This window comes from Carya illinoinensis, chromosome 2, assembly GCF_018687715.1.
Source record: "Carya illinoinensis cultivar Pawnee chromosome 2, C.illinoinensisPawnee_v1, whole genome shotgun sequence".
Taxonomy (NCBI): Eukaryota; Viridiplantae; Streptophyta; class Magnoliopsida; order Fagales; family Juglandaceae; genus Carya; species Carya illinoinensis.
Window position 1 is genome coordinate 5,869,580 of NC_056753.1, and position 72,089 is coordinate 5,941,668.

The following is a 72,089-nucleotide window of genomic DNA, read 5'->3' on the forward strand; positions in this document are numbered from 1 at the left end:
AAATCATATAGGTTGGGCTGGCACTTGCTACAGATTTTATGATGTTTATTAAACTTAAACTTACTTGCATGGCTCTAGTACTTATTGATCTTTATTAACTAACAAAGACATGTTGTCCCAAATCAGTGTGATCTGACCTTAAATTTGTTTTGTATTTAATTCATTATAATTTTCCTACGCGTTATCGCGTCAGGACTCAACATATATACAAAAAAAACTCTCTATATATGTTTAGGAGTCGACTAGGTGGAATGTCAAATGTTGTCTCTCCACATTATTCGACACAAACTTTCATTGGTTAACGTCACTTCTTGCATTTAATATTTTTAACATTCAAACTTTTACTTGTGGCCGCTTATAATATTTCTCTTTCATCATCTCATATAATAGAAAAATCTACTCATCTTTTATTTTTTTTCTCTTTTTATTATTTTATAACGTGACATTAAATAATAAATTTATAAATAAAATATAATAAATAATCTTTAATTATCTAATATCGTATTATAAAATAATAAAAAGACTATAAAAATTGAGATGATGAGTAGTATTACTCCTCATAATCATAAAATTATGATAATTTTTTGTGGTAAAAACTGAAAAATGAAAAAATATAATTATTTTTGTTTTTATTTAAAACTAATAGTAGAGGAGTAGTTAAATACATTAAATGAAAAAAAAAACATATTTAATTGATATTTATATTGTCAATGCAGCATTGATCTCTAAACTTTGAGAAAACTCTTCCAAAAGCTATTTATACAAAGAGTACTCAAGGTAAACATAACCATTAAAAGTCACGTGATCTTTAATTCTCTATAAAATTTAACGAGCTTTATGATTTCATTGAGTATAAAAGGAAGAAAAAAAAAATTACGAGTTCATAAAATAAACATATGGATGATCATGTGGAATATATTATTTAATTTAATAAAATAATGGAGAAGTGGATGATCATTGTGATATCCCGTTTTTACATGTATTTTTACTGAATGAGTTTTTTTTTTAATTTAATTAATATATTAGTTCTTTTATTTTAAATTATTGTATTTTAATTGGTTTTATTTTAGTTTGATGTGGTGTTTAATTTATTTTAGTCGTTTTATAGTTTTTATATCTGTTTTCGTCGGATCAATTTTTGGACTCTGGAGGTGAGGATTGGATCTCATTTCTTTTCTCCACTTTTTCTTTTCTCTTTTTTCTTTTTCCCTTTTCCTTTTTTTCTTTTTCTTTTCCTTCTTTTCTTCTTTCTTTCTTTTCTTCTTCTTTTTCCTCTTCCTCCCGCGCGAGCTGCAACTTCTTTCTTTCTCTTTGTCGCCGGTTGCTTGTGCCACCCAGCACCGCCACTCGCCGGCGACGTGGCCGACACCACCTATCCAAAAAGTTCCCCCTCTGGCCGGCGCACCTCCCCACCAAATCTCACCTCCATCCGAGCCGCCGTTTGCTGCCGAGAGCCCATCTAAGTCGCACGGTTTTTGGCCATTTCCGCCGCCGTCACTCCACCTCCAGCCACCATCCTTTCACCACTTCCTCACCTACCTCTTGCCGTCCTAAACCACCCATTTTCGGCCCCAATCCGTTGCCGAAACAGCTCCCACGAGCTCAACTCCGATTTGCCCTTTTTTCGCTTCCACCGCCTTTTCCACCAGCACCCACGGCCAAAACTCACTTCCATTAACTTCATAAATATCTCTAGGTCATTCCCTATCAATTTCAAGTCTTGATTTGTTCCTGTTCGAAAGTGGATATTTTACAACCTACGGTAAAAGTGTAAAATACACTGTTACATTACTTTTTCTCCACTGTTTGCAATATCGTGATCTTTTGAAAAATATCTTATAACGCTGTAAGTATTTTTCAAACTCTATTTTAGATTTAAATATATTATTGCTCTTACAATAATTTATTTGGCTGGTTGGTTATTTCCGGACTGAGTCTGAGGAGTCGGGGGTCAGATGAATTGAGGACGAAGTTGTTTGGTTTTGTTGATTTTGTGATTGGTTGGTTAAATTATGTCTTGAGATGTGCATTGCATAGTGCATTCATTTACATGTTTTAAATAATCGAAAAACTGGCTTTATTGTGTAAATGGATTTTCGAGTGCGTGTGTATCACGACCCCAAGCCGGGATGGGGTATTATCTCGGTGGAGCTCCTCTGGTCACTCGGGAGTGGATAATACTGAGTGACATCCCCTGGGTTGTCGCTGGGCGACGACCGGATCACACGATACGATAACGCTGTCGTGTCGACTCCGTGATTTCTAGACTGGCGGGGACTAGAAGATGGCCTGGTCCAGGTACGTGTTGGGCGCAAGAACTGGGCATTGCTCGTTTAGGTGTCACACGCGTAGTCGTTACCTGCGGTGTGGCACAGGAGCCAGAGTGTCCGAATGATCCCTAGGGGAGATCATGGTGCATGCAATAATTGGATCGGGTTTTTCGGATATTGGATACAGGTCATTTTCGGGAAAAATGGCGAGGTTATGTTTGAGGCTTTGTGATCCATTTTCTGAAAAAATTGTGGTTTCTTGTGTTGGACCATTATTTAGGATAATGGCAAGGACTGGTTTTAAAGATTATGTTTTGGGCCAAAATGGGATTTTGGCGTGCGTGAGAAAAATGTGGTTTTATGGGTTATGTGCATTAGGCATTCTTTCATGCATATTGTTTGAGTTTAATATGTTTTTATCTTGTGGAGTTTGGATCTTTACTTACCTGCAGCACCATTTTGGTACCGTAAATTTTGATGCATAGGTCGAGGAGGAGGAGGAGACTAAGCCCGAGGAGGCGACTCTGCCGGAGTATTGATTTGGAGTTTTATGTCTTGTAGTTTGGTTTTGAAACGATATTTGAGACTTTTAATATTTTATTATGTATGTTTTGAACGGGTTTGTATTAAATAAAGAAAAATTATGGTACTTAGTTATAAGACTTTTGTTATCTGCTGCGTGTTTTTATTTGCACACTTGTTGCATGTGCACACATTTGGCACTTGGCGATAGGGTAGTAATCCATGTTGTCATCATCCCAACGTCTTGATCTGCACGTGTCCGTACGTGGGGTTTTGGGGCGTCACAATCATCATGTGGATTCACTAGAGCAAATTAAACCCGATGCTTTTAAAATTGAGTGATGCTACTCTGCCTCTCATATCTGTCCGCTGTCCGCTGCAAGTTACCGCTAGGCTAAAATCAGCTTTTCATATTTTTTCAATCTTTTATTCATATTTTTTATCATTTTAAAACATTTTTAAAAAATATTAAAATAAAATCAATACACTAATAATCACTTCCTTAACTATTAAATAAAGAAAAAATTTTAAAAAATTAAAATTAATGAGGTGTCAAAGTAAGATTTTTTTTTCTAAAAAATTATAGATCATTACTAGTCATAGACCTTTTTCTTGCATGATACTATTATTTTCCACGATTTACCTGATATATTATGGCGACATTTCATGTTTTGTACTGCAACGCAAGAAGTTGATTAATTATATTTCATGTTTCCGTATGCAAAGAAACCAACAATACTTTACATATTATATATATATATCAAATAATCCATTATCATAACAAATAGACTCTTTTAACTTCTTTTACAATTAAATAACATTTATAAATTTGATATAAGTTTCAAAATAAAACAATATAGGTTGAGAAAAATAATACAAAAATTTTATGTGTAATCACTTTTTTGTACTTTTTACGTATTCTACTTATATAATAGTTGCGTCACTTTTTTTAATAGAAAAGAAATATTTTGGCCAATCACATTAGTAGAGTACGTAAAAAATATACAAAAGTGATAATATATAGCAAAACTCGGAAACAAACTAGATATATTATTTTTTATTTAATAATTCCTATATATATAAGGACATATATTATTTAACTTTTTCACTTATTAATAAAAAAAATGGAAAGCAACTTTATGGAACTAAATATTATTTTTCTTAATTGATGTGGCTTCTTTAAAAACTCTATGCTTTTTTAAAAAATTGTGTATAATAAGAAAAAAAATATAGATGTGAAGATTGTCAACTCCCGCGCGACTAGGGACCAGACTCCAGACAAGACATTCCTTTTACTTCCATTTTATGTATGTGCAGATTGCAGAAACTTCCAATTCTTCTTCTTCTCTCTCTCTCTCTCTCGGCTGGCAGGGGCTTGATTCTTTTATTCTATTCAGAAGGTTTAACGTATTATTTGTTGGCAAAAGTTTTAATTAGAGAAAAGCTGAAGGAGTTGGGAGTGTGTGTTCTGAAGAACAAGTTTCCAAGACTGGAAGGATTCAGGAAGCTGCCATCTAACAATATTGTTCGAATGAGATTTTTTTAAGTTTGAGTTTTCCATTAACTCTAGATAATATTGGCTTAATTTGTAGAGTTTTATTGGGGTTCCCAGAAGTACGATGGCAAGTAGACAAGAGAGTTCAGAGGATACGATATTCGTTGCTCTGGGAAAAGATGCAAAAGAGTGGAAATCAACCCTTGGTTGGGCAGTAGAGATTACTCTAGAGGAAGAAGATTTCCATCCTTCACATTCATCAGCCTGCACAGCTGATCCCCGTGTGTAAGTCTTAACTACAGACAGTCTTTCTGCAATGTTGGTTCTTTATAACATGTCAAAATTTGATTTGGATTAAGGTTAAATTTTGTTACAAATTAAATTATGATACCTCTTTGAAGGAAGCGCCCTTTGCATCGACATGCAAAAAAAAAAAATTCTTTCATCAATACCTGCTCTGTAAACACGTTCAGCCTTTCAGGCATGTGTTTGGGTGTTTTTGTCTGTACACGCGCTTTATGGAATGCCTGAATACTCTACACAACAATAGAACTTATACGTCTATCTGTTTCCTATTCGAAACTCTCAAATTCGGGTATATGTACGCGTATTAAAACCTTATAAGTTTTTAAGGGAATTCAGTTTTTGATGTTGTAAAAATTGAATTTTTATAAGGAAATAGAAGAGTCGACCACAGTTAAGAAGACCTATATTCTGATCATTTAGTGGTTTATGAGAAATTGGTTGCTAAACAATCGATTGCATTACCCAGTTAACAAAATCGTGACGATTATGGAAATTGTGCTTTTGGGTTGAAAATTTGGCTTTCCCAGCTTACTTTTCAGTTTCTTAAAGCGGAATTTATCTGAGATTTTCGGGTTGCAGTGGGTGGAAGAGTTCCAGCAAGCGCACTGCAGGAAAGCATAGTGAGGGAATACCGGGACACGGAAAGGCAAAAAATGCGTGGCATCCTGGATGAATACGTTCTTTTCTGTCGCCAAATGGGGGTATAAATCCTCCTCCTTTGTCTCTTTTATTAAGTTCTTTTTTGTTTCTTTTTTCTTTCTGTGTGCTTTTTTAAAGAACTTGTTTTCTAAAACAGAACTCTTGATGAAAGCTATCTAGAAACGACGCTTCTCTCTACCGTGTCTTTTGCCTGGCACCTCAAAGGTGTTTAGTTCTAGCCGTGAAAACTTTAAATATTTTACAAATTGAGATCCTTTTTAATCTCTTACCTGAATTAAATGATACAATTCGAAGATAAAAAGACAGGCCATTAAATGCTCATATAGGGTTTCCACTGCCCGAAAATCTCGAATAGACAGATATAAATGTTGTAGAGCCCACATGACTTGTCTCTTTCTCCGAAACAGATCATCTAATTCGGGCAGTGTAAGTGAAGGATATCCCGGTTGATATTCCACAAAGCAACAATTACTCATAGACCGAATGTTCAATAAAGTTGACATGCAGTGTAGCATTTGAAAGAAAAGAGCACCAATTGTTATGTTATCCCTATGAGTAATCGGTGGTTTTCCTTTGTTTAGAACAAAATGATAAGAGTGGTTATATTTAACAGCGTATAAGTATCCAAGTTTAGGTTAACTAATAGTTAAAAGCTTCCAAGTTTTTCATTGACAGTTCAACCGATTGGAAGACTTCTTCTTCAAATGCTGGATTTAGGGTTGAGCAAAAATCGGAAAATCCGACTCCAGCTCCGGCTCCGCTTCGACTCCGACGAATCGGAGTCGGAGTCGGAGTTTTTTTTCCCTTGGAAGTTGGAGTCGGAGTCGGAGGTGGAGGTGTCCCGACTCCAACTCCGCTCCGATCCGACTCCAACACACCGGCTCCGACTTCCACTCTGACTCCGACTCCGACTCCGATATTGTGTATATTTTATAAAAATATGTGTTATCAATATATTAACATCTAATAAATAATAATGTATAAACATTATATGAATAATATAAGTTAATATAATTAGTATAAGTTAATTTACATTACTAATTTACTATAAGTTACTATAAGTTAATATAGTTATTAGTTACACTATAAGTTACTAATTACTATACTTTATATAGTTAATTTACATTACTAATTTACTATAAGTTATTATAAGTTAATATAGTTACCATATAAGTTATCATACCTAGTGCCTTAATTTACATTACTAATTTACTGTAAGTTACTATAAGTTACTATACCTTATATAGTTCATTTACTTTACTAATTTACTATAAGTTACTATATAAGTTACTATAAGTTACTGTATAAGTTACTATAGCTTATTTTATATTTTACATTACTAGTTTACTATAAGTCAATATATAATATATAGTTATATATACTATATATATTAAGGGCTTATATAGTATATAGTTACTATAATATGTATTTTTTATGCATTAATCATATATATTTATATGTTTTATATAACTATACCTTATATAGTTAATTGACATTACTAATTTACTATAAGTTACTATATAAGTTACTGTACCTTATTTAGTTAATTTACATTACTAATTTACTATAAGTTACTATATAAGTTACTATATAAGTTACTATAGCTTATTTTATATTTTATATTACTAATTTCATATAAGTTAATATAGACTATGTAGTTACTATATAAGTTACTATAGCTTATTTTATATTTTACAATTTATATTACTAGTTTACTATAAGTTAATATATAATATATAGTTATATTATATATAATTATAGATTATATATATACTATATATATTAAGGGCTTATATAATATATAGTATATATAGTAACTTCTATAGTATATATATATAATATATACTATAATCTATATAGTTATACTTATATAATATAATATATATATATATAGTTATATATTAACTTACTAATTAACTATACTTATATAATATATATAGTTATACTTATATACTATAATATATATAGTACGATTATATATTAACTTACTAATTAACTATACTTATATAATATATATATAGGATTAAAACAAAATTAATATTTGATTTAGAGTTTAAAAAAAAAGGGGGGGGCTGAATATATCAAAACAGAGCCCAAACGGCGTTGTTGGACTTTGTTTTGGTTGCCAAAACAGAGTTAATAATTAATTGTAGTAAAACGGCTCTGTTTTGGAGGTAAACGGCGCCGTTTACTTCAGTTAAGACTCAAGACTCAAGATATTTCCACCCCTCGGCCCCCCCTCGAGACACTGATTAGGGTTTCTTCAAAGTTTCACTCTCTCTAGTCTCTGGCCATTCGGTGAATCGGCAGACTGCAGTGCGGCACTCAGCCCCCACGAAACGGCGCAGCCCTAGCCTCCGACGGCTTCTCCAGTATCTCCTCTCTCTCTCTCTCTCTCTCTCTCTCTCTCTGATGGAAATCATGATATGGCCCATATGGGTTTGAAATCGTAGTCAGTGCCTTCTCTTCATTCGAATCATTCTCCGACGCCAGTCGATTTGTTTGTTGGTAACTTGGTTGTCTGTTTTTTGGTTTTTTTAAGCTCTGTTTTAACTTTTCAAGTGCCCCAGTCGGCACTCGGAAGTCCCCATCGGCCGTCACCCCAAGTCCCCACGCTGTCGCAGATCTGGGTCATCGCACGGTGCCCACAGGCCACTGCCCTCCCACGGTCTCACTGACTCCGTCCCGACTCCGCTCCGACAAGTCGGAGCCGAAGCCAGAGCGGAGCATATAGCCTTCGGAGCCAGAGTCGGAGGTCGGACTCAGCCTCCGACGAAGTCGGAGTTGGAGTCAGATGACCTAAATACCGACTTCGATCTGTCGGTGCTCAGCCCTAGCTGGATTGAAGCAATTGCTGACTTTTCTTATTTATTTTGGCATTCTAGTTTTTGAAACCTAGGTAGGAGCACAGAAACAACCCTTCGAAATGGACAATATTAAGAAGGGAATTGTAGAATTCATTAATAGTAATGGGATCAGGAAGCTTTGTTGATATCCCCCAAGTATGCAAACCCATGCACAGCTACCTCTTCATGTGTAGCCACCAAAAGTCCTTTGTCATATTAGGACACCTAATTCTCTGGCAGCAATTTATGACCATAAATTACTGACTGATTCTCTAAATCAACAATTGTAGATGCTTGTCTTCTGAAACTTTTCCTATAAAAAGAGAGCTCATTTGTGTAAAATGATGTAGACTTGGGCTCTAAGCAGCAAGAGGTTTCCGTTTACTGTGACAGTCAAAGTGCAATTCATTTGGTCAAGAATCAATTATATCACTCTCGAACAAAACATATAGATGTTCGATTTCACTTTGTACGTGAAATATTAGAAGAATATGACATCAAACTTTAGAAGATTGGCACTAAAAATAATCCAACAGATATATTGACGAAAGTCGTCATAAGGATCAAGTTTCAACACTATTTAGACTTGATCAATATTGTACACTGTTGAGCACCCTCGGGTGCATTGGACTACATTCGATAGCGAAAGTCTCTCATATCAAAGAATGAGGTGCATTCATTTGAAAAATGAATCAGTTTGTAAGCAGCCTAGTATGGCATACCTGGATGAAGGGGATGATTGTTGAAATCCCCCCAAGTATGCATACCCATGCGCAGCTACCTCCTCATGTGTAGTCACCGAAAGTCCTTTGTCATATTAGGACACTCAATTCTCTGGCAGCTGCACCGATTCTCTTGGTCAACAATTGTAGGTGCTTGTCCTCTGAAACTTCTCCTATAAAAGGAGAGGTCATTTGTATAAAATGATGTGCGCAAAACAGAGAGAAAGTGGACGTGAGAGAGAAATTGTTGAGTATTTGTAATCTCATACAAACTCAGTGAATTTTAGCTCCGGTGGACGTAGGCAATTTACTGAACTACTTAAATATCATCTTGTGTGATTTTGGACAGGCCAGAGGCACAACAAGCTTGTCATGGGAGCAGCATCAGAGAAGTTCTATAAGAGGTACAAACCACAACAGAGCTATTTCCATATCAACATATTCACCAATTTAACATCACCCAATGGTTTATAGAAGGAAAAAATTTTTCATTCACCTTTGGATTGAGATTCCTTTGCTACTACTCCATTGCATAAACATGATGGAGATCAAGTCTACAAAAGCAAAATATGTGCGCGAAAAAGCACCTGTCTTCTGTCATATACAATTTATCTGCAAAGGCCATCTCATCTTCACCAGGTTTGCACACAATTTTGGTTAATTATAGAGTTTTTGTTTGCCCCATTTTTGCAATGATGATGTGCATACATACATTGGTAACATATGTCTTCTTTATAAGTATGTAAATTCCTCAAGGAGAAGCTTTCTAAGCTATTGAAATATTTATGCCTGATATTTATCAGCAGAATGCTTGGCATTGTTGAAATACATTAGGCTGTCATGCTAATTCTGATGATCGTGTCTTTATTATGCGTGTAAACTTGGCCCAAACATTTCCATATTACTTAATGCAAGTGCTATATCAAACTAGGGAAGCAAGTGAAGAGACTTATGCGTGTAAACTTGACCCAAACATTTCCATATTACTTAATGCAAGTGCTATATCAAACTAGGGAAGCAAGTGAAGAGACTAGCACTGGACAACCAAACCAACTGAGATCACGATCAGTTACTATTGGGCAGAGGAGATCATCAGTAGATATGAAAGGTCCAAGTCTATCGAAGAGGCATGCATGGCATTCCAAAACTTGAACAAAAATTCTATGTGAAGTCATTTCTACATATTCTTTATGCACTCCACTAATGTGATTGGCTGCATTCCTTTTTTTAATATAAAATAACTGTTTTAGTTAATCATGTCAGTCGTATACACAAAGAGTATGTAAAAATAATTGTATATAATATAAATTAGACTTGAATACAACAAGCGGTACATAAAACTCATATATGTACGCCATAGCGACACATGATGAGACTCACACTACAACAAAAAATTGATTTTGGGACGATTTTGGTTTGGGACGAAATGAAAATCGACCCAAAAAGTTAGATTTTGGAACAAAATATGAATTTCATTTCCAAAAAATGATGGATAGTCTAGACCGTTCAAACGGTCTAGTTAGGGACGAAATATTTTATCCCAAATTAGTTAAACGTTCAAACACTAAATGTATACCATTCGAACGTATAAATCTTACCGTTCGAACGTAGTTTCGGCGCGTTAAGTAAAATTTTTTTAGAGGGAAACCGATTTTATCGTTTGAACGGTGACCAGGGGTAACCAATTTTTTATTTTTTTGCAGAATTATATTTATATTAACTAGTAAATATAAGAAATTGGTTAATTAAATAATAGGAATAATATAAATTAATAATTAGTTTAGAAAATATAAAATAATACTATTTCATAGTTAAATACTGAATTTACAAAATACAAAATATTGTCCATACTTAAAACAAAAACTAAATAAAAGAAACATCAATAGAAGGTACTAATTAAAACCCAAGTCTTTGCACACTTCCTCAACTGCAGCTATACGTTCCTCTATTTGTGTCAATCGAGTATAGATGATGACCTGAGTCGCAGACATGGCGTCAATCTGTATACGAAGCACAGACACAGCAGAATAGATCTTCGTACGCACCGCATCAATCACCGCTGATGTCTATTCGCTGATCGCTGCACGCACAATCTCGTTCATCTCCTCAAGAGTAACATTGTTTACTGATGCCTCGGCCTATGTGGATGTCCTAACAGCTGATACTCCATGATCTCCCGGCTCTACATCTCTCTGAGGATCAACCTGATCTGGAACATGTCCACGAAGATGCAGTCTCGAGTGGCCCGTGCTGCGTGAGAGGGTGGTGCTGTTTATCGGTCCCATCGGCTCTCATTTACGCTCGGCAACATCAAGCACAACACCAACAAACAGTAGAAATCGGGTGATCAGGATCCCAAGCGGCAGTATATCCATTGAAATGTACCGAGACTCTGATCGAATCATATCGAATATATATCCCACCAAGTCGATAGGAATGCCACGAGCGACCCGTATCATAAATTTCATCCGATCAATGCCAACCTCTGTCTTGTGCTGCCAAGGGTCAATGTTGTTGGCAATTATCAAATTCAAAATCTTGAAAAAAGATGACAAATCTGCCTGTTTGATGCTCTTCATCCCGTCATACGGTGGAACATCTGGACCAACAACCAAATGTCTTACCTCATGATCAGCAAGGGTATCGACCTCATCAGTATAAACTGATGCCTCCTCCTCAGCTGTCTCTACCTCAACTGAAGGATCAGACTCTCTAGGCACCACATTCGGATATACATCTGGCAACATAGGAATACCAAGATGCTCAGCAAGTAGTACCCGTGAAAATACAATAGGTACTCCTCGGACGGATATCCTGTAGGCCCCTCTGTCATCGGGGCTGGCACTACCGAGCTCTCTATAGAACTCAGCAACAATATCAATATAGGAGACTGGCTCCCATTCTTCCTCTCGTGCGTCTAGGATAGGTCTCCAACCACGATCGCTGAAGACTGCTGGCAGTGAATGACCCTCCCAGACAAGACTCTGGAAATCAGAAATCTTCACTGGTCGCTCCAGTGAAACAGTCCTCTCCTTGACCGGACCACTACTAGTCTCACCAAGATTGTGTCGCTTACGTCCCGCCCTAGAAGAAGACATTATAATCAACCTGAAATTTACAATTAAAAATTAGATACACAATATTAACAATAAAAATACATTAAATAACTATTCACAGTATACATCAAGGAATAGCAATTTAATAAAGTGAGACATTGTGAACAAAATAACTTTTAATAAATAATATCACTTTATTTAATATTAATGTGATTAATATTAATATAAATATTAATATTAAATTTTATATTTTTAAATTATGACATTAATTGTATTATAATACAAAAATTATTTTTAATTAAAATTGATTGGAACTATAATATGGAAAAAAAATTAATAAATATTACTAAAATGAGTTTATACCATTCGAACTTCTGGAATAGTGATCGAACGGTAAAACTATACCTTTGAACGTGTAAAACAACGTTCGAATGTTTAACGTTTATTGTTCAAACACTCAATGTATAGGTCAAACAATCCATATAATGTTCGAACGTCTAAATGAACGATCAAACAGGTTACTACTTGGCCCAAACGTTTGAACGTCTCAAACAACGTTCAAACATTCAAACACCGTTCGAACGGTTTTGATTAACAGTCGAACGGTTGTATGAACGTTCGAACGGTAAGTTAATACGTTCAACCGGTAGTGAGCACCGTTCGAACGCTTTATGTAGCGTTCAAATGATATTTGAACCAATTCGAATTCCAGGCCGAGTCGACTCAACCATTGAAATCCATGGAATCCTTCGATTCCATGGATTTTTCACCCAAATAAATCAAATGCAAAACTAAATAAACATTCATACAAAGGATTAAAGCAAATCTACGGTGAGTATTGATGGAAAAATGAGTTTATCCTAATTCAAACAAATAATCCATCAAAACCTAAATCTAAACGGTAAAATGCTTTGAAAAAGAAGAATACCGTTGCCTAGATCGATTGGCTTCGAGTGGGTACTGTTTCCGTCGGAGAAGACGGCGTTGAACGGCGGAGATCGACGGTTAACGGTGGAGAACCACGTAATGCAAACGTACGGCTTCCGTGAAAATGACGTTCGGCGTACCTTATATAAGCATTACCGTTCGAACGGTAAGTTAATACCGTTCGAACGTATTAACTATAATTAATTACGGTTATTAATAAAAGATTTGTTTATTATGGTAATCATTTTTCTTTATTGCTATATTTATTATTTATAATATAGTATATAGTATGTTTTCATTTAGGTAATAATATTATATTATATTATATTAACTTATATATAGTATTGGGAATATGATGTAGTATAATATAATATACTATATAGAGTTCTCTATATAATAATATTAGGTAACATATAATAGTGTTATATGTTATATGCATGTTATGAGTTGTTTAGTATATTAAGCTAATTATATTTTAATTATAAGCTAATTAACTATCACTCTCTATTCTAGCACTATAGATGACATTATATTATATGATACTATATATGTTATATATATTAGGATATATTAACATATTAACGTATATAGTAATATTTTATTACAATATATAACCAAGCATATATATTATAGCTATTGATGTCAAGTTGTTCATTAAATTAAACTAAACAATCGTATGCCAATTGTTTCTTAAATCAAACTAAACAATCGTATAGCAAAGAGACTCTGCAGTGAATAAGATATGTATTTTTTAAAAATAATTCTTAAAAAATATTAATAAAGATATAGTAATAAAGATATAGTAATGAAGATATAGTAATAAAGATATGCAAAAAGAATAAAAAAAAATAGTTGCAACGTGTCGTTCGAACTCGTAATATTATGCGTTCAAATGTTTTTTACCCGGGATATTAACGTTCGAACTAAATATTTCACGTTCGAACGTTAAAATCACGGGGAAAAACTTTCCCACAAAATAATTTCATGTTCGAACAGTTAGTAAGTTACCGTTCGAACGCAAATGTTCTACATTTAGACCACAGAACCTCACAATCTCGCGCTCGTCTCACAGCTCCCAAAATCACTCCCAGTTCATTTCCCATATAACCAGCGCCATTCTCTCTTGATCCAACCCCCAAATATTTTTTGCATTCATCCATCTTGTATGTTTTTGGATTAATAGGTTATTTGTACTGTTTTTTGAAGAGCTTTGTCAAGATTTTGGGCATTACATATACTCTTGCAATTTCATCTATCAACATTAGGTATTTATGCTATCTTTGACTCATTTTGGTTTGAATATAAGTGTTTTCATTTGTTGCACTGAGTTTGTGATATTGTGTGCTTTCGTTTGATGTAATGAGTTTAATATATGATGGGTTTTCGGAGGTTGAAGACGACTAGAATCTGTTCCAGACCCGTCCGAACGGTGTACGTTTATCGTTCAAACGTACGTCATAGGTTCGAACGGATAGATTACCGTTTGAACGTTATGTTGGTCAGTGTTAAAATGCTAAGTATATGAACTTAGTTTAATTGTCAAATAATTAAGAGTTTATAATTGAACATATACTTAAAATTTAAATTAATCAACTGAATTTTAAAAAAATACAAATAATTAAGATTTAATATTACTTAAATACTTAATATTCTACATTAATGAATTGAAGGTTAATTAAAATACAAATAGTTAAGAATTAATAATACTTAAATACTTGAAATTTAAGTATTATAAATTTAAAGTTTGGAATTAAAATACAAATAGTTAATTTCAATAATATTTAAATAGTGACTATTTAAATTAATAAAATTAAAGTCATGAATTAAAATACAAATATGAAAGATTTAATAATATTTAAATAGTAACTATTTAAATTAATAAAATTAAAGTTTGGAATTACAATACAAATAGTTAAGATTTAATAATATTTAAATAGTAACTATTTAAATTAATAAGATTAAAGTTTGGAATTACAATACAAATATTCTAGATTTAATAATAATGTTAAGTATACTAATTATTAAATTAATAAATTTAATAATTAATATTTGTTTACTAACTATTTAATTTAATCAATTGACTTTTAATTAGCATTATATGCATTGTTTGTAGGATACATGTTAGCATATCTTGTATTGCTTGTTCATCAAAATAAACCTTAGACCCGTTTAAGAGTTATCAATCTGGATGAATTGAAATATTGATAACTCTTGAATTGTCCAGAGTGGACAGTTTGGAATTGTAAGATCATTCTCGCAAACTATCGATCTATATCTGTTATACGTCCAACATTAAGATTTTGGTAGATTCATTCTTCCCTTGTTCTTCGGATATGCATGATGGTGATGGTGTATGGACGTGTTAAACGTCGGTGCACACAACCAGACGAGAATATTTGGAGAACTATGGAGAGCTACTGCCGAAATTTTGTTGGGCGTGACAGATTATAGATGATAGGTTTGCGACTATGATCTTACAATTCCGAATGGAATAGGACCAACTACCCAGTTTAAGGTGGCATACTCCTTGATTGATACATGATACATGCTTATTTGTTGATGCACACGTGATTGTTTATAATGAAGATAGTCAGCATGGATAAGAGTTGGATGCGAGTTAGCGATCGTTTGGATTAGAATTACAACGTATATACTGAAGGTGTTAAGAAATTCTTAGAGTTTGCATTGAGTACATGTGATAGTGATGGACGTATTAAATGCCCATGTAAAAAATGCAGGAATTTACGCTCTCATAAGATAGACTTGGTGAGAGAGCATCTGTTTGTGAAAGGTATTGATAAGGGTTATACTGATTGGGTCTTACACGGCAAACCATATCCAACTTCATTCGATGTTCTACATGAAGAAGAAGAGATCGATGAAAATGTACAACCAGATGTTGTTGGAGATGAATATGATGAGGATATGGAAGAAATGTTAGGTGACATCAGTACGGGAATGTTTATGAATGAATGTGGCACGAACACATCAAGTTCAAATGATGGGGGTCATAATACTTTTGCACGATTGTGGAATGAGTCACAACGTGAGCTATATCCAGGATGCAGAAGACACAGTAAGTTGTCATTTACCGTAAGACTGCTTCACATAAAATCAATGTGCCGATTATCAATTAAGGCTGTCAATATGTTACTCGAGTTGTTTAAGGAGGCACTGCCATCAGATAATACACTTCCTCGTAACTTCTATAAAGCAAAAAAATTGAAACGAGGACTTGGATTTGATTACAAAGTAATACATGGATGTAAGAATGACAGCATATTATTTTGGCAAGAGAATGAGCAGTTGAACGAATGTCCCATATGCCACGAATCAAGATGAACATCTAACAAACAAAATGTGCCGCAAAAGGTAATACGCCACTTTCCATTGACACCTAAATTACAACGATTATATATGTCACGTGCAATGGCTGCAGACATGATATGGCACTCATTAGCCAGAGTTAGAAACGATGATATTTTGTCACATCTTGCTGACTCCCAGGTGTGGAAGGAATTTGATAAGGAACACCCGTGGTTTGCAGAAGAACCACGTAATGTGAGACTTGGGTTGGCAACAGATGGATTTAATCTGTTTGGGAACATGAGTACTAGTCACAATACTTGGCCAGTTGTACTTATGCCGTATAATCTACCACCATGGAAGTGTATGAAAGATCCATATTTCATGATGAGTTTGCTCATTCCAGGTCCGAGATCACCGGGAAATGATATAGACATATACTTACAACCATTGATTGCAGAATTGAAAGATTTGTAAGAGAATGGGGTTGTCACATTTGATTCATCAACAGGCAAGCCGTTCAAGATGCATGCTGCTGTTTTATGGACAATAAATGATTTTTCAGCTTATGGAAACTTGTCAGGTTGGAGTACTAAAGGGAAAATGGCATGTCCAACTTGTAACAAACATACTAAATCTGAATGGCTCACTTATGGGAGGAAATTATGTTTCATGGGTCATCGTTGATTTCTACCTGGCAATCATAGATGGCGGGAAAAATCACAAATGTTTGATGGTACTGTTGAATGGGGCCAACCTCCGTCATATTTGTTTGGTGAAGATTTACTTGCATAATTTGTAGATGTTGGTTGTAATGAATTTGGTAAAAAACATCGAAAGAGAAAACGAGCTACATCTGAGTTGAATTGGACTAAGAAGAGTATATTTTTTGATCTTCCATACTGGTCAAAGTTAAAATTACGGCACAGTCTTGATGTTATGCATATTGAAAAAAATATATGCGAATCTGTATTGGAAACATTGATGTCAATTGAAGGAAAAATGAAGGATACATTAAACTCAAGGAAGGATTTAAAACGGTTGGGAATAAGACCGGAAATGCAGTTGCAAGAAAATGGTTCGTCCGTTTACATGCCGATTGGGTGGTATAAATTGTCAAGGAATGAAAGGGTTACTTTTTGTGAGTGGATAATGAAAATTAAATTACCGGATGGTTATGCCTCGAATTTGACAATGTGTGTGCGAACAAATGACTGGAAAATAACTGGGTTAAAAAGTCATGATTGTCATGTCCTTTTGCAGCGTATATTGCCTATTGGTATCTGTGGTGTGACGCCCCCAAATTCCATTTGGGATCGGACGGACATTTGAAGCGTCGAGACATGCAACACAAGGTTACCTGCCCCCGTTCATGACATATAAGATGCAATATTCCTAACATGCATCTAACAATATGCAATATTCGCAGCGGATAAATTTTTTCTTTAGCAATACTATGCACCAAATTGAAAATATCCCAAATGCTTAAAACATACTTCATACATAAAAATCCATTGAACAACTAATATCACAACACTAGTCCAAAATGGTTATGATCCAAAAAGTAGTAGAGATGCAACTCAATCGTACAAGTAGTAATTTACGTTAATTACTATATCAACATTTATGTCGCACCATCACTTAGTCAACTGTGTCTAGTTGATCAGCTCCTGATTCTCTTTCAGGTCCTGTAACAAGATCTACCATTCGGGGGGAATGGTAGTTGGGACTACCAAAGTGAGATTTGATTACAAATCTCAGTAAGTTAACAAAAAACTTCCACACAAGCTAATGATGCATGGATGACAGTAAAAGCATAAATGTATAATCAAATTCATAAGTAATTAAAGCATAACTTGGAGTACAACATAGCATAATTCACATAACTTAAATTGAAACATGAATTGAACTTGACTTGACATGAACTTGATCTGAAACTTGACTTAGCATGAACTTGTTTTGAAACTTGAATTAACATGAAAAATACATACTCCACAGTTGTTATGGCCCCATGTATTTTACGTGTAAATACATACTCCACAGTTGTTGTGGCCCCATGTATTCTACGTAAACTTGACTTAACATGAAAAATGCATACTCCACAGTTGTTGTGGCCCCATGTATTATACGTATAAATACATACTCCACAGTTGTTGTGGCCCCATGTATTCTACACAAACTTGACTTAACATGAAAAATACATACTCCACAGTTGTTGTGACCCCATGTATTCTACGTGTAAATACATACTCCACAGTTGTTGTGGCCCCATGTATTCTACGCATCACAATTGTAGTTAAATACATACTCCACAGTTGTTGTGGCCCCATGTATTCTACACAAACATAATGTACCCAAGATGAAACGTGACTGGAATACAAAAGGACTGAAGCCCTGACGTAACATAACGTGACTTGAACATAACTTGAAATACATGACCAACTTGAGATAGAAACATTTCGTAACATGGCATAACATATAATAGACAACATATTTAACATGACATATTTGCAACAGTGAATATTACATGACTTGACATACATGTAATAGATGGCATACTTAGCATGACGTACTTGTAATGTACAGTAATACATAACAGAATATATTATGTAACAGATAAAAATTGATGACAGAATAAATTCTGTATAATAGACAATTACGTGATAACTTGGCGTGGCATGACATATATGATAACACACATACATACACTGTAGTTCTTTTACTTAGCACACATACACAGTAGACTGCTAGTAAGTTAAAAGCTAACTTGCCTCGATCTCCGCGTTTCTTATTAAAACCTTAAGCGCGATCACGAGGAACTGTAATTAGTGATTCTAAAAGTTAGCACTAAATCACTAATAATTTGAAATATGGAAAAATACTAACTTAAAGAGTAAAATTTCTATTTTACTCTCTGCATGTAGGAAAATGACCGTTTTACCCATAACTTAAGGATTTTGCATACTAACTCCAAAAGTCACCAAAATTTACATGCCTCATATAAATTTTATCCTCAATTCAAATATCAATTTAGAAAAATTTAAAACTAATCACAACTATTAAAACTCCATAGGACCGAAATTCTCATATGTTATTTCTATTGATTTTTGTTTCCAACTTGTTTTGATCAACCTTTTGATCTATGACTTATAAATATGTGATCTTCAAAACAAACCATCACATGGTTTAAAAAGATGTCCTAAAACATATATAAGCTTCTAATTCAAGATCACATGGTTAAAAATTAACCAAAACATAAATTTAGCCAAGAACATCCACACTTTGGCTTATCTGAATATCTCTTTACATAAAATTTCACATCTTTGAAACTAACATCAAATATCTTCAAAATAATAATATAACATGTATATAAGATGTTTAGGATCCTCCAATAAAATTATCAAAGTCATTAGAATAGGTTTAGACCACCAAAGAGTTAAACTTTCTCAAAACAGAAACTGTTTTTCCTCTTCCAGTTTCTAAGTTTCTAAATCTAAGAAAATCTTTCATCAAAACCTTTAATCATGCAAAAATCCTCAACCAATAGTCATATATACATGTTAACAATACTCCATAAAAATTTCGGACCAATATCTATCCGTTAGATTGGTCAAAAACTCCAAACTATAACATACTCTCCAGATTCACGCCCAGAATGACCTTTTTATGGTTAAAAATACTTTTGACTGACCAAATGACCATGGAATGATACGAAAAATACATCTACGGAAACTAGACTCAAAGAGGAACAACTTATATGAAGGATACTTTATGATAAAACACTTACAAAAGTTTCAAAATGGGTGTGCAAAAGAACTCCTAAAAGCTGTCCAGAGAAAGTGTTTGATATTCTTTTAAAGGAACGTGTAAATGAAGATGCTTATTAAAGGATCTTGGGTGATGGCTGGAGATGCTTATGGACGAGATAAGGGAGATGATAAGGCTGGAGTTGAGAGTTGAGTGTGGTTTTCTACTACCCAAAATATCTATAAAAGATTATCTCAAAATATTCTATCCAATAATATCTATAAAAATCAGCTCAATATATTTTCCAAATGTGGAGTAGACTTGGAAGAGTAAGGTGGCTAAAATATTTTCATGTGTATTTTAAATCTCTATTCTTAAGATATTTTCCAAATGTGTATTTTGCTTAGGTGTCATGATCTCACACCTTGATTTCCTTCACAATTCCATCTAATGGTTTCTCTTTGTGCCAAGTATCTAATATTATTCATTATGTGTGGTTAAGATCTTGCCAAGTGTCCAAATAAAATATCGCTAACCTAATTTGGACATTTCACATTGTGATTTTGAAAATACTGCGCTTAGTACATTTACCAAGGTTACTATTCACTCCAAAAATAAACGTAATAAACTTAGTACTGAAAAATCCTAAATATTCAATTAAGCCTAGTGGTGTAGACTATAATGTATTCTGACACTTTTAACTATCTCAAATAATTAAAATCGCATTTCTGGCACCATAGTGAGTGATAACACTAACTATGTTGACAGACTATATGCGATTAGTCGATTCGTGTAAACTTACAAAGTTTTCACGAGGTTCCTAAAATCAATAGAAATTCCTTAATTGAATTTCTAGCGGGCTGTTACACGTGGGTACTTGACTAGAGACGTGCACGTGGCTTTGACTGAATTGGGTTTATTTTTCAAAGACTTATGTGCACGGACATTAAATGTATAAGCTTTGGATCGAATGGAACGGGAAATTCCCATAATATTATGTAAGCTAGAAAGTATTTACCCACCGTCATTTTTCGATGTCATGGTTCACTTAGCCGTCCATTTGCCACGTGAGGCTTAACTTGCAGGACCAATTCAGTATAGATGGATGTATCCCATTGAACGATTTCTTGAAAAGTTGAAACGAACAGTTGGTAACAAAGCTCGCCCAGAAGGATCAATTGTAGAAGCATATATTGATGATGAGTGGCATACCTTCTGTTCCAAATATTTCCACTGAGTTGACACTAGGTTTGATTGGCCAGAAAGAAACTTTGACGTTGACAGAGCAAGACAACGAAATGTGTTTTTCGTGTTTTCCCAACAACTACGTCCACTTGGTACAGTGCGTGGTTATGACTTATGTACAAGAAAGTTTGAGAAAGCTCAGTGGTACGTGCTGAACAATTGCCCTGAGATAGAGAATTACTTGAAGTAAGTACTAATCTTTTCTTAATTTAATATTCGCTCATTTACTTTTGCAAAATTCTAAGAATATAAAATACATGTGGTAATCATCAATTTCAGTGATCATATTAACATGCTCAAGGAATTAGGAGTAAATGATATAGACCAGAAACATGAAGAGGAGTTCCCGAGATGGTTTGAACAACGGGTAATGACATTACATATGCGACACTCATTTAATACATCAGAAAATATTGATTGTTTTTTTATTGATATAATAGAAGCTTTACTTAATATGTAGGTTGTACAAATGCATGCCAATAATCCAAACGATATATCAGATGAACTGTATGCATTAGCGTGTGGCCCATCGAGACGCGCTACAAGATATTATGCATGTATTTCTCAGGAAAGTAGGTATCACACAATAGATCGAGATCATTATAGGAAAACACAAAATAGTGGTGTCCTAGTTGAGGGAAGTCATGATGGAGAAAATATTGATTTCTATGGAGTGATTGTTGATATAATTGGAATGAAATATTTGGGGGAGCTTGCAGTGTATCTGTTTAAATGTGATTGGTGGGATTTAAGCAATCCTCGAACTGGAGTCCGTGATGATGAATATTTTTTAAGTGTTAATACATCAAGAAAATGGTACGAGGATGATCCATTTATTTTAGCTTCTCAAGCATCTTAAGTATTTTACTTAGATGACCCGAAGTTAGGAAATCAATGGCGAGTAGTACAAAAATATTCTCCAAGAAATATATATGATGTTATCCCTCAGGCAGAAGGACGAGATGAAGAAGAAGATGATGCCTCTACTCAAGAAGCATACCAAGAGAATCAGCCCGTCTTTAATTTGTTTGTGGATTTGAGCCAGTATGAGATGATTCCATTGAATAGAGAAGATATTGAGGCTAAAATTGTTGATGCGACACTTGAGCAAAATGTTGATTCATCTAAAGTATCTACAGATGATGAGACTGAATTGTCAAATGATACTGATACAGATAGTGATTGACGAATTATGTTTTCACATTACGTGATGATGAGCACTATTTTACTTAATGAATATTGTATCAGTTTTTTGAAATTATGCCTCTAAAGAGAAAGGAAGTTCGCAACCCATCTCCACCTGTTCCTAGCTCTCCTTCAGACTCATCATAAGAGATTGACTCTACAGAACAAGGTAAAATTCTAATAGTCATAAAAGTTATTAATTAAGATTATAATAGAAAATTGATTATAATGTTATATATCATGATGACTTCATAGTACAATCTCGCCAAGGTCGAGGCAGTACGAGAGGCGTGACGTTGGAAAAATATCGTAAGGTGGGTAAAATCAAGGTTAACATTCTTGATGAACATACCAGAGGCGAAGGACAACCAGCAACTTGGCTTGCATCGCATGTGGGTGCTCTTACACGAACTTATGCACCTTTGGCAACAAGTTCATGGAAGAAAGTCCCCCAAGACATTAAAGAGCTTATCAAGAAGCGTTGTTTGGTAATGTTAAAAACAGATAGTAAGTTGGTAAATATTTACTTAAAGTTAGAATATTATAAAGAGCAATGCTACATATAGTCGTGGAATTGCAAACGCCGCGCAATCGCTTTGAAAAAGAGTGGGGTCCACAATTAAAAAGTTAGTTTTTTTTTCATGTGGGTCCCATATTAATTCATTTTTTTCAAAGTGACTGCACGCCGCTTGCATAACCACGACTGCAAATATCATTTCTCTATTATAAATTATAATATGTTTGTCTAAATTTTTTTTTACAGGATGATTTCGAATTAAATTTTGGTCAGAGAGAGGAGCGTAAGACTGTGGAAGAGTTTATGAGTAATGCATTCCGCAAATATAAGGCGAGGTATCATGAGCACTATAATAAGTTCGAGAATATGGAAGATGCACGCCAACATCCTTTTCAAGATGTCAAACCTTCTGATTGGGAAAAATTTTGTGACATGTTTGAGAATCCATCATATAAGGTATAATTATATTAATTATTTTAGTCATCCTATTTTTAATTTCGCTTTCTAATATTTTCAATTTCTATGTAGGAGCGAAGTTCTATAAACAAAACAAATAGATCGAAACTGAAGATTACTCATCATGCATGCTCAAGATCTTTCCACCGCCTCTCTAAGAAATTGGTATTGCTATTTTTTTTTTATTTGTATATAGTTAACTGAATATATGAATCCTAATGATTTTATATCTTAACAAATATTTATGATAGCAAGATTCATATGCCAATTATGATCTGACAAAATTATATGTTGCATCACATACTAATCATAATAGAGAGTGGAGTCATCCTGATGCCCGTGAGAATTATGTAAGTATTATAAATTGTTATAAATAAATATATTAGAATATTTATGATGATATTAACTATTTATCTTATGTGTAGGATAAAATAGTTGCCATACGTGTTGAATCTGCATCAGATCAAAACTCTTCAACAAATGAAGTTGAGATTTTCACATAAGTTTTGGGTCAACGTTCAGAATATTTGAGGGGCTTGGATCGCTGTGTCAAACCTTCCCCCTCTTCCTCTTCTTCCAGGTCTGCTTCTGCGGTCTCTATAGTGTAAGAGAATTCGAATCGCAGAATCGAAGAATTGGTTGCAAGGCAGCATGAGTTAGAGGCTCAATTGGTGAAACAAGGAGAGATGGAGGCGCGCCTCAAACAACAAGAAGAACAACAAGAACAGTTCATGAGAGAAATGCAACTCCAAATGCAGCAGCTTATGCAACAGTACAGGCCTCCAAGCAATTGATTGTTTTTAGATTATGACATTATCTAATTATATATGAACAATGTCAGTCTCGTGGTTATTTATTAGTTCGCACTTATTATAAAACTTTCGTGAGTATTAAATTGTTTCTAATGTATGTTTTTCAAATCTTATGAATATCAAATTGGTTTTTTATTATTACTGAATTTTAATAAAATAGTTTCCATTCAAACGACCATGTAACATTCGAACATTATTGATATATACGTTCGAACGAAACCAGATTAGTCAAAAAACGTTCGAACGCAATTAATTAGCGTACCGTTCGAACATAACTCAACACCGTTCGATCCATTTACTGTTCAATCTCTTCTTTTAACGTTCGAATGTAAATTTATTTTGTACCGTTCAAACATTACAAAAAATTTGGGATCGTTTGAACGTGTTATCATAACCATTCAACCAATGTAATTTCTTTCGAACGCATAATTATTGCCATTCGAACGTCATTCAGGAACGAAATTGAACCGTGACAAATAACTAGCCCGTTCGAACGGTATCGAACGATCAATTTCAAAATCGTCTCTAAATATATTTTCTGGGATAAAATGGTGATTTTCGTCCTAAAATACCTTCTGCGACAGTGATGTTGGGACAACCTTGGGACGAATGTTTTTCGTCTCAAAATATTTTTTGAGACAAAAAAGCTACAATTTGGGACGAAATTTTTCGTCCCAAAATAATGTTTCTATTGTAGTGTCACGCGTTAATGTTAGTTAGAAGCATTGCTCAATCTTAAAAATTCACTTTGATAGTCTTAGTCATCTATTCTATCGTCTTGGGTAGAAACATTCAACAAATTTCATGAAATTATTCCACATGTTCTTCCTCAGAATAATTCATGGTTAAAGTATGATCTTCTCACGTGGGTGTATGACCTAGTATTACTTTAGAATCTTTGATTTCTACACATGATAGTTTATGGAAAATTGAAATGCATGCGTATGGAACTATGGCGAAGGCTCAGCAGTACTCACCATGTTATAAAATACTCCACCAACTTAAATTCATTTAACATGTTCAGAATGATAAAAATCAATCAAGTAACGTACTTCAACTTCTACATCCACCAGCTTCATGGAAGTTCTACTACTGCAAGTAATGTCTGACTGCATTCAGATCATCTTGCCTCTCTTCTTGACTTGAATTACCTGCCAAAGCAACCCAGAGGTCTGATTTTCAATATATTCAGCTCATCAGAAGAAAATTGTGGAGGAAAAAAACAATTCCAATAACAATATCACTTCACATAAGAAAATATTCTTTATAGATATATATACCTTTGTCTGTCTCAGTACCAAAATTTCCAAGAATATTTGCAGAAGTAAATTTTAATAATTCTTATGATTAATTTAGAGGTCATTTGAATAGTGAGATGAGATAAAAATAATTTTAAATAAAAGTTAAAAGTTAAATAAAATATTATTAGAATATTAATTTTTTGATATTATTATTATTTTGAATTAAAATTTAAAAAATTAAATTATTTAATCTATTTTATATAAAAATTTAAAAAAATTATAATAATAAAATAAAAAAATAAAATAAAAATATTTTTGAATTCAAACCGACTCTATCTATTCTTGTAGGTTGAAAAAATCAACCACAATATTCCATGAAGTCATTCTAATCAGAAAGACTTGATCGGTACGGGTTTGTCTTCTTCCCAGCCGGATGGCTCAAAGCTGAGACTTGGCAATTGATGCTTGTACCGTATTTGGACAGGCTTGATTGCTGGTGCTTACTCATCTCTTGATTTCTTCATTATTTATAAGATTGTGTGTTAAATCCTATAACTTTGAGCAAATAAAATGTCAAAACTGATCTGATGCATGCTAACAGGCAAGATTAATGTAACATTCAAGTCATTTATGCAGTTGTTACAAATGAATGACTTTAAATAGGATAAGATTTAGATATGGTTTGTCCCAGAAAGTAGGATCCAAACCTAGACATCTCCAAAAAATAATAACATAAAGACTATATATATATATTCATCATCATTTTAATTATCACCATTCTCTCAATATCTCATGATATAACATTAGATAATAGATGTATAAATAAAATATAATAAATAGTCTTTAATGATCTAATATCATATCATAAAATAATAAAAAAATGATGAGAATTAAAATGATAAGTAGCATTACTGTGTATATATATATACACATATACATATGTACACATCAGACAGATTTAAGGAATCATTTTAGATAGTTGGTGTTTGGTTTTTCTGTGTCTTGCTTCAAACTTTGTTATACTCTATATTTTTGATACTCAAACTTTCAACTTCATTAAATCAAAGAGGAGATTACAGACATAAATCAAACCATAAGGTTTGAGATAAAAAGTCCGGAATACAATCCCACCAAATTGCAATACTATCAAGATGTCTACCATGTTGAGCTAGAGAATGGGCTGCCTTATTAGCTTCCCTATAAGCATGTGTAAACAAGCAAGTTCGAAACAACAAAGACAAACTCTTGATCTCCAAATATAATCCTCCATACAGTGAGTTGCACATACTGTCACTGTTTAAGGCTTCAATTACCATAAGACAATCACTTTCAACTTGGATATTAGAAATACCCATACCTGCACAAAGCTGTAGCCCACGGAAAATAGCTAAAAGTTCAATATGCTCCACTTCATCAACACAGACTTCCGGTATTGCTGCTGCCAGCAAAGTGTTGCCCAGATAATCACGTAATATAGCGCCAATACCAGCTGTTCCAGCTTCCATATGCAGAGAACCATCAACGTTAAGCTTTATAAAATCTGCTTGAGGAACCTGCCAATGATAAAAAGCTTGTGCTTGTCTTCGGTGAATTTTTTGTACAGACTTATAACTTTTCAATACAGATAGAGCATGATCAGCCGCTTGATATGGAGAAACAGCAAGTTGCTCATGATAAAATTTATTGCGTCTATACCAAAAACCCCAAGCCACCGTAAAGAAAACAGATAAACTCTCCCACCTCTTGTCCAAGCAAAACTAGACAGCAAGATCACAAAAATTTGAGTGAGATGATACATGCATAGAAGGTAGGACGTTCAGCCAAGTTGTTTCCAACAATTTACAGCCCACCAATGCGTGATAAACACTCTCTTCCTGTTCCATGCAGAAACTGCAGAGCCCATTTACAGTAACATGTTTTAGCAACAGATTAGACTTTGTTGGTAACCCATCTTTGCAAGCACGCCATGCAAAAATTTTTATCTTATTCGGAACCGGCAATTTCCATAAATGTTTCCAGAGCACTCGTTGAGATGTAGCTGTAGAAGATTCAGCTGCTTGAAAACCTTGTTTATCCATAATAAACCGATAACAACTCCTGACACTAAAAACACCATTTCTTTCGAACTCCCACACCCTTTTATCTCCTTGGTGCACAGCCCCACATGGCATTTTCAGAATATCCAACACTAAATTTGGATTAAAGAGAGCTCTAAGTTTATCTATGTCCCAAGAAGCAGAATTTCCAGAGAATAGAGTATTTACACAATCCTGTTCAGTTCCCCTTCCTACCTCAATACCTTCCTTATCCAAAGAGGAATGACCCGGAATCCACTTATCCCTCCAAATGTTAATACTAGTGCCATCACCTATTCTCCATCTACTCCCATCCACAGCCCACTTCCGAGCCTCCCAAATCCCTCTCCATGAGTAAGAAGGACAGCGACCCAACTCGGCTGCCAAAAAATTTGAAGATGGAAAATATTTAGCCTTAAGAAGTCTATGAAGTAATGAACCCTCATCTTGGAGCAACCGCCACCCTTGTTTAGCTAACATAGCTAAATTATGAAATTTCAGCTTTTTAAAACCCAAACCACCCCATGCTTTTGACAAACACATTTTATTCCAGCTGAACCAATGAATTTTCCTTCCATTATCCTTATGACCCCACCAAAAACGAGCCATCATAGCCTCCAATTCATCACATAAGGTAGAAGGAAGAAGAAAACAGCTCATAGAATAAGATGGGATTGAAAGGGCTACTGCTTTTATCAATATTTCCTTACCCCCTTGAGAAAGCAGTTTTTCTTTCCAGATTTGCAGCTTCTGCCACACCTTCTGTTTAATGGACTGAAAAGCTCGTCTTTTGGATCGTCCAACTAAATGTGGCAGCCCGAGATACCGCTCATACTGTTGGATGTCAGAATTACTCCATAAATTTTTAATATCTTCTTGGGTTCTCCGGGGCACATTTCTACTTAAAACCATTGCTGTTTTTTCCTTATTGATTCGCTGACCAGAAAGTTCCTCATACTTTGCCAAGATAGCTTGAATCCGTCTGTTTTCTTCTAGTTTAGCCTTGCAAAATATCAAGCTGTCATCAGCAAATAACAGATGAGTAATGTTCGGGGCCCCTCTACATATTTTAATGCCTGAAAATTGTCTCCTCAATCCCGCTTCTTTCAATAAAGATGTTAGACCTTCAGAACATAAGAGAAAAAGATATGGGGACAAAGGATCGCCTTGTCGGAGCCCTCTTGAAGGAAAGATAGGACCCTTAGGTTCCCCATTAATAAGCACCGAGAAGGAAACCGAGCTAACACACTGCATGATTAGATTCACAAAAGCCTCACTAAAACCCAATGCCTCCATAACAGTTTTCAAAAAGCCCCACTCCACCCGGTCATACGCTTTGCTCATGTCCAATTTCAAAGACATAAAACCCTTCTTCCCTGTCCGCTTAAGCCTCAAATAATGAATCACTTCATAAGCAATAAGGACATTATCAGTTATAAGACGCCCAGGCACAAACGCACTTTGACATTCCCCAATAATATGAGTTAAAACCAGTTTGAGACGATTTGCAATGACCTTTGCAAGCAGTTTATAAACCACATTACAGAGGCTAATAGGTCTATAATCCGTAACTCTTATTGGAGATTTCTTCTTGGGAATCAAAGAAATAAAGGTGTGATTAATAGAGGAAGGAAAAGAACCTGTATTAAGGGCATGTAACACTGCTGCAGTCACAGTATTACCAATCTCCTGCCAATATTTTTGGAAAAACACTGGCGACATGCCATCCGGGCCCGGAGCTTTAGAGGGATTCATCTGTTGCAACGCTATCTTCACCTCATCAGCCGAATATACTCGGGTCAGCTCTTCATTCATGCTTGGAGTGACTCTTCCCCTTAAATCATGCAGAAAATCTAGTGAAGCAGTCGGATTTGAAGAAGAGAACAGCTCACTAAAATAATCCAGAATAACTTTATCCATATGAGTCCTCTCATGCCACTGCCCTTGTGCATCCTGAATTCTTTGCAAACAATTCTTTTTCCTTCGTTGGGATGCTTTCATGTGAAAATATCGGGAGTTATGATCTCCTTCTTTTAACCATAAAGCCTTAGAACGTTGTCGCCACATTACTTCATCCCTCTCCAACCAAATAGCCACCTCTTTTCTAGCAACATTTAATGCGGGAACATCCAACCCCCGAGGATCATCATATACCTGCTGCAACTTCAGATTAGCTTGTTGAAGCTTTCTCTGAACATTCCCAAAACAAGTCCTGTTCCAGTGCTGCAGCTTAAGCCCACTCGTCCTAATCATCTCCTCCACCTCCTCCAATCGTGAATGAACAGATTCCAGTCACCATGTGTCCTTAATAATTGCCTCACAGTCAAGATTTCCAACCCACATTTCCTCAAAACGAAATAATTTTTTCTTTCTATAATGGAGAGTCGTATCACCCTCCAATTCCAACCAAATCGGAAGATGGTCAGAATAAGCCGCAAAGCCATGAAACACCTTGGCATGCGGATAAGAATTCCACCAACTAGAATTGGCAAGAAACCTATCCAAACGTTCATTGATACAATCGGGACCAACCCTCATATTTGACCACGTAAATCTATATCCAGTGAATCCCAAGTCACGCAACTCACACTCCTCAACAACATCTCGGAAAACAGATAACTGAGCATCCGGTTTAGGATTCCCCCCTTGCTTCTCATGATGAAACATCGTTTCATTTAGATCACCCATGACAAGCCAGGCCTCCCCACGTGAACGTCTAAGACTCCTTAGGAGAGCCCATGTTCTATGCCGCAAATGGGTTTCGGGAACCCCATACAAACATGTTAAAAACCAACACCCTCCAACCACATTTTCATCACTAATTTCAGCATCTATGTGATTTGAAGAAAAATTAACAATAGAAAGAGCTACTTCTTTCCCCCAATACAGAGCAAGACCCCCTTTTCTACCAGTTGAACATACTGCTAAACAATTAGAAAAACCAAGTTTAAACTTACAATTTTCTGCAGCTCGAACACTAAGCCGGGTCTCTTGAAGGAAAAGAACGTCGGGAGCTTCCCTCTTCGTCAAAGCGCAGAGGTGTCGAATGCCACGTGGGTTCCCAAGCCCACGAGCATTCCAGGCCAGGAGCTTCATGGCTGTCGGCGGGGCTGTGCAACAGCCACCGCCGATAGTTCAGTGCAGTTCTCTAACGCCGCATCAATGAGGATCGGATCTTCAGAAATCTTCCCAGCCTCATATCTCGTTCGAACATGCCTAGCAGAGTCCGTATGGGAACTCCTCTGTTTCCTCTTTCGGCCACTATACTGAAATGCATTCTCAAGGGGAGACTTAGGTTTTTGACGTTTTAGCCTTAAACGACAATTTGCCAGCCCGTTTGGTTCCGTGTGTCAAAGGCTGTTTCTTTAATGGATTGGACGACTCCACTACTGATGGTTCTATCCCTACCGGGACCTCCACAAGCCCAATATCGAGCGATCCACTAGACAGCCCCTCCTCAAAATCCCCAACTGTAGGCCCATCCACCCCCTTCAGAATCCCAGTAACGTCTCCCTCATTTATCCCCATATCTCCAACGTCTATCAAAGAACCGTTTGAAACCGAGTGAAAGACGTTACTCGGTAACGGAACACCCTGAAAATCAGCCAACTTCTCCGTGGGCTTTTCAACCGTTTCAGTTTGACCAACAATAACATTGCCGGCAAAACTACCCACGGCAGCAAGACCTGGGTCCGTCGCCGATGGAGGAACAGAAACCTTCAACGAACTACTCGGAGCAGGAGTGTCTTGAACAGAATCAAACTTTACTTCCTCTGGAAATCGGCTCCGTACTGAAATCTTCTTCACATTGAAGCTACCGGAACGTAACCACACACCATAAGGTTGGAGACCCGTAGCAACACCATCCAGTCCAGAACAAGCCTCCCTTTCACCACAGTCTTTATCAACATGCCCCAGTCTCCCACACCAGTAGCAGAAATTTGGTAGCCTCTCGTAAGAGAATCGAATCCAAACCGACTGACCACCTCCAACAGACAACTTAGATCCCCGTAGAAGAGGATCTTTCACATTAAGTTTAACCCTTACTCTCAAATACTCGCCCCATTCCACTTCACTATTCTCCAGATCGACGTCTTCCACGAAACCAATCTTCTCCCCAAGCTTCCGACCTACATGTGCATTACGAGCCATTATGGGTAAATCATGTAAGCGGACCCAAAAGGACGCTGTATCCAGCTTAATCTGATGAACTTGAAGACGACCATCCGCTTCAGCAAATAGAACCAAGTGTTTATCAAAAGTCCATGGCCCCTCTCTCAAAACCTTCTCCTTATCTCTCGCATCCTCAAACTCAACAAGAAACAGTGTTGAGGAGAGATCACGAAACCGGACACCCATTACAGTCCTCCAAATCTTCCGCATCGTACCCTTAAACGCCTCCCTGTTGAAATATTTCCCAGTAAAAAGTTGCATAAACAAGCATTTCCCTCCTCGAGGCAAAACATCCTCCAGACTCTCCAGCCCAATAACCACATCTTCACTTTCCTTCTCAGTTAAAGAAAGCTTTGTGTAGAGCACGGGAAGATCATCTTCCGTAATCATACTTACAGCTCCGTAATCATACTTACAGCACCGTAGAACAAAGACCACTGCACAAGGGCAGTACGAGAACCTCTACAAAGGAAACCCTAGGAGAGGATTAGATAAAACTTCTTTATATATTTGATGGTATGCCTGATGTAGTGATTGAGACATGAGATGCTACAATGATCATACACTGGATTACCAAAATGTTATCTCCACCTTTAATGTTTTAATACCTCATGAAGGGAAGCAGTTTTGGAATTTTTATGAGTAGTTTTATTGTTATTATGCAGAATTTATACAGGGAAAGTAATTTTGTGATTTAATCGGTTCAGTTTTAATTTTTCTTTTTTCTAAAATCAGACTAAACTGGTTCATATATATATATATATTTTTTAATTTTTTTTATTGTATATAATTTTTATATATAATATATAATTATATATAAATAGTTCTGTATTATATGATAAATTACTAATTAATATAATATTAAATGTTAAAATCTTATATTATTTTATTTATTATATTAATAGTTATACTAATATTATATAATATATATTAATAGTTATACTACTATTATATCACTATATATTATAATATCCTATATGATATATTATAATATATAATTATATTCTATAATACAATTATAATATATATTATAATATATTATAATATATTTTTTTAAATCAATATTATATACTATAATATATTATAATATAATATATTAAAACTAAAAAATCGGATCAAATCAAATTAAAAATCGATAAAATCATAATACTGATTTAAAAAAATAATTAATACGTAATTAATTTTAAAAAATATAAAATCAATACATATCAATTCAATCTTAAATTTTTTCTAAAACTAATCAATCGGTTAGACTCTTAACGATCCTTCGATTGGAGACCATTGACGTTTGAACAGTTAACCTGGTCGGACAGAAAAGATAAAACGAACGGCGAAATCAATACCACGTTGGACGTGAGGTGGACACGGGCAGCCCAAGGGCACCGTATAAAGAGAGGATCAAAAAGAATATATTCCTCCCAAAAGTTGGGCCCACCTTTATTTGGTTTATTCGATTATTTCTTTCCCAAGAAAACTTCCTTTGAAAATTCCAAATCTTTTGGCGCCTGCGTAAATTACAGTTCATGTCTCTATAATTTTGGAGGAAAGATATTTATAATTATAAATTAAAAAAATTTAATTATAAATATAATTATTTATTAATATGTACATCAATCTAATATGACTGGTTAAAAAATTAATTTTATCAAAAAAATATTAATTTAAATTTTAAATATGAAAGAATTAATATTGATATGCAGATTAGTACGTAAGTTTGCTTGTACGTAACAAAACTCTTTTAATAATAAACTTTAATCTTTTTTAAAGTGATTATATGACGTTTACATATTTTATAATTATATATAGAATTACTTATAATTTTATCATTTTTCGGATTGGTACGGTGGTACATTTCGTTTAAGAAATTTGAATAAATCTTGTGGTAATATAATGATAAAAAAAAAATATATTCATTATCTCTTTTTTTATCATTATCTCATTATTTGATGTAAAATTAATGATATATTATAAGATAATGAGAATTGAGATAATGAGTAATATTATTCTTGAAAATTATGTGTAAATTGGGCTGTATAGGTTCTTGTTTTTGTATCCCTAAGTTGAGGAGGATAATGAAAGTTTTCATAGAGGAGTTTTATGGGTTTGAATTCGAGGGAGAGAATATTGTATTGGGTTGAGTGAAGTTTTGGTTATTTTTTTAAAGAGAGAATTATAAAGTGGTAGCATAGGCTTAATTGGGTATGGAGAGAGAAAATTGAATTGAGTAGTTTGAAATTTTTATTGGCAAGCCCTGTAATTGGAAATGATTGTCTTTTAGAGGGGGGGGGGGGAGGGGCGGGAAGGTTAGGTTGTGTGACATTTAAATCTCAATAAATGTCAAAAACTCATTTTATTCGTATTTCTCTCACATTAAAATTGAAATTTCAAAACTAATTTAAATTAAAGATTTAAATAACTCTAAATTTAGAGGAGGGATGGGTTTTAAAGATCTACATCTTTTTAATCTAGTTCTTTTAGTTAAACAAGGTTGGTGGCTTCTAAGGAATGAGGGCTCCCTCGTGCATCGTGTTTTTAAAGCTAAATATTTTTCCAATATAAGTTTGTTTGAAGCCAAACTCAGAAATAATTCATCATATGTGTGGAAGGGTATTTTGGTAGCTATAAAAGATTTGAAGAGAGGGTATAGGTGGAGAGTGGGAAATAGTAAATCTGTCGATGTTTTTAAAGACCCATGGATTCCTGATTATTATTTACCCCCCAATAATTCTGAGGTTGATGAAGATTTAAAAGTTCATTCTTTGATTGATATCAATACGGGATGGTGGAATATACAAGCTTTAAGAGCTCTATTCAATCCAAATGTGGTTTAGAAAATTCTGCAGCTTAATATTTCTATTCATACTGAAGATTCTTTGTTTTGGGTGCATGAGAAAAATGGAATTTATTCAGTTAGAAGTGCTTACCGAATGTTACAGCAGGATATCTCCAATGATATGGGGCAGCACTCAAGGAAAAGTTTGGCTTCAGTTTTTTGGAAATGTTTGTGGCATCTGAAACTCCCTAAAAAAATTAAGATCTTTGCATGGTGGGCGTGCCATGAAAAACTACCAACTTTCCAGAATTTAAAACTTAAACATGTGCTTGAGAATGATATTTGTGCTATCTGTTCTAGTTGTATTGAAGATGCTGCTCATGTCTTATTTTATTGCAATGATGTGAGACAAGTGTGGATGGATTATTGTCCTGGATTGGATGAGATTGTTTCTGATCTCTCTTTTTGGAATTTGGCAAATTTGGCTCGTGATAGAGGTTCTCATGATGTGTTAACTACTTTTTTGGTAGTTGCTTGGGGACTATGGAATAGGAGAAACAAGTTTATTTATGAGGATGTATCTCTGAATATAAATACTGATGTTAATAATGTTTTGTCATTAAAACAAGAGTATACTAAGGTGCAGGTTTTTCATGGGTTTGATAAAAGGATCAATCATGTTGTGTATTGGCATCCCCCTCCCATAGGTTGTCTGAAATTAAATATTGATGGTGCTACATTTAGTGACTCTTTTTCTGCTGGGGTTGGGGTTATTTTGAGAGATCATAATGGGGATGTTGTGGTAGCTGCAACCAAGGTGGAAAGTGAGGTTTCTTTAACTGTATTTATTGAAGCCATTGCTTTGTTGAGAGGCATACAACTGTGTGTTCAGTGGGGGTACCTAAAATCATATTAGAATCTGATTCTTTGATTCTTGTTAATTGTTTGAATGAAGATTCTGAGTGTCTAACGGAATTTGATTTCATTTTACAAGATATTTGAAGGTTTATGCATGGGTTTGAAGAAACAAGACTTAAGCATGTCGATCGATTGGGTAATGGTGCTGCCCATCAATTGGCAAGATATGCAAGGAAAGTTAAAGACATTGTTATGTGGTGGGATTCATGTCTTTCTTTTATAAGTCAAGCTATTTGGCTTGATAAAAACTCTATTTGTAAGAACTCTTTGATATAAATGAATATTTTGACTTGTTATAAAAATAAAATTAAATAAAAATTAAATAGACACCGAGTCTGACGATAAGGACTTGTTTGTAAAAAAAAATTAAATAGATACCGAGTCAATGACGATAGGGACTTGTTTGTAAAAAAAATACGAATAGTAATAAATAATTTATAAATAATATTAAAATAATCTAAAAATATCAAACAACCCTAATTCTTAAACAAGTTCACCAACCGATGGATATGGGTGTTACGTGGTCACAGATCTTTCTCTCTTCTAAACGTACATATAATAAATTCAAACAGTTCCAAGCTCTGACTTTCTTGCCAATTTTCAAAACCTCGTGAAGCTCCCTTTGGATCAAACGTGGCCAGCCCCTGCAAATTTGAAAAAATATATATATATACGTGTGTTAATTTTTTTATTTAATAAAATAATATTAATTTATCATGAATTTATCATTTTTTTAAAAATTATTTTGAAATTTTCATAAAATTTAATCTGATATAAAAATAAAATAAATAAAACACATCTCATATAAAATAAAATACATAATTTTTATTATAAATAAAAAAAATTATAACTATAACTAATAGTATTTCTAACATCTTTCTATTGTCTATATTAAAAGAAAAATAATTAATAATTTAGATTTAGATTCAATATTTAATGATTTTGTTTGTTTAAAAGAGCACAAATTATAATTTTAGACATTCTGTATTTTTTTATTTAACATATTTATATGAATGTCTTTATATCATTTTAGTAATATATTATTCTTGACATATCAAATATTTTTTTTAATATATAAATTGTATTAAACATATTTTTTTATCCTAAATTTTTTTATCAGATTATTATATATCATAAAAGAATAAAATAAAAACATAACAAAAAATATTTTAGGTATATTGTTTTAATTTTATTTGCCTCTAGAATAAAGGCTCCGCCACTGCTTTGGATCATGAATGCCATGAGCAGAATATTCCTTACTATTTGACCTAAGAAAGGCAGTCGGCACCAAGAAACAAGCACATCATGGTCACAACATTGCTGTCGTAACTAATTCTAAGGTTTCCTACCAGTGACTTAATTTCCTGCTTACGTATTTGATTATTAACTAACTGTCGTCTGTAATAAACAAGCGGATCTATGAGAAAAATAATATATATATATATATATATATATCATTTTGTACTATATAAGTAAAGTTACACATTAATTTACGTTCTAATATTGATTTTTTTATATTTAAAATTTAAATTAATATTATTTTTAATAAAATTTACTTTTTGATCAATCACAATAAATTAATACATATATTAATATATAATTATACTTATAACTAAATTTTTTTTATATATATGTGTGTAGAATACATTAATTATAATATAACTTCTTGTGGAGATCAAGGAAATGCTTCTTGCGTACGTAGTCATATGCCATGGCATGCGCTCTTGTCAAATAAAACTGAAAACCGTACGTAAAGGAAGACAACTGCTAAATCCACGAGAGAGTTGGATCACGACAATATATTTGGTATGATATCTTATATCTATACAATGAATATAATTTTATAATATAAAATATCAAATCAAATCATGTCAATTTATGAATTTAATTTTATAAAATTTATGATAAACTCAACAAAAAATTTTTATTTTAAATTTACTTCTTTTTCCTCAATAAAGTAACTATTCATTAATAATAATAGCATCCAACATTCAACAATTATACATAAGAATGGGGTTTTTTCCCACTGTAAAATTCTAATAAACAAGGGGGAATCATAATTAAGGGTATGCTTCCAAATACATTATTAGACGCAGCACATTGCATATGCGCATCAATTCTGAGATCGATGTATTTTAACAGTTGTTCATGATTCAAACTTGCTCAACATTAGTCTTTGTATCTCTACTTATGCCTTCTACAATCCAGTCTTGAGATTCCATCCTAGCTTTAAGAGAAGGGCCTGGTTAAAGTTAGAAGTCAATCTAATCCCTAAACCTCCATGTGATTTAGGCTTACAAATGAATTTCCATGACTTTGAGGATCTCATAAGTGATCTATTAATCTCGTGAGAGATTTTATTCATAATTATCATCATACTAGAGATCATATAGGTTGGGATAGCACTTGCTACAAATTTTATGATGTTTATTAAACTTAAACTTTACTTGCATGGCTCTAGTTATTGATCTTTATCAACTAACAAAGACATGTTGTCCCAAATCAGTGTGCTCTGACCTTAAATTTGTTTTGTATTTAATTCATTACAAGTTTCCTACGCGTTATCGCGTCATGACCCAACATATAAACGAAAAAAAATTTTGTTTATATGTTTGGAAGTCGACAAGGTGGAATATCAAATGTTATCTCCACGTATGTTATTCCACACAAACTTTCATTGGTTGAAGTCTCTTCTCGTATTTAATGTTTTTCTAGAAATTCAAACTTTTATTTGTGGCAGCTTATAATATTTCCCTTTCATCATCTCATATAAAAAAATATATATTCATCACTTTCTTTTTCTTATCATCTTCTCACCATCTCATAATATAATATTAGATGATAAGTTCACAAATAAAATATAATAAATAGTCTCTAATCATCTAATATCATATCATAAAAATATGAGAAAATGATGAGAATTTAAATGATAAATAACATTACTCCTTATACAATTATAATATTATGATAATTTTTTATGGTGAAAACTGAAAAATGAAAAAATATAATTATTTTTTTTTTATTTAAAACTAATAGTAGAGAAATAGTTAAATACATTAAATGAAGGAAAAACATATTTAAGTGATATATATATATATATATATATATATATATATATATATATATATATATATATATATATATATATATAACTTGTAGAAAAGTGTCATTAATGTCAATGCATTGATCTCTAAATTAACTTCGAGAAAACTCTTCCAAAAGCTCTTTATACAAAGAGTCAAGGTAAACATAATCTTGCGTTTGGATATTGAACTAAATTGAGATATATTGAGTTTTTTATAAATAATAATAAATTGGGATAATAAAGTAATTTTTGTAAGTTTATCTAAAATGAGTTTAGATATGTTTGAATATTAAGATGAGTTTAAATTTATTTATGGGTAGAATTTAAAAAAAAAATTATAGGTTTCACATGTAAATATGTGTCGAGTTTAAAAATATTGTGGGTATCACATGTAAGAAAGTTTTGAATTAACATGAGTTTAGTGATTTAAAAGTTGTATATATTTGAATATTAAATTCAGTTTAAAATTAGATTGAATTGAGTTGATCTTAATGCACTCTAACAACCAAAAGTCACGAGACCTAAAAGTCACGTGATCTTTAATTCTCTATAAAATTTAATGAGCTTTATGATTTTATTGAGTATAAAAGAGAAAAAGAATAAGAAAAAGGTATGAGTTCATAAGATAAACATGTGGATGATCTTGTGGAATATATTATTTAAGTTAATAAAATAATGGGGAAGTGGATGATTATCATGTGGATTCACTAGTGCAAATTAAACCCCATGCTTTTAAAATTATAGATCATTACTTGGTCATAGACCTTTTTCTTGCATGATACTATTATTTTCCACGATTTACCTGATCTATTATGGCGACATTTCATGTTTTGTACTGCGACCAAGAAATTGATTATATTTCATGTTTCCATATGCAAAGAAACCAAGAATAATTTACATATTATACATATATCGATCAAATAATCCATGATCGTAACAAATAGACTCTTTTAACTTCTTTTACAATTAAATAACATTTATAAATTTGATATAAGTTCCAAAATAAAACGATATAGGTTGAGAAAAAGAATACAAAAATTCTATATACAATCACTTTTGCGTACTATTTACGTACTCTATTATGTGATTGGTTACGTCACTTTTTAAAAAAAATTATTTTGACTAATCACACTAATAAAATACACAGAATATATGTAAAAGTGAATGTATATAATAAAATTTGAAAAAAAATATATATTATTTTTTATTTAATAATTCCAATATATATAAGGACATATATTATTTAACTTTTTCACTTATTAATTAAAAAAATGGAAAGCAACTTTATGGAACTAATTATTATTATTTTTTAATTGAAGTGGCTCCTTCAAGAACTCTATGCTTTTTAAAAAAAAAAAAAAAATTGTATATAATTAATAAGAAAAAAAAAAAGAAAACACTAAACCCACATAAATTTTGTACCAAAATGTTTTACCAAATTTTTTATTCTTTTATTTTTTTATTTAGTGATTAAGTAAGTGTTTTTAAATAAATATGTATTTTTTTATTTTTAAAAAATATCTAAATAGTTGAAAAAAATGTTGAAAGAAAAATTGAAAAATAAAAAGAAAAAAAAGAAATGTAATGGTCGGTAAAAGATGGCCAAAAAGAAATGAGAAATCCTTAGGACCGGTCGGGCTGTTTATACTCAAATAACAGCCCGCCAATCATAAACTGCCACGTAGGACTTCCACCGAGTAACTCGTGGACCAGCATCTGATGGAAGCCCCCTGCCCTCATTTGTAACTGAGGCCTAACTCCTCGTTCACCCTGAAGCCCTTCTCCCGAACGTGGAAGTCCCCTCCCCTCGTTCACGTTGAAGCCCTCTGCCCTCCCTCATCCCTCCCTCACGTTGAAGCCCTAAGCTTCTCCCGAACGTGGTTGAGTCCCCTGCCCTCCCTCACGTTGAAGCCCTAAGCTTCTCCCGGTGCAACAAGGAGTGTCCCAAACAACTTCGTTGTGTTCCTGAGAAAAACAGAGGAAGAAAGACGAAAACCGAAAGAAACACTTCTAGTATATATCCCACAGAAAATGCGGCTTTATTTTTTCAATTTCCCAGCAGCCGCTTCAGAGTCGGTTTCCAGACTGAAAACACCGGGAAACACAAGGATCCAAATTTTTAAAAAAATTCGCCTCTTTCATTTCCCACACTCTCAGAAGTGAAACATAGCATATCAAAAATAAAAAAACAGCTCCAAAACAGGAAAAGCAAAATAAGAGGAAGAGAAAGTAGATCTGAAGACTTACTCTTGATAAGCAGAGAGAATGAACAGAGAGGCGAAGAGGACTCTCCCGACGAACGAAACGAAGGCCATGTCGATACCAAAAAGAAAGATAACAGAGACCGCAACTCCGCTGTTCGGTTTGTAAATCTCGATACAGACACAGGAGAGATATTAGGAGAAGAAAAAGGAACGGCGTCGTAATGAACACGGAGAATCGAGGGGGTCTGTTGCTCGCTTTTTGCCGGCTGAATTGGGTCTGAAAATTTCGACTCTACCGCTCTGCTTAAGTTAAAGAGAAATCCTTAGGTGAATGGTGAATGGTTTCGGACTCAAATGGTCTCGTCCCCGATTTACTTCGGCGTCGGTTTCGGACTGCGATGATTGAGTCGGCGTCGGGCTGAGATAATTTCGTCGGCGACGGGCTGCGATTTTGGCCGTCTGTCGGCGTCGGGCTGAGGCAAATGGCAGAAGGGAGAAAACCCTTGGCTCGCGATCGTGGGAAAATTTTCAAGAGTCACACTGAAGCCTTCTGATTCTCTGCTTCACGGTCTATGGGCTGTTTACAGCTTTCTCCTACGTGGCATCAGCTGATTGGCGGGCTGTTATTTGAGTATAAACAGCCCGACCGGTCTGAAGCGTTTCTGAAAAGAAATAGTTATAAGGATAATTATGTATTAATATATGTATAAATAATATTAATTTAAATTTTAAATTTTAGTAGTAAGTAGTAATACATGCGAACATCGTCAACTCTGGGCGACTCTGGCTCCAGACTCCAGACAAGACATTCCTTTTTCTTCCAATTCATGCATGTGCAGACTGCAGAAACTTCAAAGAAGCAGCAAGGCTTTTACCAATTCTTCTCTCTCTGTGTCTCTCGGCTGGCAGAGGCTTGATTCTTTTATTCTATTCAGAAGGTTTAAGATATTATTTGTTGGCAAAAGTTTTAAATAGAGAAAAGCTGAAGGAGTTGGGAGTGTGTTCTGAAGAACAAGTTTCCAAGACTGGAAGGATTCAGGAAGCTGCATCTAACAATATTGTTCGAATGAGATTTTTTTACGTTTGAGTTTTCCATTAACTGTAGATAATATTGGCTTAATTTGTAGAGTTTTATTGGGGTTCCCAGAAGTATGGCAAGTAGACAAGAGAGTTCAGAGGATACGATATTCGTTGCTCTGGGAAAAGATGCAAAAGAGTGGAAATCAACCCTTTGTTGGGCAATACATAACTCTAGAGGGAACAAGATTTCCATCCTTCACATTCATCAGCCTGCACAGCTGATCCCCTTGTGTAAGTCTTAAATACAGACAGTCTTTTTGCAATGTTGGTTCTTTGTAATATGTCAAAATTTGATTTGCATTAAGGTTAAATTTTGTTACAATTTAAATTATGATACCTCTTTGAAGGAAGCGCCCTTCACATCGACAAGCAAAAATAATTTTTCTTCATCAATACCTGCTTTGTACACACGTTCAGCCTTTCAGGCATTTGTTTGGGTGTTTTTGTCTGTACACGCGCTTTATGGAATGCCTGAAAACTCTACACAGCTATAGAACTTATATGTCTATCTGTTTCCTATTCGAAACTCTCAAACTCGGGTATTTGTACGCGTAGAAAAACCTGAAGGGAATTCAGTTTTTGATGTTGTAAAAATTGGATTTTTATGAGGAAATATAAGAATCGACCACAGTTGAGGAGACCTATATTCTGATCATTTAGTGGTTTAGGAGAAATTGGTTGCTAAACAATCGATTGCATTACCCAGTTAACAAAATCGTCACGATTTTGGAAATTGTGCTTTTGAGTAGAAGAATTTGGCTTTCCCAGCTTACTTTTCAGTATCTTAAAGTGGAATTTATCTGAGATTTTCCGGGTTGCAGTGGGTGGAAGAGTTCCAGCAAGCTCACTGCAGGAAAGCATAGTGAGGGAATACCGGGAAACTGAAAGGCAAAAAATGCATGGCATCCTGGATGAATACGTTCTTTTCTGTCGCCAAATGGGGGTATAAATCCTCCTCCTTTGTCTCTTTTATTAAGTTCTTTTTTGTTTCTTTTTCCTTTCTGTGTGTGTTTTTTAAAAGAAATTGTTTTCTAAAACAGAACTCTTGATGAAAGCTATCTAGGAACGACGCTTCTCTCTACCGTGTCTTTTGCCTTGCACCTCAAAGGTGTTTAGTTCTAGCCGTGAAAACTTTAAATATTTTACAAATTGAGATCCTTTTTAATCTCTTACCTGAATTAGATGATACAATTCGAAGATAAAAAGACACGCCATTAAATGCTCATATAGGGTTTACACTGCCCAAAAATCTCGAATAGACGATATAAATGTTTTTGAGGCCACATGACTTGTCTCTTTCTCCTGAACAGATCATCTAATTCAGGCAGTGTAATTGAAGGGGATCCCCGTTGATATTTCACAAAGCAACAATTACTCATAGACCGAATGTTCAATAAAGTTGACATGTGGTGTAGCATTTGAAAGAAAAGAGCACCAATTGTTATGTTATCCCTATGAGTAATAGGTGGTTTTCCTTTGTTTAGATCAAAATGATGGGAGTGGTTATATATAACAGGGTATAAGCATCCAAATTTAGGTTATCTAATAGTTAAAAGCTTCCAAGTTTTTCGTCGACAGTTCAACCAATTGGAAGACTTCTTCTTCAGATGCTGGATTGAAGCAAGTGCTGATTTTTCTTATTTATTTTGGCATTCTGGTTTTTCAAACCTAGGTAGGAGCACAAAAACAACCCTTCGAAATGGACAGTATTGAGAAGGGAATTGTAGAATTCATTAATAGTCATGGGATCAGGAAGCTTGTCATGGGAGCAGCAGCAGAGAAGTTCTATAAGAGGTGCAAACCACAATAGAACTGTTTCCATATCAGCATATTCACCAATTTGACATCACCCAATGGTTTACAGAAGTAAAAAATTTTCATTCAACTTAGGATTGAGATTGCTTTGCTACTGCTCCATTGCAGAAACATGATGGAGATCAAGTCTACTAAAGCAAAATATGTGCGTGAAAAAGCACCTGTCTTCTGTCATATACAATTTATCTGCAAAGGCCACCTCATTTTCACCAGGTCTGCACTCAATTTTGGTTAATTACAGAGTTTTTGTTTGCCCCATTTTTGCAATGATGATGTGCATACATACATTGGTAACATATGTCTTCTTTATAAGTATGTAAATTCCTCAAGTAGAAGCTTTCTAAGCTATTGAAATATTTATGCCTGATATTTATGTCAGCAGAATGCTTGGCATTGTTGAAATACGTTAGGCTGTCACGCTAATTCTGATGATCGTGTCTTTAATATACGTGTAAACTTGGCCCAAACTCTTCCATATTACTAATGCAAGTGCCATATCAAACTAGGGAAGCAAGTGAAGAGACTGACACTAGACAACCAAACCAACTGAGATCACAATCAGTTATTATTGGGCAGAAAGGCAGCATTAAAACTGGGCAATCAAATTACTTACCACAACGATTTCTTACAATGGGGCACAATATGGACAGCAGTGGAATGAGAATGGTGGAAATTCCCTTCACAGAAGGTAGTGAAGTGCTTCCATCTCTAAAAAAAAGGTTGGATGCAGAAGGGAGTTCTGATAAAGGGGATGGCTTGTCAAGAAGCTCTTCCAGAGGAGGGGTTAATGTAACTTTGGCTTCATGGGCTGAAGGGAATGAAAATGGTCTGGATTTGAAAGCCCTCTCTCCGGTTTCAGGTTATTCAAGATGCTCTTCTACAGTGGAAATGGCATCTCCATCACTGCAGCAAAGTCCGACTGTGATTTCTTGTGGAAGTAGCATATCTGGATGCTCTTCTAATGGTGGTCTCAGTTTTATAGTATGTGCAACATATATATATATATATATTAGAAGCGATTTTACTTCCTCTTTGGGATTAGTTATCTGAAATAATCAATGACTAAACAATATAAAAAAGCTGAATATAAAATTTAAATGTTTACTGAATACTATCAGGACAGAATTTTTGACAATTCTCTTTATGAGCAACTTCAACAAGCGATGGAAGAGTCTGAAAATGAGGCATCCAGGCGTCGGAAAGCAGAAAAAGATAGAATTGAGGTTATACGCAGGGTAAAACTTTGAAATATTTGAAACTTCTTTCATGTTTTTTCATATATAGTGATTTTCTTTTACACTCTTTGAGACCTGTACTAGTAACTACAAAGTTCATTTCTTTCTCTTTTTCTATTTCTCATTCCTGACCTAAATAAGGCAGATAAGGATCAACTAATGAAAAAAGATTTAGAGTAGAATGTTCAACACACCGCACACCTTGCACGTGCAATGGTATTCACTATAATTGAACAATAGGTATATGAATTTGATAAGAGTCCAAAATCTTATGCAAGTTGCTAGTAATCCTATCAACAGGTCCAAGACGAGTTGAGACAAAAAAAAGATATTGAGGAAGTGCTGGCAAAAGAGAGAGAAGAACTTAAAAAGGTGAAGAACGAGAGAGACCAATTCAGGGAAGAACTCCAAATTTCTCAAGAACGGGAAATATCATTGAACAGACAAATAGAAGAGTTACAAAATGAGAGGGATCATTTGCATTTGGAGCTAGATAACGCACTAAAAGAAGCTGAAGGACTGAGAAGAAAACAAGGAGAGGCCTCAAGTAGACGGATGCGAACATTCTCCGAGTTCTCACGCTTTGAGATTGAAGAAGCCACTCAAAACTTCGATGAATCCCTGAAAATTGGACAAGGAGGATATGGGAACGTTTATAAAGGACTATTGTGTCATGCCAAGGTTGCCATAAAGAGGCTGGAATCTAGTGGCGCACAAGGCACCACAGAATTCCAAATGGAGGTTTGCATATTTATTCGAAAATCAGTTGACTCGATTTTATAGTTACATATATGTCAATAAAAATGGACCTTGGTTGGTTTTCTAGCTTTTCTGATAGGTTGCATACTTTATTATGATCTGGATCAATAACTGAGCTAGAGAAAAATATAAATTTTATTGAATCTCCTTCTCTGTTTGCTTCAGTTCAATTGGTACATATTTTTGGGCATTTAACTTCTTGATACGACTGCATGCTTTCTTTTTCTTTTTCTTTTTCTTTTTTAGAACTTTCTTAATAGTTATGACTGCATGTAGCTCAAATCATTTTGAATCATGTAGATGTGTGTTTAATTGGTGAATATTCATCAAAAAAAAAAAATGTGTGTTTAATTGGTGAGTGTCTACTTATGTTAATATATTTACCAACGTATCAGGCTTAGCTGCATGAAAGTCTCCTCTGCATACTTGAACATGAAGCTGTATTCACTAGGCAATATTGAAGTGACTAGGTTCTGTCAAGTATATTATGCTAGATATAATACAAGTACGCCATTATTTGTATACTACTGAAAGATTTAGAGACCACAAACTGATAGACATCCTTGTGGCTGTGAGTAACCAAAATTTTCACCACTACACAAGGAAAAACACAACCACACAAATTATACCTGGAAGAATGTGATTAAGTTGGATGTTAACTTTGGCATTTGTCTCACAAGCTGGCTTTTTATCAGGTTCATGTATTGAGTCAGCTGAGGCACCCCAATCTTGTGAAACTCTTTGGATATTGCCCTGAAATTTATGCACTCATCTATGAGTATCTTCCGAATGGAAATCTTGAAGATCGACTCAAATGCAAGGACAGCAGTCCTCCATTATCATGGCAAACTCGAATAAGAATCGCCATAGAATTGTGTGCTGTCCTACTGTATCTTCAGAACAACAAGCCTCACGGCATTGTACATGGCGATTTGAAGCCTTCCAATATCCTCCTTGATACCAACTATGTTAGTAAGCTCAGCGACTTTGGAATCTCCCGTTTGTTACTCCAAGATAGAAATTCAAGCAACACAACCCTCTATCATATAACTGATGCCAAGGGCACTTTGCCCTACATAGATCCTGAGTTCCTTGAGACAGGAGTGTTGACTATGAAGTCAGATGTTTACTCATATGGAATCATCTTATTACAGTTGCTGACTAAGAAATCGGCCTTCTCAATAGCAAATGAGGTGAAATCCGCCTTGGAGGCTGGGAAACTGAAAGCCCTCTTGGATCCTTCAGCCGGAGACTGGCCAATTGTGCTTGCTCAGAAGTTGGCTCGCTTGGGATTGAGGTGTTGTGACCGAATCCAAAAGAACCGGCCAGAACTTGGGTCAGATGTTTGGAAGGTACTTGAACCAATGAGTGCTTCATGTGAACTGTGAAGCTTCATCCCTATCTCAGCTGGGTTCTGAATATCAATATTACCAACGGTCTCCTCAAACCTTATTGTATAAAAACGCAATTAGAGGAATAATTTCATTTGCTTGGTTTCCGAGAAAACAGAGGAAAAGTAGAAGGGAAAATAAAAAATAAAAAAATGAAACTTGAGGTTCCACAGTTTCTGTTGCTCTTCAGAAGCGTGCCAAGTCGAGCTCAAATAATCTATAAGCAGTACCTGTCTTTCATGGCAAATCGACCCTTGCATGAACCGAAGTCGTGATAGAGCTCACGTTGAGGTTGGCTAAGCTAAAGAATTGAATCAAACTTTCTTTTGAATGAATATAAGTTTGTTGTCCAACACTGACATAACACAGTTATTTTTTGTCTTCCCAAGTTGAGAAAAATAAAGGAGATTCTTAGCCAAGACGTCAACTTTGAAGCACAAAGTAATAATTTGCAGAGGTAGCAATAATATTTATATCTTGACTTGCTGAAGGGTGAGAAAAGGTAAATCGAAACTCGGCCACTTGGGTTCTAAAGTAGCATCCTGTATAACAAAATATGTTGCAAAGACAGAAAAGAATACTAGCTGGAAGAGAAGAGCTAGAGATCGTAGCTCTTTAAAACAATCCGGTATAACAAGCCAAGTATTTTTTTTTTATTGGAAGATTTCAATGTTGAGATTAATACAGAGCCTGACTCACTAGCAGCACAATTACTCAAACTTAAAATACTACCCAGAGGTTGCATTCTATCAAGCAAAGCTAGGTGGCAGCCCATCTTTTGTATGGAGAAGTATTCTGGCAGCAAGACACTTAATTGAAGAAGGTACCATATAGAGATTCGGGAATGGAGAAAAATTTCAAGATTTGGAAAGACAAGTGGCTTCCCGAACCAACAACTTTCAAAGTTCAAAGTGCAGTGAGGATATTAAATGAAAAGAAAAAAGCAGCTGTTCTCATTGATACATATGCAAAATAATGGAACATTTCAATGGTAGAAGAAGTTTTTTCAGGTTCTAAAGCTGACGCTATAAGAAAAACTACAGTAAGTCATTGTAACATTCCTGACAAACTGATCTGGAGATATATTGCAAATGGTCAATTTTCAGTGAGAAGTGCTTTCCACCTACGAAGAGAATTACAAGAGTGATTAAAGGGGCAACCATTAAGCATTAGCAGAAAGAAAGAGAACATGTCAAAGATATGGAAACTGAGAATAAGAAATGCAGAAGAAATATTCTGGTGGAGAGCCTGTCTTGATGCTATTCCTACTAACTCAAGCCTTTTCAAGAAAAGGTGGTAGAAACTCCAAATTGCCTCGTCTGTCTAGATGAAGTTCAAACATGCTCTGTGTGGATGTATCTCAGCAAAAGAATTTTGGGGGTAATGCTCAAAAAAATTACAAAAGAGCAAAATCACATAGAAGACATTTATGGAAACTCAATGTTTGAGATATTTGGAAATGAGGAGATGGAAGAGGTAGCAATGGTTGCTCGGAGATTACGGAAGAGAATGAATGGATTTGTTTCGCTCATCCAATTTCTGTGGTGCAGCAAACAAAACAGACCTTGCTTGATCTCAAATCTTTGGATCAAAAGAATTCTACAAATGTTTCAACATCCACGAGAAAAAATTGTTGTTGGGAGGCTCCACCAAAGAAAGTACTAAAGATTAAATGGGATGCAGCAATTGATAAAATTCAGTGTAAGGTTGGAGTTGGGATCATAGTGCGTGACTAGGTGGGGAGAGTGTTGGCAACAATGAAAATGAACAGAGATTTATATCCTTATCCTCTTCTAGTAAAGACTTTTTGTGCTCTTCAAGCAACAATTTTTGGTACTGAGCTGGGACCAAGGAAAGTAATTCTAGAGGGTGATGCTCTACAAGTGGTCCAAGCTATCAAAAACACTAAAGTTTCATAGAATAGCACAAGGATGCTAATCACTGATATCAAACAAATGCTAACAAATTTTGATCATTGATCAGCTCAACACATCATGAATATTAGAGAGGCAAATATTGTGGCTCATGTACTAGAAAAAAATGCTCTAGTAATATCTGATTTTATTGTTGAAATGGAGAAAAGTCCTTGTATTCATTCCTTGTTACAAAGGAGCTTTATCAATGATTTCTAAAAAGATTTACCTCTTTCTATCATTGTTAAGCTTTTAGAATAAGTGGTGATTTCGCATAAGCCTAAGTTAAGCTCTTTAATTAAGTTGCATGTAACTGCACGCACAATCTTTGGCGTCGCCTTTAATTTATTCCTTTGAATCACTTGCCAAGTAGTCCTAGGTACTTTGAGTTCAATATTTTCAGTTTTATCATATTTTTATAATAATTGAAAAATAAAAAGATAATTCTACCTGTAGTAATAATATCCTTTCTAGGTCGGAGTCTAGGATTTCAAAAAGAAAAATTATATTTAGAAAAGAAAAATTCTATTTAGAAGTTGCTCTGCAAAGCACACCCTTTATTTTATTGACATAATAATACTTAGACCTGGTTTGGTTACACGATGTATCGTACAATAGTTTTTTTTATCCAAACACATTATATTTCATTTTTAAATTTTAAAAGCATCTACTTAAATAAACAATAATGAACAGTACAAATTGATAGTGAACCGTGCAAAACTTACATGAACAATACGTGAACAGTGCAAAACTAATATGAACAATGCATGAATTGTACATAAACAGTGCACAATTCGGCTCTTTATAAAATAGTGAGACTCACACATTTTTCAAATTCTAAAAATTAAAAACTATCTCATCTCATCTCACTATCTAAAAACATATTTTTTTACAAACTATTTCATCTCATTTTAACTCAAAAATTTATTACTATTCAAAATATTTCATCTTATTATATCTAAACTGTGTATTCAAATGAGACCTTATTTGTTAAAAAGGTTTAAAATTAAAATCCCTTAAAAATCAAGTCTTGTCTTGTAATTTAAATGGGAAGTGTGTTTCACACGCCGACTTACAAATAGAATTACTCTTTACCAAATATTTACAGAAATAATTTAAAAAAAAAAAAAAACACTTAAATGAATTGGATGATCCTAACTTTAGGCCCATGTTTATAATTACCTAAGCCGAGAAAGGAATCACCAAAAGGGTTGCTTTTATAGTAGTTCAACTAGATCAGGTCACAATCAATAAAAGAGCTCTACAAAAATTGATGTGGTATGACGTTCCCTGGAGACATCCCCTTTTAGTAGCGCACAAGCTAAACATGCAGATGTGTTTCGATCAACGCATGGCCTTACGCACGTCATGGGTTCACGAGGAGATCATGAGTAGATATGAAAGGTCCAAGTCTATCGAAGAGGCACGCGTGGCATTGTAAAACTTGAACAAAAAATTCATGTGAAGTCACTTTTGTCCACATTTTATACACTTTATTAATGTAATTAGCTTTATCACTTTTTTTTTAATATAAAATAATTATTTTGATCAATCACGTAAATGATATACGTAAAAAATACATAAAAATAACTATATATAACAAAATTTATACTTGAATACAGCGCGCAATGCATAAAACTCATATAAGTACGCCATGGAGACACATGATGAGACTCACGCGTTAATGTTGGTTAGAAGCATTGGTCAATCTTAAAGATATTGCAATATTAAATTCACTTTGATAGTCTTAGTCATCTATTCTATCGTCTTGGCCAAGATGAATATTACTTTTCAGTAATTTATAGTCACCAGGAAAAGTCCATTACGTTGTAGTGTGGGTAAAAACATTCAACAAATTTCATGAAATTATTCCACATGTTCAATTCATGGTCAAAATATGATCTTCTCACGTGGGTGTACGAACCAGTATTAATTTAGAATCTTTGATTTCTACAAATAATAATTAGGGAAATTTTACTTACAAGTATGTTTGTATATTAATATGTATATTAATTTATTGTGATTGATCAAAAAATAGATTTTATTAAAAATAGTATTAATTTAAATTTTAAATATGAAAGAATCTATATTGATATACAGATTAGTACATGACTTTATTTATATATAGCAAAACTCTAATAGTTAATGGTCTTCTAAGCAGTACTCAGCATGTTATAAATTACTCCACCAACTTAAATTCATTTAACATGTTGTTCAGCTTCTACATCCACCAGCTTCCTGGAAGTTCTACTGCTGCAAGAAATGTCTGACTGCATGCAGATCATGTGGCCTCTCTTCTTGACTTGAATTACTTACCAAAGCAACCCAGAATTCTGATTTTCAATATATTCAGCCTCATCATAAGAAAATTGTGGGGAAAAGGCCAATTCCAATATTATTAAAATATTATTATTTTTAATATTATTATTATTTTGAATTGAAATTTGAAAAAAAAATTATTTATTATATTTTATATGAAAATTTAAAAAAATTATAATAATAAAATAAAATAAAATAAATTAAGAGTATTTCAATACAAACCATCTCTATCTACTCTTATCTAGGTTGAAAAAATAAACAATGAACACAATATTCCAAAGTCATTCTAATCACAAAGACTTGTTGGGTATGGGTTGTTTTCTTCCCAGCTGGATGGCTCAAAGCAGAGACTTGGCAGTGGCAATTAATGCTTGTGCCATGGACAGGCTTGGTTGGTGGTGGTTACTCTTCTCTAGATTTCCTCATTATTTATAAGATTGTGTGTTAAATCCTATAACTTTGAGCAATTAAAATGCCAAACTGATCGCTAACAGGCAAGATTAACCTAACATTCAAGTCATTTATGCATTCATATTGGTTTAATCAAATAAAATGTTTGGTTAAATTTTATATAATTTGACTCAAAAATCTTTTATATTGGATTAGACAAATCTAAAATAATTTAGACTTTTACTACAGTGGTTGGCTAAAGATAAAAGACCACTACTCATTTATCAAACATTAAAATATTAATTTATCATTTCAAACAAATAAATTAAATTAAGTAGATCAATATAATTAACATTTAATATTTAGAATATAATTATTATTAACATTTAATAATATTTTTTAATATTAATTGAATATAATATAATTATTATTAACATTTAACAATATTTTTTTAATATTAATTTAATTAGAATATAATTACTATTAGCATTTAATAATACTTTTTTGTAATATTAATATAATATAATATAATTATTATTATTATTAACATTTAATAATATTTTTTTAATATTAATTTAATTAGAATATAATTATTATTAACATTTAATAATACTTTTTTAAATATTAATTTAATTAGAATATAATTACTATTAACATTTAATAATACTTTTTTAATATTAATTTAATTAGAATATAATTACTATTAATATTTAATAATAATTTTTTGTAATATTAATTTAATATAATATAATTATTATTAACATTTAATAATAATTTTTAATATTAATTTAATTATAATATAATAATATTAATGTAATATAATATAATTATTATTAACATTTAATAATACATTTTTTAATATTAATCTAATTAGAATATAATTATTATTAATATTTAATTGGTAGAATTACAAAATGTGAGAAAATAGATTAAATAAAAAATTTATTAATTTAATAATATTTTATTATTATATAGAAAATAAATGGCTAATCCAATATAGGGATAGAATTTTGATGGAGTAGGAAAATGTAAAAAAGTGTTGATATTGGTCAAATTTAAAGATGAATTTAGCCAAACTAATGCCAATGCTCCAAATGAATGACTTTAAATAGGATACGATTTAAATATGGTTTGTCCCATAAAGGACCCTAGACATCTCCAAAAAATAATAACAACAAAAGGACTATATATATATATATTTATCATTATTTCAATTCTCATCATCATCTCAGTATCTCATTATATAGTATTAAATAATAGGTATACAAATAAAATATAATAAATAATTTTCAATCATCTAATGTCATATTATGAGATAATGAGATAATAATGAGAATTAAAATAATAAGTAACATTACTATATATATATATATATATAAACACATATACACACATACACAACAGACAGATCTAAGGAATTATTTTAGATAGATGGTGTTTGGTTTTTCTGTGTCTTGCATCAAACTTTATTATACTCTATATTTGATGGTATGCCTGATGTAGTGATTGAGACATGAGATGCTGCAATGATTATACACTGGATTACCAAAAGGTTCTCTACATCTTTAATGTTTTAAATTTTTAATAGCTCATGAAGGGAAGCAATTCTGGAATTTTTATGAGTATTTTTATTGTTACTGTGCAGCATTTTTACAGGAAAGGTAATTTTGTGATTTAAGCTATAATGACTTGAGAAAGAAATTATCTAAAAAAAATTGAAAGTTTTGATTTTGGTGATCAATCGATTGTATTAATTTTTAAAATTTTAAATTTTTAAAATCGATATATATCAATTTGGTTTCAAAATTTATTCAAAATGAGACCAAAATTTTTATTGAGTCTCTTTTTTTTTTTTTTCCAAGTATCGTGTAATTACTTTAAAAAATAATGAGATCCACTATTAAAAATTGATATATATCAATTTGGTTTCAAAATTTATTCAAAATGAGACCAAAATTTTTATTGGCTCTCCTTTTTTATTTTTATTTCCTTCACTAGACAAGTAATTTTTTAATAATATTAATGATAAAATGATAATTAATAAATAGTAAAATGAAGCTAATTAATAATATAATATGGGTTACATCATCCAAGAGATTGCATAAAATACATGATATTATAAAATAAGCTTAAAAAGAAATATTCAAAATCGTTAATTATTATTGCAACTACAATGTCAAGTTGTACCTTAAACCAGACATTAAAATAATAATTATAATCTGATTATGTTCTTTATTCATAAACTGATTATTAGAAGTGTAAAAAATAATCAATGAACGGGTAAATCGATTCCGAGTTTGGTTCAATTTGATACCGGTTTATTTTTCTTAAAATCGATTCAATTTTAATTTTTTTTTTTTAACTGAACTAGACTGGTTCATATATATTTTTTTATTTTTTTCTATTTTATATAATTTTTATATATAATATATAATTATATATAAAATAGTTATATATTATATGATAAATTATTAATTAATATAATATTAAATCTTAAAATCTTCTATCATTTTATTTATTGTATTAATAGTTATATAAATATTATATCGCTATATATTATAATATATTATTACTATAGTATTATATACTATATTATATAATATATATATATAATATATAATATAATACATTAAAATCAAAAAATCGCATTGAATCGAACCGAATCAAATCAGACCAGAAACCAACAAAACTGAAAAATCGATTTAAAATAATAATCGGTACATAATTAATTTTAAAAAATATAAAATCAATACATACTAATTTAATATTAAATTTTATTTAAAATAAAATTAGACTGATTACACTTTACCGATTATCTTCTGATTGGAGACCATTGACGTTTGAACTGTTGACCAGGCGGTACAGAAAAGATAAAACGAACGGCGAAAACAATGCCGCGTTGAACGTGAGGTGGACACAGGCAGCACAAGGGGACGGTATAAAAAGGGGATCAAAAGAATATATTCCTCGCAAAAGTTGGCCCACCTGTATTCGGCTTATTCCATTGTTTCTTTCCCGAGAAAACTTCCGTTGACAATTCCAAATCTTTCGGCGTGTGTAAATTACAGTTCATGTCTCTATAATTTTGAAAAAAATATTTATAATTATGAATTATACAACTGTCATATAATTATTTTTTTAAAAAAATTAAATAAAATATAAAATTTTTGTAAAATATTAATTTTTAATAATAAACATCACTTTTTTTAAAATAATTATATAATATTTATGCATTTCACAATTATACGTATAATTATTTATAATTTTTTCATTTTTTATATTGGTACGGTACATTTCGTTTAAGAAATTTGAATAAATCTTGTAGTAATATAACGGAAAAAAAATTTATTCATTATCTTTTTTTTTATTATTATCTCATCATCTCATAATCTAATATTAAATGACAAGTTCATAAATGAAATATATTTTTAATCATCTAATGACATATTATGAGATAATGAGAATTGAAATAATAAATAACATTACTCTTGAAAAAAGTGTGTAAATTTAGAATTTAATTGAAAAAGTTATTTTTTAATGATAGACCTCATTTTTTAAAAAAAATATACGAAACTTACACACTATAATCTATAAAAATAAAAAATGCATCATTTGCATTCCTGATCAATATTGTCACTTTGAATAATGCTACAAACAGTTACTTTTACGTACTTCTTGTACACTCCACTGATATGATTGGCTGGATTAATTATTTTTTAATACACAACCAATCATATCACTGGAGTGCACAAAAGAGTCCGCAAAAATGACTGCACATAGAATTTTTGTTGTCACTTTATGTGTGCAATGAGTTTTGTAGAGTAACTAAGTTAAATAAAAATAGTAATTATATATAAAATCGTAGAGTGCGTAAGTATCGTACAATTGTTTTGAAAAAGAATGAAATTCACTATTAAAAAATTAATTTTTTTCATAAAAGTTCTATATTTACTCATTTTTTTAAGAGATTATTCGGTGCTTATGTATTTATGACTGTAAATATCATTTTTTAAATTAATTAAAATTTATTGAAATATGTTATATATTGATTATTGAGTTATTATTTTTAGATTGAAAATTAAAAGTATTTGAAAAAATTGCTGAAAAATTATTAATCAAACACATTGTTTGAACACATAAGAGCAATGTTGGCATATTGGCAGACAATATGAAATACCTATCTTAATTAGCACCCATTTTGTAAGATTATCTATGGTAAGCAAAATTTATTGAAAGATAAATTGTCGTAACGCCTCATTCATTAAAGATTGAGTTATCTCATAATATTATATTTTTTATTAAACATCAAATATGTCCTTATTTTTATAATAATATCACATCATTACACGTAATAAAATGCAAATAAAATGAGATATTTTGAGGTCTCATTTATTTTCACAACACTTTCAACTCATCTTATATAATTTAATTATTATAATTTTTTTAAATTTTCACACAAAATAAAAAAATAATTCAATTTTTTCAAATACTAAAATAAAAATAATATTAAAAAATACATTCTAATAATATTTTATTTAATTTTAAACTTTAAACTCATTTATGAAAACAAACCAGATAGCTTTTATAGTCAATTCGATATTTGACTATTAAACATTTGATTATTAGATAATACAATTAAATATTGAAAAATGATAGTATGACTACCAAATATATCCACTCACATATTTTTATTTTTTATTTTTTATTTAATAGTTAAGGAAGTGATTATTCGTGAATTTATATATTTTTTATTTTTTTCTTAATGGTTAAGGATGCTTTAAAATGATTAGAAAGATTGAAGAAAAAATTAACTCATTTGTATGAGTATGAACATTTAATAATCACCTAGTATTATCCTTAAACATTTTACAATTTAAGAATGGAAAAGTGTATATGTGTTAGTAAAGTTTCCCAAAATTTCATCACAATTATTAATGGGATGGAATTAAACACAAAAAATAACTGTTGAATAATCAACCATTGCGGCCATATCATTTTTATTTATTTTTTTACTTTTCCTAAGTTGGCTTGATATATTATAATTAAGGAAACCAGAAATATATGAATAAGGGGTAGAAAAATCTAGACAAACATTGTTTCTTAACTAATGCAGTACTATATAAAAAGAAAAATAAATGGAACTTAGAAACAAATAAATATTTTTTACCTTCTTTGCAAGGAGGGAGCCGCACAGAGTGGCCGATTTTATACAATCTGAGAGTGGAATTGTAGTTCCATGACTGTTAGGTATGATGATTGTAGTGACTGTATTTTGTCTTAAAATTATTGTTGGGAAGTTCACTACCTTGTCTTCACAATCCTAAGGCCATAACATTTTCACCTAACAGTAGAAAAGAAATATTACGAAAAGAGTAATGCATATAATTTTGAGCAATGCTACATACAGTCGTGGAATTACAAATGCCGCGCAATAGCTTTGAAAAGGAGTGGGGTCCATGATTAAAAAGTTAGTTTTTTTTTCATGTGGGTCCCATATTGATTCATTTTTTTCAAAGCGACTGCACGCCGCTTGCACAACCACGACTGTAAATATTATTTTTCTATAATTTTAAGGTATGTAAATCTTGCGTACTTTCTTTAAAAAATTAATTTTTTTATACGTATCCCATATTTGCTTACTTTAAAAAAAAAAAAATATGGGATACTTACATGTCTTAAAATTACAAATACCACTTCTCTTAATAATAAATGCTTAACAAACAAATAAATCTGTTTACAAGTTTTTTTCTATACTGGGTTGGCATATAAATATGAAGTTTTTATTAAATTATAACAAGCACATGACGTTTAACAGCCTTAACTTAAAAATTTGAAGCGTATCCCTTTATTAAAAACAGATAAGCTTATGTCACGATTAAGGCCCGGTTTAGATGGTAAAATCTTTTTATTTTATTTTAATATTTAAATATTATAAATATAAATACTTAATTTTTAATTTTAAAATTAATTTTTTTTTCATTTAATCATTATAATTTTTTCAAACTTCTAAATAAAACACAAAAAATAATTCAATTTTTTCAAATTTCAAACTAAAATAATATTAAAAAGTTAAATTCTAATAATATTTTAACTTTTAACATTTTCTTTCCTCTTTTTCAAAACCCTAAAAAAAATAACTTCTAAACAAAACACAAAAAATAATTCAATTTTTTTAAATTTTAAAATAAAATTAATATTAAAAAGTTAAATTTTAATAATATTTTAACTTTTAACTTTTTCTTTCTTCTTTTTCAAAATTAAAAAAAATATATCTCAATTCAAATAATTTCATTAGTATTCACATACAATTTTATTATTATTTACAGCTCATCTCATCTTATTATAGTATGCAAACGAGATATAAATGACGTGTATCAATTTTTTAATTTCATCCGACTCAATTTGGAGAAAAACTGTCATAAAACTACATTGTCTCAAGGCTGTAATTAAGTTAAGCCGAGCCAGTCTTTGACTTGCCAGACTCAACTCAACTAAAAATATTCAAATTCGAGTTCGAGATTTTTTTTATTATTTATTCAAGCTTTGACCCGGTAAACTAAACTTTCAACTCGAACTTGAATTCAATTTTAATTGTTTATTTTTTATTTTTTTAATAAGCTTTAATAATTAAGAAATTAGATAAATAAAAATATATATAAGATTGAATTTGTACAACTAACAAGTAGAACTTCTATTAAATTATAAGATTTTAAAAATTTATAAATAATTAATATCTAACTAGTTGCTATTTATCCATAATAACAATGTCTACATAAATTATTAATACATACACATAATATGATAGCATATATCAATTTTATATATGGTTCTCACATACTAATATATGAAATTATTAAATCTTATCTTTAATTATTGTACAAATTATAAAATATAGTAATGAAGTATATTCAATATATAAACATAAGTAATTAGGTGACATATTGTATATTTAATTATAAAAGTGTTATATTATTAACTAATACATATATATATATATATATGTATATATACATAAATGTATATATATTAATATATGAATGAACTTTAATCGAGTCAACTCGAGCATAAACAAGCAAGCCTTAATAAGTTTTAGCTTATTCGAGTTTTGTCGAGTATGTGTCATTTGTCAAGTAGGTGTCTATTTTTTACGAGTCGAGTTCGATTCGAGTTTAACCGAATAAGCTATCAAATTGACTGAATGGTTTGGGTTTAAAAATGAAATGAGATAGTTTTAAATAGAAGATGAAATTAAATAAAATATTATTAGAATATTATTTTTTAATATTATTATTATTTTAAAATTAAAAAAAATTAAATTATTTATTATATTTTATATAAAAATTTAAGAAAAATATAAAATGACGAGATGAAATGACAACTATCACTTTAAAGCCCTAACCTCACAAAATGATGGAGAAAAAATTCAATAGTTGACGTGAAGATTGCTAAGGTGATAATCATGTGTTGTTGGAAGTGAGATCAGGATAAGCACGTTGAGTCCACCCCATGTTAGCTCTCCTACAAATATCATGTCCTAGCTCGGTCTGTGGACCCCGCTTTCTCAATTCTTAGAAGCTTCTTCTCGAAGCAAGCCAAGTAACATGGTTTCTCTTTCAAGAAAAAGAATAACAGTGTAAAAAGGTCCGTAGAAAGAAAGTAGGAAGGGCTCTAGAGAGAAAGTAGACCCCGCAAAATTAGCCCAATCTGATTGTTTTTGTAGCTTCATAAGGTTATTTTTTCACGTATTTATCTATTGATTGTGTACTGTCGTTTGTGCGAGTCTGGTTGTTGTTATGGTGCAACCACTAGAGCTCCAGACGAGCAACCTCTTTTGCTCCAAACTATATGTATAGAGACCTCAAATACCAATCCCACTAGCCCTCTTTCAACTGCGCTTTCCAAAGATTTCATTTTCCTCTGAATCCGAGTCTCACTTATCTCCTCGGAAGATCTCCATTAAAAGGACAGGGTCTTGATTCCCGAAGATAGAGGGGGGTTTTAAGGGGAGGTTGTGGATTTTATTTGGGGGAGATTTGCCTTACGAGTATGATATAGAACTTGGCTTGTTTGTTATACAGGGGGAAAGATGAATTGGGCTGTGTAGGTTCTTGTTTTTGTGTCCCTAAGTTGAGGAGCATAATGAAATTTTTTAGAGAGTTTTATGGGTTTGAATTCGGGGGAGAGAATGTTGTATTGGGTTGAGTGAAGTTTTGGTTATTTTTTCAGAGAGAGAGGCTCTTATAAAGTGGTAGCAGAGGCTTGATCGGGTATGGAGGGAGAAAATTGAATTGGGTAGTTTGGGAGTTTTATTGGCAAGCCCTGTAATTGGAGAGGATTGTCTTTTGGAGAGGGGGGGTAAGGTTAGGTTGTGTGAGATTTGGAGATAAAGTTTCCCATTTGAAGGTGAGTTGTAGAGGCGAAAGAGTTCGGTTATTGGTAGTAAAATACAATGGTTTGGGGTCTCCAGGATTGAGTTATCCAGTAATTATAATCATGGCGGTGGTGAGTTCTGTGCCGGCGCTCACACAAACGGCCGATTCCTTAAGAGGGCTTGATATTGGGGTCTCCGGATCTATGGGAAGCAGGCGAGAGAATGCAAGGGAATCGGTGGCACGCATGATTGAGGATATAATATATGTAGGTGTGTCAAAAGATATGAAGGAGAGCAAATCAACAGTGAAATGGACATTGCAGAACTCGGGGGGCAAGAAGGTTTGCATCATTCATGTACATCAGCCTGCACAAATGATACCCATGAGTAAGTCTGCAAAATACATATGCATATTCACATGCCACACACAGTCACGTGCATGGTTTGCCTTCTGAGGAATGGTATTTTAGAATTTTCAGGAACTTGTAATTATTTTACCGAGAGATAGAGAGAGAGAAAAAAGGGGGGGGGGGGGATTTAGGGATTTAGAATCGTCCCTTGAACTATATTGGCTGAAAATTTGGACAAGAAAGTTGATCATAATAATAATTTATTGGAAATTGGGTTCAAATTTCAGGAAAAAAATGTTCATTTAACTAGTTGGCTGAGACTTCGGTAATGATTTTGTCTTGGAATTACCAGCATATAAGTGTTTAAGTTATCGGAAACATTCTATATTGACCTTTATTCTTAATATTTAGTGGGAACAAAATTTCCAGCAAGCTCAATGAAGGAACAGGAAGTCAGGGCATACAGGAAACTCGAGAGACAAAATATGCAGAAGATCCTGGATGACTATCTTCTTATCTGTCGTCAAATGGGGGTATTGGACCTGCCTTGTCTTTCTGTTTAATTTTTATGATTTTTTTTGCTTTCAATTGTTATGCCTTTTAAAAATTTGTTTTCTTATAACAGACAACTTCATTATGTTCTATCATGAACGAGTACAAAAATTGTGAAGCTAAATGTACATTTATGCTAAAATTTGTTCTAAATGTTTTCCTATAGTTCCTGAATTTTTTTAACGGCAGGAGTGGTGGTCTTACGTCAAGGGGATCCTTTTCTTTCTTTCTTTCTTTCTTTCTTGTAATCAATATGTTTTGGCATTGCTGAGTTTCAATATAGGTACGGGCTGAGAAACTACATATTGAAATGGATAGCATTGAGAAGGGAATTGTGGAACTCATATCCCAGCATGGAATCAGGAAGCTCGTCATGGGAGCAGCTGCAGACAAGCACTATTCAAGGTAAAAACCACACTGTAGAGATGCAGACAAGCTTATCATGGAACTTTTCATGTGCCTAATTATGTTGTTCATTGTAGAGACATCCATTGGGGATCTCACAAGATATCAAAGCAACTGTGTGATTCTTGTGGATGCTTTATGTACTAGATATTTTTGTTCATTCACCATATACGGATGGTTAATTGGTCCTAACTGTATTAGCAGTGAGCTGAATTATAAATTGAAAGAACATTGGGCACCATAGGAAGACTGAAGAGTATTTGGGTAGCCTATTCAAACTAAAATGGTAATAAATAATTGAGAAACAGAAGTCTATGGTCGTATGGTAAAGAAGTTTGCATGCCTCTCTAGATATTCTTTTTTAAGAGGGTTGGTTTTGATTGGTAGACTCGGCCTACTATTGGTTTAATACTATTGTTCTTGTTTTTAATAAGTGAAATCAGGTGTACAAGATGCATCCTAATTTCTAGAAACTTTTTTTGTTTTTGTTTTGTAAAGGAAGCTAAAAGAGTATCGTGCAGTTTGATATTCGCCATTTTCTCTGATGGTGCTGGTGTAGTCCATATATAACAAGTCAGAAGTCAGTCCCAACCAAGGATCTTCTGAACTGAAACTTGTATATTCACCTATATACTTAGATTGCTTACCTTGCTGTTTAAAATTGCAGGAAAATGAGGGACCTGAAGTCTAAGAAAGCTATCTATGTATGCAAACAAGCGCCTCTGTCCTGTCACATTCAGTTTGTCTGCAAGGGGAACCTGATCCACACAAGGTTGGATCAATGTCTTCATTATTACATTTGCAACACCAGTGTGTCTGATATTTTGAGAAAAATATGTAAATATATAAAAAATTTATTCCCAGTGGAGAAGTTTGTAAGTTTTAAAATCTGTGTGTTATATTTATGGCTAGGAAATGCTTGCTCAGTTTTTTATCAGGAACATTGTGTACTTTGAACTGCTTCGAATGCTTTCCATTGGCTCTAAGATTTTGATTATCACTTGATTTTGATGATGTTATCTATGCAAGTAAACTCAACTCCATCTAGCCTTCTTTCCAACATTACTAATACAAATGCCATACCCAAACAGGGAAGCTAGTTTACATGGAGCTGATATGGAGGTTGTCTCTTCATTGCCGCAAGCAAGTTCAAACATTGAGACTGGACAACTAAACCACTTACGATTACGATCGGCTCCAGCAGGGCATAATACACAAGGAGATCTTACTAATCCAGCTCAAGATCTATTGCGAAGAGTATGGTCTGCTAATATTGAGAAATATGGAGCTAGCGAAATTTTTTTTTCTTTCCCTGCTAATACTGAAAGTTTCTCAAGTCCGCATACCAGTGAATTGCATGTGTTGTCTGGAAGAAGTTCTTCGCAGGGGTCTGATCACTCAACAAGCTCTTCTACTGACATGACTCTGGTACCATGTCAAGAAACTGAGGAAAGTGAGTCTGGATTAGATTTAAGTGCAGTTCCTCAATCTAAAGAGGATTTTCGCCATTCCTCTCCTCCCAGTGTACTGGTATGTGCTCAACTTTTTGAGAGATATACATGTATATTTTATGGAGTATGTCCATGATTTGAGTTGTGAATTGTGAGTTTGGAATTGTGAGAATCATGAGAAGTGCTATTCATCATACTTTTGACCATCATCGTCTGATCATCCACTGATATGGTAGTAAATAATTGATAGATATGTAAGACAACATATAGTAAATGATGGTTAAAAGGATGATGACAAGCTTTTTTTGAGAATCATATCACCTTGCTCTTTCATCAATTGAATACATCATATTGACCAAAATGTATATAAGGTTGTTTAACGACTGGAATCTTTTACAGGATGGAAGCATAGATGATACTTTCTATAACTACCTTGAAAAGGCCATGGCAGAGGCCATAAATGCAAAGCAAGAAGCATTTCAAGAGACTGTCAATCGTGGGAAAGCTGAAAAAAATGCCATTGATGCCATACGCAGGGTAAATTTTTAATATATTCTTGGTAATTCATTCTTGCTCTCCATTATGGAGATCATTTTGTTCATGTGAGTTAGAAAAAAAAAATCAGAAATTATCTAAGCTATAATGACCTGGGAATACTGTGGCCATTTGTATAATACCATGGATTATGTGGTATTATTCATTACTACAGGCTACAATGAGTTTGTATAGATCCGCTGTATTTTCTATCAAGTCCTTTAAGTGTGTATTATAATTAATGTTAATAAGAAAGATGCGCATAAGCTACCTACATCATGGGCATAGCCCACTATGGTCGTATCACATCAAGTCCTTGCATTTTCAGTTATATCATGTTCTCTTTCTTTTCCTATCTGAATATCTCTGATAATCCAATATGTTGCAGCATCCAATATAGAAATTATTAAGTCAAATAAAGGTGATATTTACATCCTATGTAGCAGTCTTGTCTACATGCTACACAACCTCTACCTTGAATATGATGTATTGTAACCATTTTTAGGATAACAAGTTGGAGAACAGTTTTTGTGGACCGAGTGGATGGATATTCTTCCGTCATAACATTACTTCTTCCTGTAAAAGTTGGTTAGATCTAGTTTTGATACTTTCATGATGGTCCATCTAAGAGTTGGAGAATCTATAACACTATCTAGAGCAATGCTTTTGACCATTCAGAGTGGGTAGCATCATCTTCGATTGCATTAAGTTGCTTATATGGAATATCTGAGAGTGTAAACTTAAAATTCTCATTATCCAATTCAACTTTCCAATTATGCATTTACAGGCTAAAGCATCAGAAAGCTTATATGTTGAGGATTTGAAGCAAAGGAAAGAAATTGAGGAAGCACTAGCAAAAGAAAAAGAAGAACTCAGAAAGATGAAAAACCAGCATGAAAAAGTCATGGAGGAACTTCAGAGTGCCTTAGATCAGAAATCATCACTGGAGATGCAAATTGCAACATCTGATCAGATGGTAAAGGAGTTGGAGCAGAAGATTATTGCTGCAGTGGACCTCTTGCAAAATTATAAAAAAGAACAAGGTGAGTTGCAGACAGAGCGTGACAATGCACTTAAAGAAGCTGAGGAGTTGAGGAAGAGACAAGGAGAGACCTCAAACCAATGCATGCATCAGTTTTTCTCTGAGTTCTCTTTCTCAGAGCTTGATGAAGCTACTCAAAACTTTGATCCATCCCTGCTGATTGGAGAGGGGGGATATGGGACCATTCATAAAGGTGTACTGCGTCACACCCAAGTGGCTGTAAAAATGCTGAACTCTCATAGCTTGCAAGGCCCATCAGAATTTCAACAGGAGGTGAGATGATTCAAACTTTGCGTATTTAGTTGGAGATAAGTTGAATCATATACTTGAGTCATAAATATTGGGCTAATTGCTATGGTTTATTGTATAAAGAGTTGAGATTTAAATCTTTACAAGTGTAATTGTTGTTCACAAGGTTATTGTTACGAATGATACTAGGACTCAATTGGTACGGTTTATTAATTTCATTTTAAACTTTCTTCCTACATATTGCACAGGATCAATGCCTCAGCTTAGAAAATATTAAATTTTTATAAAGGAGGTGTTATCATTCCTTTGTGCTCGAGCGGAATTGACCCAGTTTTTATGAAAGCATGTTATGGTGGTCTGTTGCCCTTTATTATATTTTTAAATATTTGTAATTAAGTGGTATAGGTCTTAATTGGCTATGGTTTCTCTAATCCTTCATCTTTTCTCAATTGTCCACTATTGTTTGTTTGACTGTGTCAGGATCTTGATAACTTGATTTGTATACTTGAACATGTGCCATCTTTTAGTCATAGATCAAACTCTTAAGTACTTTGATGCAAACATTAAATGATCTTATAACAATCAGTTCAATTGCTTTCACATTTATACTTAACGTGAGGCTATATGGAGAATCTAAAGATCTGGGGGCCAAAATTTTCATACGGGTACTGCTTAAAAGTTTGCTTGCCCTATGGGCGACCTAAATTTTTCATTCTTATTCAATATAATTTTTTTTCCTTTTCTTTTGGCCATACTCCGTTATAGTTGTTCTTCCACAATTTCAGAAAGGATACTGTAAAAAAAGTGTGCATCTGCTTATTAATAACGGAACTTAATTTGTTCACGAGTTTGGCAGTGTATGACTTCAGTTTCTCGCTTTGATGTGTTAGGTTGATGTATTAAGTAAGTTGAGGCATCCCAATATAGTTACACTCATTGGAGCCTGCCAAGAAGCATGGGCCCTTATCTATGAGTTCCTCCCAAATGGAAGCCTTGAAGATCGACTCAGCTGCAAGGACAATAGTCCCCCATTATCATGGCAAGTTCGAATACGCATTGCTGCAGAGTTGTGCTCTGCCCTCATCTTTCTTCATTCCTGTGAACCAAACAGCATAATACATGGCGATTTGAAACCCGCCAATGTTCTCCTTGATGCTAACTTTGTTAGCAAACTAAGTGACTTTGGTATCTGTCGGTTATTATCTCATGATCAAAGTTCAGACATGAATTCAACAGAGGTTTGGAGAACTGGCCCAAAGGGTACTTTTGTGTATATGGATCCTGAGTTCCTTTCCACAGGAGAGCTTACTCCTAAGTCAGATGTTTATTCATTTGGGATTATATTACTACGGTTGTTGACTGGAAGGCCAGCCTTGGGGATAACAAAAGAAGTGCAATACGCATTAGATTCTGGAAAGTTGAAAGCCCTCTTGGATCCTTTGGCTGGGGATTGGCCATTTGTACAGGCTGAACAGTTGACTTGTTTAGCATTGAGGTGTTGTGAGATGAACCGAAAGAACCGGCCAGACCTATCATCAGATGTCTGGAGGGTACTTGAACCGATGAGAGCTTCATGCAGCTCATCTTTATTCCGATTGGGTTCTGGAGAGCGTTGCCAACCTCCTACATATTTCCTTTGCCCCATTTTCCATGTAAGTTCCTCAGAGTCTATTGGTTTTTTTTTTTTTTTAATACAACTTAAGACTCGCTTTTTTTTGGGGAAATGAATATACCTTAGACTTGGTTCTCAATAGGGACTGCATCAATGAAAATAGCTCGGATCTGAAATGTTTCTGGGAAACTATTACTACACAATTCTTCACTGGATTTTGTTGTCATCATATAAATTGCTATGCTATTCCCAAACTTGCAGGAAGTCATGCAAGATCCTCATGTGGCGGCAGATGGTTTTACATATGAAGCAGAAGCTTTGAGAGGATGGCTGGACAGCGGGCGTGATACTTCACCAATGACAAATCTGAAGCTTGAACACTGCAACCTTGTCCCAAACCACGCTCTTCGTTCTGCCATACAGGAATGGCTGCAACAACAATGAAATCTTTTCTTGTTTTCCTTTGGTTATACATATTGTTTATACTCCCGGAAAGAAACGTAAAATTTTCCTACTCTTTTTTCTTGTTTATGTTGGATCCAATAGTTTGCAGACACAAAATATCTTAATCCTGTTGTATAGAATATACAACTCCTCATTATATGATATTTTGATCCCTTTGTATATAACACAGTAAATCTATATCCTTCACATGGTATAGCATGCAATTTTCATAATGCCAATACGATTGTATATGTCAATCATTTCATATTACATTATAATGAAATGATGATAAATAGTCTTTTTCATATATTTCTTCTTTATTTATTAAAATATTCCAAAAAAAAAATATGGGTTTTGCCCTTTTAGCTTTTACTTTGCCGAGATTCTCAAGATTTTTCACCTTTTTTTTTTTTAATTTCTTGGATTTATTGGTGTTCTAATGTTTCTTTTGCAGTCTGAACAGCTGAAATTGCCAAGATCTGAATGTTTTTGGTAGTTGCTATGGAGAGGAAATAAGAGTGATCTCAACTCATATCAACTCATTTTATCTAATTATTATAATTTTTTTAAATTTTTATATAAAATATAATAAATAATTTAATTTTTTTAAAATTTTAAAATAATAATAATATTAAAAAATAAGATTCTCATTTCAATTCATTGTCTAAACTCACCTAAATTTGTTGCACACGTATAGGAGGACAATTTTTACAAAGATATGTATGAAAGTCAGAATAGAAGAATAAAACTGCATCCACATGGCCTTTCTGGTCACATCAAATGCATTCGTTTGCCAACTATAGTCAGCATGCTTCAATTCAAATCCCAATTGGCCTAATGGCGCTTTCCACCGTTCCTTGCGGATGCGGCTTAGCACCAATAATTTCTGAGTCAAAATGCCCTACCTTCAACTTTGTTTCTGATTTTAGAGGTTGAAGCCGACCTCTGGCTTCGACTTCAATTTGCATAGTCTCTGATCTAATTCTGACTTGAGTCGAATTTAGGCTTTTTTATTATATTTTCTTCTTAACCCATTTGAAATTTTAATTTTATAATTTTTGGCCCTCATTAATCTGATCGGGCTTCCAATTTTCAGTTTTTTTAAAAAAATACTTTTTAAGACTCCAATTTAATTAAAAGATAACCAAAATTGAAAAAATAAATCATTGGACAAATTAATTTTATTATACATTAGTATTATATGTTATTATATATTAATATTTATACATAAGTTGTTATTATACATTAGTGTTACATGATAGTAATAGTTAATAGTATGATGTTTATTTATACTAAACTATTATTAGTCAATTTATATTATAATATAAGTATATTATTTTATAATAATTTGCTCATACTAGTGTATTATTGAATTTAAATTATATAAGTTATAGTTATAATATATATATAGATAATTAATATATGAAAAGTCTATATATTTTTATAAAATATGTACAATATCTGAGTCAGACAATTAGAGTCGGAGTCTATACATAGCAACCTTCGACTCCAACTTTTCTGATGAAAAAAACTTTGACTCCAACTTATCAAAATCGACGAGGAGTAGGAGTCAGAGTTAAATTTTTAAATTTTTACTTAACCCTACTTATGGACCTTATTTAAGGCCAAGAGTAAGAAGTTGGGGCGGTGACAGCCCTTTAAAAAATTACTTGAGTTTCTTTTATTTTTATTTTAAAACAAAAAAAGTAAGTTGGCACCTTGTCTAAATTTTACAATTTTATAAAAATAAATATAAAAATTGACATAATTTGTAAGAAGTTAAATTATAAAATTCTACTTAATGTAAAATAAATTCATCATCTCACATTAAGTCACATAAGTCAGTAAGATATATGTAGACTATGGAGATCTAACACTTGTTTTTATAAAAATCTCCCTAAGTTTTCACTTTTTGATCTTTAGATTTGAAGAAAGAGTAATACTATATATAATCGTGAATGTGTAAGCGCAATATAATTACTTGAAAAAAGAATTGAGTCTACAATTAAAAAATTAATTTTTTTTATGTGAGTCTCATATTTTTTTATTTTTTAATAATGATTATACATCCCTTACACACTTATAACTGTAAATATTATTTTTATTTAATAAATTTATAATTACTTATGAGCCAATATGCTATTAGCAGGTGGCTCGCGGGCCATCCAAAAAGCAGATATTTATCATATATATGGTGGTCACAATCCATCCCGCAAGGAGGAGATATGACAAAACAAAATTGACATATTACACCTTCTAACTTTCACTTTGTTAGGTAATACTTTTAGAGAAATGTTAAATCTACGTAGAAATATTAAATAATTGTTATGAAATCATTGAAAAGAGAGAGTCATAACGTGTTATAAAACTTTCAAAATGAGAGAGAAAGAGATAAAGCTCAGAAAGGTTATGAAAACTTATGAATTCCTTAAAGGATACAGCGATATATATAGGAGTACAAAAGAGACTATGCTTTTGACAACTAGTACTATGCATTTGACGACTAGCACTATCCATTTGATGACTAGTACTATGCACTAATACTATGCATTTGACGACTAGCACTATGTGTGGTCATACAATTCAAGATAGTTTATAACACTTCTCCTTTGGATGATCATATTTAAAGAATATGTCTCGTTAAAACCTTGCCAAGGAAAAACCCTTTGGGAAAAAACCAATGGCGAAGGAAAAAGAGTACAGTATTCATGTGTATCGCCGAGTGCTTTAGGATTGCCTCATTAAAACCTTGCAAAAGAAAACCCAGTGGGATACAACCTTAGCGAAGGAAAAAGAGTACAATCAGCACAAGTCTTCAAGACATTATTTCCCCTGAAAAGTGCATGATAACAGGTCTTCAAACCTCCGCATTCCAATGTTCTGCATAATCTTCTTAAATGTTGCAGTTGGTAATGCTTTAGTGAATAAATCTGCTAGATTTTTACTTGACCGTACCTTCTTGATATCAATTTCAACTTTCTTCTCATGAATTGCAATGATCTTCTTGTGTGTATCTGAAAGATAACTCGTATCTGTACATCCAACTAATTGTGGACTTGATCCATGTTGATAAAATAATCACAACTGGATCTTTCTGCTCATCACTACTCTTCTGGAGTTGTACTCTTCTGGAGTTCTTGTAAATAACACAGTTAGTGGAGAATTCATCAATATTAAACCGCTAACCTCATTTTTTAATAAAAACGGTGGCCAGCCTTTTAAGATCAGACAAGCACCGCAGATTTTCAACTCCTCTGTAGGTATCAGGCGTGCTGTCAGGTGCCGCAGAGCTATGAAACTATATTTCGTCTCTTTTCTCTTACTTCACGAGAGATGTTGTATCATAATTTTCTCTATAAAAAAGATATTTAGCTCATCTTCATTCGCATCTCATCTTCTTCACTTTTCTGTAATCATACTGCATTTTTACTCTGCAATCTCTTTCTGCATTCTTATCCTACAATGGCTCAGCGATCTTCTCATGTCCAATATATGAGGTACTCTGCACCTCGTTCATCAGTTGTTCCTGCTTCTACCACAAGGGCTATCATGCAATATAATGATCTGACTCATAGGTCAGATAATGAAGATATCTATGAGCTTGTGAGTCTCAGTACCTGATACTCATCATCCATTGTCGCATTTTCTCAGCGACTGCAATCCAGAACTTGTAGAGTTGACAATCTCCACGAGAATATTGCTATACTTCAGCGACTTCTTCTGGAGTCCAACATGAAGATAGAATCAATAAAACAAGATAATAGGAATTTAAAATCCTTACTTAAATCTTCTTTTCGATTGCCCACCCCTTTAGATAGAGATGCCATGCAGATTATTGAAGAACAAGAACGTTTGAAGAATGAGGCAAAGTACCTCAAATTTCTGTAATTCTTGCTTCATGATAATAAAATAATATTTCACAAATATTCATATTTGTGTTTCTATCTTTTAGTAGATGTTCTGTGTGTTCCCTTTTATTTTTTCTTTAATAATGCACACTTCTTATCAAACCCATAATATGAATCTGAAATACTAATTGTATTAAAAGATGGTATTTCATGACTAATAACATCATCCATCTTCCCTTTAAAGCCGCAAGGGTTTCAAATTTATATTTTAAATATGTGCAGTTTTCATGAGCTCTTCTGGAGCCTCAATGACATTTAAATCATATATATAAACTGCAATAATAGCTTGTTTTCATTTGCGTTTGGATTGTTTTAAATCATATAAGAATCTTTGAAACTTGATAGAATACATATTTCCAGATGTATTCATATTAGAAGTTTCAGACATTTTCTATATTTCAAGGATTTTCATATATATATATATATATATCATGATCCAATGATCCATATAAATATGCAGTTAATCATGCATATCCAAACTCTCGGTACCTTTCAAACTAATAAAAATCTCAATATGATTTCAACCACTTTAAAATCATATCAATATTGTTTCTTCGAGAAACTAACTTGTGATTTCTATATCACATTTTCATATTAAAAGTTTCAGGCTTTTTATATTAGGGGTGTACAAGAAACCAGGAAACCGGCCGTGACCGACTCAGACCGGCCGAAACCGCCAAGGAACCGATCGGCAGGCGACAACGTTTTAGCAAAACCGCCTATCGTCGGTTCGGTCGCGGTTTGAGGCCAGCTCAAGCCGCTGAACCAGCCGATGTAATATTCCTCTTTTTTTTTTTTTTTAATTTTATCAATATGAAACGACACCGTTCCACTTAAGTTTAAGTAGAACGGCGTCGTTTTGCTTTTAGGTCTGTGTTTTACACACAGATTAAACGACGTCATTTGTTATTATACCAAACAGCGTTGTTTTGTCTATAAGGTGAGTAAAAAAATTAGAATGGCGTCGTCTGGTATTAAACCAAACGGCGTCGTTTAGATATAACCCATCGTCTTCTTCCTTTCTCCTTCCGTTTCTGCGTTTCTAACCCTCTCTCTCTCCTCTGCAACTCTCTCTCTCTCTCTACTCTCTCAGACGAATGACGCCGCCGGAGGGGAACCGAGAACCGACCGTAAACCGCCGTAGTCGATACGGCCGGTTGTTCTCCTCCCCGTCGACCGGTTACGGTCGGTCCCTCCACCGTTTTCCCTCTCATCGGTCGATGGCGGTTCTGCCCAAAAACAACGCTGAAGGGGTCGGTTTTCACCCCTATTTTATATCATGTATATAAATATCCACTGATATTTAACAAAAATCACCTCTTTAGGTATTTGGATTTCAAGTCCATATTTATCACATTTTACTTAGTGATATCAATTCTGCAGGAATTGAGAAACTGACTCGTGATTTATATATCACGTTTTTATTTCCTTTCCATAAATATCCACTGATATTCAACAAGCATCACCTCTTTAGGTGTTTGGACTATAAGTCCCGATGCATCATATTTTACTAGTGAATCAATTCTACAGGAATTGTTTCTTTCAAATTTGGCCAATATTTTATGTCATATTTTTCAACGATTCTTGATTCACTTTCATTATTACTTCTGGTAATGTCAATTGCCATCTCATATGGAAATACGTTGCCGACAACGATTTTATTTCTATCCATAATTTCTCTATTATTCATGAAATGTAACGAGATCTCGTTATTTTCAGGTATCTGTC

At 33.1% G+C, this 72,089-nt stretch overlaps 3 protein-coding genes and 1 pseudogene across 3 annotated transcripts; 3 read left to right on the forward strand and 1 right to left on the reverse strand.

Moving 5' to 3' along the window:
* Nucleotides 1-29,680: 29,680 nt before the first annotated feature.
* LOC122301651 lies at nt 29,681-30,484 on the reverse strand. The gene has a single exon (XM_043113047.1). It carries the CDS (start codon nt 30,482-30,484, stop codon nt 29,681-29,683), a length of 804 nt encoding a protein of 267 aa, XP_042968981.1.
* Nucleotides 30,485-34,752: 4,268 nt separating this feature from the next.
* Nucleotides 34,753-35,250, forward strand: LOC122301652. Its single transcript, XM_043113048.1, has one exon. The coding sequence runs from the start codon at nt 34,753-34,755 to the stop codon at nt 35,248-35,250; it is 498 nt and encodes a 165-aa protein (XP_042968982.1).
* A 6,042-nt stretch (nt 35,251-41,292) lies between these two features.
* LOC122298882 lies at nt 41,293-46,993 on the forward strand (annotated as a pseudogene).
* A 12,075-nt stretch (nt 46,994-59,068) lies between these two features.
* On the forward strand, nt 59,069-66,692 carry LOC122298888 (U-box domain-containing protein 33-like). Its single transcript, XM_043108731.1, has 9 exons — nt 59,069-60,201; nt 60,576-60,697; nt 61,000-61,121; nt 61,789-61,893; nt 62,213-62,651; nt 62,972-63,109; nt 63,894-64,421; nt 65,288-66,049; nt 66,271-66,692. The coding sequence occupies exons 1-9, from the start codon at nt 59,937-59,939 to the stop codon at nt 66,451-66,453; spliced, it is 2,664 nt and encodes an 887-aa protein (XP_042964665.1). The 5' UTR covers nt 59,069-59,936; the 3' UTR covers nt 66,454-66,692.
* Nucleotides 66,693-72,089: the final 5,397 nt, after the last annotated feature.

What these genes read in the sequence shown, in the direction of transcription:
- LOC122301651 (XM_043113047.1), bottom strand. Translation starts at nt 30,484, where the DNA reads ATGAAGCTCCTGGCCTGGAATGCTCGTGGGCTTGGGAACCCACGTGGC.
- LOC122301652 (XM_043113048.1), top strand. Translation starts at nt 34,753, where the DNA reads ATGGATTATTGTCCTGGATTGGATGAGATTGTTTCTGATCTCTCTTTT.
- LOC122298888 (XM_043108731.1), top strand. Translation starts at nt 59,937, where the DNA reads ATGGCGGTGGTGAGTTCTGTGCCGGCGCTCACACAAACGGCCGATTCC. An exon ending in TGCACAAATGATACCCATGA is followed by an intron (nt 60,202 to 60,575) that starts GTAAGTCTGCAA and finishes CTTAATATTTAG; the next exon opens with TGGGAACAAAATTTCCAGCA. An exon ending in GGGAACCTGATCCACACAAG is followed by an intron (nt 61,894 to 62,212) that starts GTTGGATCAATG and finishes ATACCCAAACAG; the next exon opens with GGAAGCTAGTTTACATGGAG.